This window comes from Vicia villosa, unplaced genomic scaffold, assembly GCF_029867415.1.
Source record: "Vicia villosa cultivar HV-30 ecotype Madison, WI unplaced genomic scaffold, Vvil1.0 ctg.001801F_1_1, whole genome shotgun sequence".
In the NCBI taxonomy this organism is placed as follows: domain Eukaryota; kingdom Viridiplantae; phylum Streptophyta; class Magnoliopsida; order Fabales; family Fabaceae; genus Vicia; species Vicia villosa.
Genome location: NW_026705734.1, coordinates 29,196 through 101,284, shown reverse-complemented (window position 1 = coordinate 101,284; position 72,089 = coordinate 29,196). Strand labels below are relative to the sequence as shown.

Below are 72,089 nucleotides of genomic sequence, written 5' to 3'. Positions count from 1 at the left end.
ACTTTTCTGTTAATTCCTGCCAACCAGATATATTCACGACATAACATTCATCCCTTTATGCACTATCAAGCTAGCAAGATACGTCTATGCCATCCAATCACGATTTCGTCTACTATCAACAAGAGATTAAGGGTGATCAAGTCCTCAATTTGTCAATAGATAGCCGACAACCATAATGGAGTATAAACCATCATTACCAACATTAATAATATTCTTTTCCAACTTGTACTCATATCACCAAAAGCAATATGATTCCATAATTCACTAATCTTTCAAAATCATCCGAAAAAAGCTAACACCGACGTCTTGCAGCTACTTTCTTAAACACATCTGACGATACATCAGAACAAAAATTCATGTACACCATTATTAACATTTCTTATTATTGAAATCATACTCATCTCTGCGCACTTCCAGCTCTTACTCGCCCTTCAGAAAGTTTCAACAACTTCAATAGCTCCTACCACTATCTCAACCACTTACAATAATCCTACCGCAAGGTCTACCGCAATATTTCACTTAATTACTGATCCAACATCGGCATCTTACACAAGGCTACTCAACCAACGACTTCACAGTCCATCAGTATTGCCGAAACATCACAACTTCTAAATTCCATCTTCTAGAGCTTATTCTTGTTACTTAACAGTTACCTTCATAAACAACCGTAACTTGAACCACACTTTCATATCACCAATCTCTACAGAGCCCTCATCCTTCGGGTAGTAAACATTAACAATTCCTTCTCACCCTCTTCTTCATGAGATTCCAACTTACTAGCAACCAAAATCTTAAATCCAAGTCACCTTCAATTCGGGAAACAACAAACTCCAACAACACTTGCACTGTCGCCCTCAGCAGCAATATACTAACACCTTACAACTGAACACATTTGAGAAGCATAGCTTCTCCCCCACTTAGCTTCAAACCAACTTCTGCAGACAACGATTAGAAGAACAACAAGTACCGATAGTGTTTCACACACTCATCGCGTACACAGGAATAAACAACATTAGACAACATTGGCCGGACATACCGACCTGCTCTGATACCACTATTGTAACACCCCAAATCTACCCCGCAATTATAAGCGAAAATCAGAGTGCATTTAAAAAAATATTCATCAAATATGGGATGTCACAATTCGACTTAAACCAACAAACATACTCATATTGCAATCAACACAGATACATAGCATTCGGAAAACAAGACTTTATCCAACATCTTCCAATTCCAACTTATAAACATCTTTATATTCAACTTAACACAAATGTCATCATAGAATACAACAATCAAGTAATAAAGACTAATCCCCCCGAGTGCTACGTATCAGAGCAATGGACACCGACTCGACTAATTCCAACGAATAAATCCTTGATTTAATTTAATTAAATAATTAATTAAATTCGGGGCGTTACAAAAATTCCCACTGATGAAAATCTTGCTATGAGAGGCTTCTCCTTTCCATCTATTTATGACCTCTGTAGATCTCAACAGGAAACATCCAGTCACCTGTTTTTTGATTGCTCATTTGTAAGAAACATTTGGAAATGGTTGAAGGATAAGCTGAACATCCAAACAAACTTTCAAAATATCTTGGATTGCAAGACAATTATGGCTTCCAATTGGTCCTCTCCAGCCACCACTATGATTTTTGCTTGCATTGTTAATATTTTTATCAAGTGTGGAGAGCTAGCTAAGAATATAGCTAGATTTGATGACAAAAGGATTCATTGGAAAAGTTGCATTATCATCATAACTAATCAGGAAAAGTTGACAGGGAATATCACCAAAAAGAACTCTAATGCCTCCATCTCGAATTTCAGTTTCTTGAAAAAGTTCGACATCTCCATTCATCCTAGGAAACCTCTGCAGACCAAGGAGGTTATTTGGTCTCCTCCTCCTTTAGGATGGCTCAAGTGTAACATAGATGACCTTGCTAAAGGTTCTTTTATTCTTAGCTCTTGTAGCGGTATATTCAGAGACGACAAGGCTGGCCATGTTGGGAGTTTTTGTGCTTATCTTCAAGTTGGGACGTTGAGTATGCATAATTAACGGCAGCTATGGTTGCTATTGAGAAAGCTAAAGAGTTCAATTGGAAGAAGTTTTGGATTGAAATTGATTGCATGCTTGTTGTTAAAGCCTTCTCCAACTATAACCTTGTTTATTGGAAAATCAAGTCTTGTTGGCCTAATTGTTGGTCGTACACTCTTTTCATTGATTTCATGATCACAAATATTTTTAGAGAAGTCAATTTTTGCGCTAATTTTCTGACTAAACTTGGTTTAAAAACTAAGAAATTCACTTGGCTTAACCTTGATTTCATAAGAATATTTTTAGGGATTACTTACTAGACAAAGTTGGTCTCCCTAGGCTTAAATTTTTCTATTAAGGGGTTTTGGTTTGTCCCTCCTAGTATTCTTGTATTTTTTCTTTTAATTAAAAAAGTAGAATCAATTTTGGAGACAAAATAAATTATACTTTAAAAAAATCAAACACTTTAACATCAATTTCACGCTTCTAAAATTGCTTTTGACTCTTTCAAAAACCAACTCAAACATGCTATAAATGCATAGATGTTTACTAAATGCATATCTTTAACATGTGAACCCTTGTCACTCTTCTGCTTACAAATATCATCCTAATTTTTATTTTTGGTCCTTATCCTTTTTTTTAGTTCTTGCAAAGTTAATTTATATTAAGATTGATCTTTATAATATGTAAAATATTTATTTCTTTATTCTTTAAAATAAAATAAATTGATTAATTTTAACTCGAAGAAACAATAATGAATACTCAACAAAATTTTAAAGCAAAAAAACTATGAACTTTCTTCATTGGATTCCTCTAATAGCATACACTATAGTTCATTTAAATATTACTTTATATTATTGAGCTAGATGATCCTAAAACGGTGGAAGAACTAAATAGTAAAGCCATCATCTTTTTATTATATCATCAAAAGTGCTTCTTTTTCTTTGATTTAAAAGACAACCCTAGACTCATCTCTCCCCTTTCTCAAAGGGACACATAAAAGAAAAGCTATAAAAGGCTTAATCTATCAAGTTGGGTAGCTTCTTAGATAATCAGAAACAAAAGATAAAAACTTACGTGCCTACTTTTTCTTCATTTAATTTGTGGTATCCTTTATGAGTTCCACTACCTCTATCTCCTTTAAGTTTGTATGGCCCAAATTTTGACCCTCCTATAGTTATGGTGATGTTCTAGCCAAGGTTAACCAGGCTCAACATATAAAAACATATTGCATGTGCATCTTTATTTATTTATGAAATATGCTTTCTGACACAAAATTTTAATATCAATTTATTTATACTTTGATTGGATTATTTTCTATTTTAAAAATTTAAATCAATTTTTATTTTGAGTATTAAATTTTTTTAATAATTAGAATCAATTTAATTTTTTAGTTACAATCAAATTTAATGAAACACATAATATAATATCTAATTATAGGAAGAGTTGAGAACATATTCTCAATAATGTCATTAGAGGTAGGACCACAACCAACTTGATAAACAAACGTAATAGAGAACAAGTCATCTTTAGCATGTCTCCACACTTATCTATCAATCTCCGTACTAAACTAGACCTCTTAGAGAGCCATGAAAACTCAACAACTATTGATTCTTCATGAACAAAGAACGACTGTCTCCTCTAAGATACTAAGTAACCGTCCCCTGATCACATCTGACCTTACCACGGTCCCATCTTAAATTGGGAAAAAGAGAAAAATCTCTAAAACCTAATCATGATGGAAAGTACTACCTAGCCAAGGGTCTTTCCTGAAGGAAGTCGAACAACCGGATATGATCTTCTTAATGAAGGCTTGCTCAACCAATTCAAAGAATCATCTTTCTAGGATCCAAGAAGAGACACTCATATCCAGGTGAAAAAAATGGCATGATTCTCAAAAGATCTACCTATACATCAGGAGAAGACAATAGAAGCACCATAACGAGCATAAAGAATGTCAAACCACAAACCAGAGGATCCTGTGAGGAGTCTCGTTCTCCATTTGGAAAGAAGGTTTAGATTAACCAATAAGAGATCTTTAACACTGAGGCTCCCAAACTTCTTAGGTTTACACACTTCAGACCACCTAACTTAGAGAATTTTAAATATCCTTTTCACCCCACCCTAAAAGAACCTTCTTTGAATCCTAACCAACTTCATCCACACTTTCACACGTATCTTAAGAAAATAGATGAAGAAAACTGAAATAACTTTAAACATAAAGTTAAGGAGAATAACTTTCCCCCCAAGCTATCATACCTATGATACCAAAACTTAAATCTCTTCTAGACCAAATTCAACAGAGGTTCCCAAGTGGATTCCAATCTAGGATTGAATCTAACTAGAAAACGGAGGTACTAGAACAGAAAAAATCCAACCTTACAATGTAGAAAGCCTGCAGCCGTTCAGAGAAAAGAAGGGTCAACATCGTTCTCAATCAAACTACTCTTATGAAAGGTAAACCCTAGACCCAAGGTAAGCTCAAACCTCTCTCATAATAAATTTGATAGTCCAAAGAATCTCGATCGACGGTCAGTCAATACTAAGTTATCATCAGCATATTGGATGTGAGACCTCCAAATTAGATGGGTCAATTTTAAAATCAGAAAAGAGACAAAAATAAGAAGTCGCTGAATCAGCCTACTCAGGCTTTTAGCGATAAGGAGAAATAGAAAAGGAGCTAAGAGGTCTCCCTGCATTAACCCTCTTTGAATCTTGATTTTTGAAGTCGGGGAGCACAATCAGATTGCCGGAGAAGACACGAGCTTTGAATTTGATAGCATATACTTTAAAAAGCTCCATCTCACTAAATCATATATTTCTCAAAATCTAGTTTGAAAAAGAGACACGATTAATTATTCAATTTAAGTTATAGTTAATAGTGTTTAAAATCACAATTATTGTGTAGAATGTTATTTTTTTTGGTTGAGAAATTTAATTCATGTATCTTTATAAAAGAGTATGTTATTTTAATCCTTATCTTATATTATATAAATGAGTGTTTGTAAAGACTAAAAACATCCATATAGAAACAAATCTAACTTTATATTAATATATATATTTGTTACTAACACTTTTCGAAAAACTATATGTTATGAATACTAATATGTTTGAATTATTGCTATAATGTGACATGTATCAATAAAATATTCAATAAGTAAGAATTAGTTTAGGAGTCATTATCTCATTTATTTGTAAATTGACAGTTATATTTAATATGATTTTCTTAATTGATTCATGCTGGTATGCGTAAGCACGCTTGCTTCTGTTTATTTCAAAACAAAGTTTATCTGTCATTTTACAATGATGTTAATAAAGTTGACCAGTTTCAAAAGTTAAACTTTTCTTTACTTTGGATTCCTCTTTTGGCTTGTTTAATGATTTTGAATTTTTTAACTGTGTAGTGGTTAAACTCACACACTTTTTATGTGAAAGAGAAGTGATAAATTCCCGATTCCAACTTAAATCCATACGTATGTTTTTGTTGTAAACATTATTTTCCACAAATATTTGTAAACCAATCGGATAAGTTGTTACCAAAGAATCAATGTAGGGTATACTTTTTGTTCAAAATAACTATGAATCAAACTAAGATATTAAATTGAATCGAATTGAATTTAAAATAATCGAACTGTTATATTTGATCAATTAATTAAATCATATTGTAAAAATAGTTTTAGAATTGAATCAAAACTGAAACTATAATCGAACCGAATCAAAACTGAAAAATTATAAATACTAAAAACAAATTTTATTTTTTTTTTAAAATTAAAAATAGTGTTATCATGCCATCAAGCATCAATTTCAAGAAGTCAAGTGGAGAATCCTCATTCAGGACAATAGTGCTAGACCTCGCGTTGTGTTCACTTTATGGCAGGCCTATCATGGCCGATTAGCTACCAGGGATAGAATGGTGAGGTTTGGTTTTCTGCATAATACTGGCTGTTGTTTCTGCAGGGAGAGTGAGACAATTCAGCACTTACTCTTTTGTGCCATATATCCAAACAAATTTGGAGGTATGTTTTGGAGTGGATTGAGATCCCTCATAGACCTAGTAACTGGAATGAAGAATTGGATTGGCTTTTGCCCTTATGCAGAGGGGAAAGTGCTAAAGCGAAGATCTTGAAATGTGCAATTGCGGAGACGGGCGGTTTGGCATAACAGGAACAAATTCAGTTTTGGGGGCGATGAGAGCAATCTGATTAATGGGCCTACTATTTTTGATACTATTGTGAATAGGTGTTGTCCCAATATTAAGCATAGACAGCAGATTAGCACATTAATTATGAGTTAGAGTTGTCCTTTTGGTCTTCTTGTGTCCTTTGTGAGCCGGATCCTTGAGATCACTTCGGTTGTAAGGTTTTTGGATTTTAATAAAGTCTTTATAATTTCAAAAAAAAAATAGTTTAACTGTTCGATATATGAGAAAAATTAACTTCTAACAGTTCGGTACAGTTTAAAATTTTAAAATGACATATCAAATCAATAATTATAGTTTGGTTCGTGTAGCAACCTGCCCTAAAAATTTAGCTTTTAGAGAGTCGCCACCTATTCTGAAGGGCGAATAGGAAACCCTATGCAGTATAGAGATCAGGGTAAGATACTATATTCAGGTCGAGGGAAGGTGTTAGGCACCCTCAACCCTTTCCTATTGGCTTTGAATCTAAGGTAAAGGTTTATAGCAAAATTATAGAGGTTTAATAGCTAAGGAAGTGAATAGGGGAAAAAATGAGATTTTGAGAAAGGGGACTCGCCTTGTTGCCAAGTGCCTACGTACCTCCTTATGGAGGATCAGAGTCAACGTAGTTCGGGGACAGGATTGTACGCCCTTTGAGTTAGAGTTTGAATGGTTTGAATTTGTTTTGAAGTTGTTTTGGAATTGTTTATGCTTTGAAAAGCGTTTTGAATTGCCTAATTGATAAGGATGAAAATCCATAGTCTAATATTGTGGTTTTGAAAGGTTTGAGAAGTGTTTTGAGGTTTGGGCGTACAACCCTGATTTGATATGGCACTATTAACCGCAATGATCAATAGATTCGATCACCATAGTTAACAGATTAGTAAAGGATTGCTGGCAATTCTAATCGATTGATTCGATTATCACTTTTAGCAAATTAAAGTATTTTAATTATTAATTTATTAATTTATCGTTACCCCTCATAATCGATAGATTCGATTACAAATAATAACGAATTGATAAGGGGAAATATGCTAATCATCATAACCAATAAGATGGTTAAAACCATTTAGCAAAATAATTATTATTTTAATTATCGGATTTGATTAAATAATTAATCGATTATTAACCATTGCGACCAATAGATTTAGTCGGAACGAATAATAAATTAAATCCTAATATCTTTGGCTACGTGGACAATGGGATTGGGCGAACCCTAATATGTGGGTAACTTTTATGGGGCTTGTTGTGATTAAAATTAATTAAATAATTAACTCAATTAAATCGAATAATCGAAATAATCAAATAAATCGGGGGAATCCTAAACCCTAGTCATTAGCCTAATCCTATTTTAATATCCTAATCCTAATTTTATAAATTAATTAAATTAAATTAACAATAAATCTAAACACATAAGTAACAAAATAAATATATGAAGAAACCTGGCAGTAATCCTATGTGGCAAGCCCTTGAGGTCCATGGTAAACCTTCAATCTTGTGTACGTTAGATCAGGATTGTAGGAGATCCAATGGTGCATTGATGAGGATGTACCTTGGTTGCCTAGGGTAGCAGCGCGCGCTGGATCTGAGGGTGTGAATCTACAAAGAAAATTGAGAAAAACATTGGCTGGGCTGAGGGTCGAACCCACGCCCTTTGAATCATACACACCTCTTGCTTACCAACTGTGCTAGCTGTTTTAGATGTTAGTGTAATGGGACGCAAGACTTAAATAGAGAAATAAAGTTAATTGGCAAATAGTCAAACGAGCCTGCATGGGGCCCAGTGGTTCTCGGGACGGCCAATCACATGGGGAGGGAGAAAGTCTGCGTGTTGACCCTCCAATGAAATCGTTGCGCGCGCAGATCTCATTATCCACGGGCCAACCAGCGACCTCCACGCGTGCATCATCATCTTCACAAAACTCAGTCCACCGGAACTGTACAGTTCCGGTCATCCCTTCCGATTGCCCTTTTTCAAGAACCTGCAAAACTCAACGAAATTCAGCGAAACAAAAGCCCAGATTCACTAAACTTTGTGCCACGAATTCAATGGAAGGATCCCCGCGGTCTGAAACGGCTTGTATCCGCCGGTTCGAAGCTTCTCCGAAGTCGTGCCCTAACAATGGCAAATACCTGTCCAACCGTTAAACCTTGCGAATGAATAGCCAAATCATCTCTAAAACAGCATATGAACACGTTAGTGATGTTAGTTTTAATCGAAACCAATTGTAAAATTAAAATCATTGATGAACATCTCTTAGAAAAAGCTTGGACGTATATATAACTGTGAGACGAGCATGGGCTGGTTCCAAGGACTCCTCTTACCTCTCCTCACCTCTGGAATCAGATAGAACACTTTAAAAAGCTCTCATGAGGCCTCTCCTATATGATTCGTTTTTTCCAATTTTATGTGTGATGTTGAACTTAGGAACCCTAACTCTCTCGGCCACAACTTCGTCCTCCCTCCGTTTCTGAATATTCTTAGTTTATATATGGGTGTATTAGGGTTATCATTGGGCTTGAATTATTGAGTTTTAATCCCTTGATATTTTGCATGAATATGCATGAAAACCCCTTCTAATTTTGGTTAAAAAACCTCCTCCCCCACATTTGGACCTCCTTATGGTATTTGTTGAGCCCTTGTGTGATTAAAAGAAAATCCATATAATTTAATCCATTTGTCTTGATATTTTTTCTAAATTTATTTGGTATTTATATGAATGAAAATCCATATAAATAAAAATAAAATCATGAAAGGGTGGGGATGGGTATATAGGTCTTTATATATATCATGGATGTATTTGAAATATAAATTCTAGGCCCATTAGTTAAAAAACCAAGTTTTGAGCAATTAGGGTTTTATGCACATCTTAAAAATCGCCCAACTTCTAAGCCTTGCCTCTCCTTTACTTTTTGCCATATAACCATGTTCCATGACTTTTTAGAAAGCCTGATGAGTCCTTTGAAACCTCTTTTTGGTTCCACCTCGATTGGATCTTCCATGCTCAAGTTATGAGCTTTGACCTAAAAGGTATTTCTTGTTGACCTCTTTTTTTTGGAGGACCTCTAATCTCTTGTACCTTTCAGATGAAGTGAGATGGGCAAATTTCGGGGTATGACAGTTGCCCCTGTTCAATCTTCTTAAACCTGAAGAATCAGATAGACACGTCTGCCTATCGTGATCTAAAGGTAGAAGATGATTGGACACTAAAATACCCTGAAATTTGCGTCTGTTGGAAAAAATTCCGTGGGAGATGGGCTTAAAGATGCCACCCAAGATAAATACCCCCCTCTTTTGAAGAATGTGAAGCAGATGATTTCGAAAGGAACCACTTGCTTTGATTGTAGCATGGCCTGAAAAGGCAATTTTTATGCAATGTGATGATGCATGTAATGTATGATGCAGTGAGCCTCTCAAAATAAATGAGAGCGATGTATGCATATGCATTATGTATGAATGAAGTATGTTAGTTAATTAAAGCATGTTAGTAACTCTGATAAGAAAGATAACACCTTTGATTGTTGTTGATGAAATTTTGGGGAACATCACTGCCGAGGGACTAACGTGATAAACCCAATTGAAGTATCGTTTGAAAAAACCTTGTGCTCGAGTGTGAGAGAAAAGAACCGTCCTGCTAAAGCCTGAGTCTTACATAGCGAGGACTTGTAAGAGGGATCACTTGTTATGATTCTAACAAGTTCACCTGCACCAATAGGGTCATTTACGAGGGTTATCGCAAACTCACCTGCACCATTTAGGGTCATTTGCGAGGGTTATCGCAAACTCACCTGCACCATTAGGATCATTTGCGAGGGTTATCACAAACTCACCTGCACCATTTAGGGTAATTTGCTTATAGCAAACTCACCTGCACCATTAGGATTATTTGCCCTTGTTCGGCCAAATTTCACCTACACCATTAGGAGTCACTTACCCTTGTTCGGACAAGTTTACCTGCACCATAGGAATTACCTGCCATAGTTCTGACAAGCGTACTTGCATGAAAAAGATTCACCTGTTTGGAGACTCACGACTCGAGGGTCGGAAAACTTTTGTAGTATGTGAATGCACTAGACGATATGCATACGCTAATGCGTATGTATGTAAGTTGACGCACTCCCGGGATTTTATCTCCTTAAACCCATTGAACTTGTTTACTCCATATTTGCACCTACACCACGACTATGCTTATGCCGGCTTGGTAATGTGGATAATGCTTATGCTCATGTATATGTTGATTGACGTAGTGAGTGGAGCGAAGTAATGTCTTCTATAAGACTACCTGGAAAGGTTTCTGGCATGGATATGAACATTTGTCTTGAAGAAGACTACCTGAAAAGGTTCTTGGAAAGGATAATGGATGTTTTAGAAAAGACTACTTAGGAAGGTTCGTAGAATGTCTTAAAGAAGAATACTTGGAGAGATTCCTAAAAAGGATGCCAAATTGTTTTGAAAAAGACTACCTGGAAAGGTACTTAGAACAAGAATGTCTCGAAGATGACTACCTAAAAAGGTGCTTAGAAGAAGAATGTCTTGTGGAAGACTACCTCAAAAGGTGCTTAGAACAAGAATGTCTCGAAGAAAACTACCTGAAAAGGTGCTTAGAAGAAGAATGTCTTGAAGAAGACTACCTCAAAAGGTACTTGAAGAAGGAATGTCTTGAAGAAGACTACCTGAAAAGGTACTTTGGAGAAAGAATGTCTTAAAGAAGACTACCTAAAAAAGGTTCGTAGAATGTCTTAAAGAAGACTACCTAAAAAGGTTCTTGGAAATGGAATGTCTTAAAGAAGACTACCTAAAAAGGTTTGTAGAATGTCTTAAAGAAGACTACCTGAAAAGGTTCTTAGCAAATGGAATGTCTTAAAAAGGACTACCTAAAAAGGCTCCTGGAAAGGCAATGTCTTAAAGAAGACTATTTAGAAAAGTTCTTAGAATGTCTTAAAGAAGACTACCTAAAAAGGTTCTTAGAAACGACGATGATTGTCTTAGAGAAGACTACCTAGAAAGGTTCTTGGAAATGATGATAATTTATCTTAAATAAGACTGCCTGAAGTGGTTCCTAGAAAGGATGATGAATGTCTTAGAAAAGACTACCTGAAAAGGTTCCTAAAAAGGATCGTAGGATTTGTCTTAAAGAAGACTACCTATAAAAGGTGTGGTGTAATGTATCTACCAATGTATGCAATGCATGACTTATATGTATTTGCATGATGCTTCAATGATAGGTTGTTGATAACCAAAGCGTGTATATTTTGCTGATGTTGTAAGGTTGTTGGATGCTAGCGCGATTTCCCAACACCTATTTCTTGAACTTTGTAGATCGTAGTTAGGAGAGAGATTGATTCGAGGTTGTAAGGCGTGAAGACGCCTTTTCTTTTTGTTGTGCGCCTTATGGGTTTGATATCCATTGCCCTAGTATTTTCGTGGAAAAAAGATGCTTATGAGGGAAGTGCCCCAGGAAATAGCCTTGTCATATGCTTCGACGTTTAGATTGAAGGGTGTGCCCCTAACTTGCCAGATATGGAGGGTTATCCATGGTTTTCTATCCATTTTGAATTTATCCCATGCTTGACATGCCCCTGATTGAGATTGCTTCGAGATGTAACCCAAGTCAATTGAACTTTAGGAAGAATGCCCCTAGTTAATAGGATGTTTGGTTGTATGCCCCTGTTTAGGAAAACCCTCTTGACGTGGTTTCCCCATTCAAGAGTCTTTATCAGAAATGATCACCTTTGTGCTAAGTGTATATTCGTAGACGGTGTTGTACCTTTTGAGAAGTAACTTCAATGAAATGCAAATGCAAGTTTTGAAATCGAGGTTCGTTATGAATTAAGATTGAATGATTAGAAATGAATGCTTGAAGAAGCGTAGTGATTAGAAATAGTTTTAACAAACTTTAGGAGTCAGTATAACAAATCCTGCTTAATATGCTTTCGTAGTTAACCTTGCCTCAATTAGGACTTTTGAATGTTGTAACTTGGCTTGGTTCACGGTTTAAGAAATAATGGATATAAGGCTCGAATTTTATTTACCCACCCATTTCTCCTTGATGTTCTCCGGATCCTAAAGATTCGCCTAATCCAATGACTGTGCTTTGTTTGTAAGAGAATCGTTTCAGTTCCGATGTTGAGCAGAAGCCCTAGAGATTCAAGCATTAATGAAGACGTTGTAGAGATCCAAGCATTTATGAGAAGCTTCGCTGATTTAGAAGTCACAAGATTGTATTTTGTATTTTGCTTTTGCTTTGCTTTTATCCCTTATTTTTGCATGAACCGATTCCTTAGAATTTGGTCCATCGGGATGCCCTAATTTTTGCCTAAGTCATTTTGTTTTCTTTCATGGACTTTTCCATTTCGACTTAGCGGGCGCTTTCTTTTTTGAATACTCCTTTGGAAATATTGATCCTTGGAACCAGCCCATGCTCGAACCTCCCTAAGGCCAAAATTTATTTAACCCACCCCTTTCTCCTTGATGTTCTCCAGATCCTAAAATTCGCCTAATTCAATGAATGCGCTTTGTTTGTAAGAGAATCGTTTTAGTTCTGATGTTGAGCAGAAGCCTTAGTAGAGATCCAAGCATTGTTGAAAATGTTGTGAAAATCCAAGCATTGATGTGAAGCTTTGATGATTTAGCAGTCACAAGTTTATCCTTTGTATTTCGCCTTTGTTTTTTTTCATCCCTTATTTTTGCATGAACCAACTCCTTTGAGTTTGATCCATCGGGATACCCTAATTTTGCCTAAGTCGTTTTTGTTTTAGTTTTTTTTTCTGTTGACTTAGCGGGCGTTTTTTTCTCCTTTTTGTGAATACTCCTTTTGAGTTTTTATCCTCGGATATTGAATGTTGTGACTGCCATGTTGATTTTGATTTGTAAGCTTCGACTTTGATACTTCCTCGATCTTGAATGATGTAATGAGGAAGAATATTGTTGTGAATGTTATCTCCATTGCTCCCTCATTCTTAGATGAATGCGAGGAAGATATGCTTGAACCTTTTGTTTTGCTTGATCCTTATGCTTGAATCTTTGTTTGGATTGACTAATTCTCTTGACAACCAAAGTACACCATTGAATTAATTGAATTCTACCCTGCCCCTGGTTGAAATCAAGGTTTAATTGAAAAAGTAGAAACAAACTCCAACTCCTGGCTCGAGGGGGTAACGAGGGATTAACATCCTTATTTCTCCACTGTTTGGGGATTGAAACAATGCCTGTACATCCTCGGCTCGGTCTTACCTTGAAAGCATATGTTTAGTTGGACTTAGTTATTTGTGTTCGTCATTCTCCCTCAAGTTTGTTAGTAATTGGGAGTGATAATTTGAAATGGAAAGTCGTAGTAATGCAAGAGCGAAGAGAAAGAATTGATTTTCAAAACATGCATGATTATTTTATTGAATTACTATTCGATAGGTACAACGTTTTACATCAAATAACACTTTGTGATCGTAGAAATTACAACTTGAAATGGTAAAACCTATTGATCCTAAGGGAAATCTCCTTTGTGAATCCCTTGACCTCGTTTCACTCCTTAGTTCATGGACTTGTAGAAGTAGAAGGGTAATCTCGAATTCTCCTTGGGCACGTCAAACCTGTCGGAAATAATTGTAAGCGGTGGGTTTTCGTCGTATCGGAACTTCATGAGTTTCCTTTGACTGAACCTCTTTTGCTTTTTTTTTTAAGGATAGCACCACACCATTTGCAGCCTTCAAAGTTTGTAGATTGATAGAAAGACCTATGGCCCTTTTGCCCCTTGGTATGGAGTTAGCATATGTCGCATTCCCTCCATCATAGTCACGCATTTTTGTTCAGGGTATTGCCCTAGTTGGATTAATCCTTGCCCCCAGGTTATCGTAGAGCGTCCTTGTAAGTTTGCTATGTTCGTAGATGAACCCCCTTATAACTAGATACCCCTTGAGTGTATCTATGAGGGAACTTCGTTGTTGAACTAATCCTTGCTCGATAATAACCTTTGTTGCATTCACAATCCTGTTACGACAAGGCGTGGGCATGCGTCTGGCATGGTGAAAGACATCCTTTTTCCTCCTTGTGAGACCAAGTTCGTTCTCGAAAATTTATCCTCCTTTCTCCATAGTCTACAATCCTTTTAATTTTTTTTGTGAGTCTCAGGAAATCGGCTAGCACGGTAAGTGTGGGTGCGGGCGAAGGTAGAAATGCAAATGTGAATGTAAATGTATGAACGCATGAAAATGCGAATGCACGCGTATGCAAAGGACTCCTTTATTTTTTGTCTATTATGACCCCTTGTATGCAATGCAATGCGGACGTGCGGTAGATATGATCCTAAGGATAGCCTGTGCAGATTTAGGGATAACATTAGACTCTAATGAGATACTCGCAAGCTTGAGATTACAATACACCAATGGGAATCCCTTAGACTAAGGGGTACGCGGAAAGTAGCAGCTGATGACCGTTCAGGACAGTCACCAAGTCTCATGACCTTCGAGAGGTCGTTCGACGTGTACTTACGAATTTGACCCTCATGGGAAGGTTCTCTATGTGGAACACAACCTATCTAAGGACGATATTGGATAAAGAGAAATCCCTTATAGGTTAGGGATGAAAGATGTATAAACGGAAATCCAAACCCTACAAGTTAGAAGGTGCGTGGGAACAAACACGGGTTGACCGTTCAAGACAGTTACCAGCTCTCATGGCCATCGTGAAGCCAATCGACGTACGTTAATGAGGATGTCCTTCAGGAGAAGGACACATTATTGTAGAAACACATGAACGTAAGAGAAGATCCCTATGGGCTAGGGGGTTCGTTGAAACAAGCACCGAGTGACCGTTCGAGACAGTCCCTATATCTCATGGCCATCGAGAGGCCAATCGACGTGCGTTAATAGAAATGTCCTTCGTGGGAAGGACACGTAGTTGTAAAAATACAAAGGTATAAAAGGGAAATCCCTAAGGGCTAGGGAGTGCATAGATGATGATGTCCTTCGTTGGAAAGACGTTGTCTTAGAAGTTAGAGTCCCTATAGGCTAGGGACCACGTAGGGATACCTGCAAAATTGAAACGCATAGATATTCGAAGTATATGAATTGCAAACATATAATAAGCACAAAAGTACAAAAGTCCTAGGTTCATAGGTCCGACGTCACGGCTCTTGGGAGCCAACCTTTTTATAGGGGGTTCTAGAAGGTCTCATGGGGTCGTTCGTAGCCTCCGAGACTTTTTGTCTCTTTGGGTTTTAGAACAACTCATTTTATCCATGAGGTTCGAATTTTTGGGGTAGGTTCTCGGAGAGATCAGCCAAGTATCCAGTCCTTCCCTCAACAAAGTCAAGCCTCGTTTTGGACATTTCCGAATACTCAACCCACTCCGAGTGGAGTTATCAATGAGACTCGTAGGCGATTCATACTCCCCTATTGATCTCAAAGTTAACTCCCACACTTAGGGTCTTAACATTACATAATGCCAGCAGTGTATATAAAAATATAACAATTAGGCAATTAAATATAAATATATTCACATAAACAATTAAATATAAACATATTATAAACAATTAAATATTTTTAGATAAAAATAAATAAATAAGTAAATTTTAAAAAAAATAAAAAATAATTACAAACCCTGAAAAAGGTACGTTAGCCAAACCCTAAAAAAAAGTTGCCAAACCTAAACCCTGCCAAAACCTAAAACCTATAGGAGCATAGTATTCACCATTTAAGTTAACCCCAGCAGAGTCGCCAGCTGTAGCAACCTGCCCTAAAAATTTAGCTTTTAGAGAGTCGCCACCTATTCTGAAGGGCGAATAGGAAACCCTATGCAGTATAGAGATCAGGGTAAGATACTATATTCAGGTCGAGGGAAGGTGTTAGGCACCCTCAACCCTTTCCTATTGGCTTTGAATCTAAGGTAAAGGTTTATAGCAAAATTATAGAGGTTTAATAGCTAAGGAAGTGAATAGGGGAAAAAATGAGATTTTGAGGAAGGGGACTCGCCTTGTTGCCAAGTGCCTACGTACCTCCTTATGGAGGATCAGAGTCAACGTAGTTCGGGGACAGGATTGTACGCCCTTTGAGTTAGAGTTTGAATGGTTTGAATTTGTTTTGAAGTTGTTTTGGAATTGTTTATGCTTTGAAAAGCGTTTTGAATTGCCTAATTGATAAGGATGAAAATCCATAGTCTAATATTGTGGTTTTGAAAGGTTTGAGAAGTGTTTTGAGGTTTGGGCGTACAACCCTGATTTGATATGGCACTATTAACCGCAATGATCAATAGATTCGATCACCATAGTTAACAGATTAGTAAAGGATTGCTGACAATTCTAATCGATTGATTCGATTATCACTTTTAGCAAATTAAAGTATTTTAATTATTAATTTATTAATTTATCGTTACCCCTCATAATCGATAGATTCGATTACAAATAATAACGAATTGATAAGGGGAAATATGCTAATCATCATAACCAATAAGATGGTTAAAACCATTTAGCAAAATAATTATTATTTTAATTATTGGATTTGATTAAATAATTAATCGATTATTAACCATTGCGACCAATAGATTTAGTCGGAACGAATAATAAATTAAATCCTAATATCTTTGGCTACGTGGACAATGGGATTGGGCGAACCCTAATATGTGGGTAACTTTTATGGGGCTTGTTGTGATTAAAATTAATTAAATAATTAACTCAATTAAATCGAATAATCGAAATAATCAAATAAATCGGGGGAATCCTAAACCCTAGTCATTAGCCTAATCCTATTTTAATATCCTAATCCTAATTTTATAAATTAATTAAATTAAATTAACAATAAATCTAAACACATAAGTAACAAAATAAATATATGAAGAAACCTGGCAGTAATCCTATGTGGCAAGCCCTTGAGGTCCATGGTAAACCTTCAATCTTGTGTACGTTAGATCAGGATTGTAGGAGATCCAATGGTGCATTGATGAGGATGTACCTTGGTTGCCTAGGGTAGCAGCGCGTGTAACACCCCATTTCTACCCGGCAATTATATATAAAAATCAGAGTTTTAAAAATTTCTCAATAAACAAATGAGGCGTCACATAATCAAAACAAAACAAATCACCTCGTCGCATAAAGCGGATACATAGCACCTTTGAAGCAAAATAACTTATTTTATTAAAACACAGCGGAATCACTTAAGAATATATTCAATAAAATATCTTCAGTTAACTTATCATTTTGTCCAACAAAAATGAAACAATTAAATAGCAACATCAATAATAGTATAAATCGTTCCCCCCAGAGTGCTACGTATCAGAGCGACAACCGACTCGAGTAACGGCAACTAAATCTTCATACTTGAATACCTGCACGTTGCCAATATAAAGGCAACGGCGAAACAAGAAAAAAGGGTGAGATATCAAATCATATAAGTGGGCATATGATAAATTGCATGCTAGGATTCAGACATATAAAATCATCACATCACAAGTATCAATAGCTACTATACACATCATACTTCTACAGTTCATTAGTTTCACATACTTTTCATCACACAACATGTCATGATCATGTAAATCGTATCATCTAATAAATTTCACATATTCAAGTATGCACAAAATTCAATAGTATAATACTCAAAAGATTCAATACTATTATCCCAAATATATACACAATCCATCATTATCACATATCCACACATTTAACCAATTATGTATCAAAACATCACCAATTTCAATTATCACATCTCATGTACACATAACAATCACATAAATGCATATATTCAAACATCACTTAACCTCAATGTGACTCAATGCAAGACATGTGACTCCATGCATGTGGTACCCAATGTGGACCCAAAGTTCCACCGCTTCCGATTCATATAGAATCTAGCCACGCTTCAGATCCGGACAAGATCAAAGCCACCAAATGTAAACATATAGTTTACCGCTTCCGATTCACTTTAGAATCTAAGCCTCGCTTATGTTTCAAAGCAAACCACCTTTGTTTCAAGGCATCCATGATATGAATGTATGTACAATGTTAATCAAACGTATGCAATTAAGATCATCTCTACCATCTTAATATTTAGCATATCACAATAATTCAACTCGATGAATTATCCACCAATTGTACACAACATTCACAACACATACATATCATTCACATATAAAAGGTCAATTAATCAATTACGATTCACAAAATCCAATTAACACTAGTAACCATACTATCTCATGTTAATTCTCATTTTGCCAATTATATATGAACATACACATTCAAAATCAAGCAATTAATCATTAAAATTAATGCTATCCAACTAACCACTGAGAATCAATATTAGCACAACATCATTGACATAATAATATATATTTCTCAACATACATATTCAAGTCAAAACACAATTACGGATAAATTCTCAAAATATCGTAATTTACCGACAAACCAAATAGTTAATCTAATTCCAAATTATATTCTAATCAATTAAACACATTGAAATTAATTCAACTATTAATTTAATCAACCAATTAATAATCACACTATATTAATTTAATTCACTTCTATTTCTACTCCATTTCCAATTTCTAGCATTCTATTGCTCAAAACCATTTTTATTGAAAAGAATATCACGCTAGCTTTCTAACGCCTCGAACAGAGACTCAAACGGAGTTACGGTTCAAAAGATATGAATTGTTAAAGTTCCAATAAAAAAACAAACACCGACGTTATACACTGACAACTCTAAACATGTCAGAATTACTCAAAACAAATAAAAATATGACTCTTAATAATTCAAAACAACTCTGACAACTTATTGTCGACTCTAACAACTCTATTGACAACTCTATTGACAATTCTATTAAATTATTATAATTTATTTATAAAGAATATTTAAACCAAACACAATTTCAGTCGATTCGTAAAATATCACAATTTCAACTAAATAACACCACCACGTTAATCTACTAATTAAACTTAGCTACCACGTAAATTTTCATCAAATTCTAAACAACTAAGTATACCGCTTAATTCGGCTATTTCGATCAAACGGGACTATTTTGTATTATATAAATACTAAGGTTATTATCTTCTGTTAGTTACTACCAGGGTACATAATTTAGTAACACCTACCATACATGTAGCACATATCATACTACATGATGAATAGAAAAACAAAAAAAAGAAAATAAAGAAGAACATGGCTAGTGGAACAGTCATCTCACGTTTTAGTTGTAGTTACTATGTGTCATACAAGCACAATTAAAAACAAAGAAGAAATAAGGTTTATGCCATCTACCACATGGGACCAGCGTCTCATTTAATAAGGAAATGAATTACGGCTTAAATTCTAATGAGGCGGGCATCTCCTGGAAATCCAATTGCCATTAACAAAATAAAGAAAACAACAGCGAGACTGCCGCCCTTCAAAGGGCTATGCTATCCTTCATCTCCACGTGAATGTTGTTCGTCTCACAGGCAAAGCACCACATTCTCTTATTTTCTTGTTTCCAGAATTTCAAGCAACAACAATGAACCAATTCAACTCAACATAGAAATTAATAACCTAAATCCCTAATTTCCAGCAACAATTATCACAAGCAAATGCAATAAATCTATACACCCAATTTCCCACATACAATTGTTCATGAGCCCCATTATAGGAAGAGAACCCCACCCTTACCTTATTCAATTGAAGCAACTCAATGGGTCTCTAATTTCATCTTTACTTGACACCATGGATGAAAAATCTTCAATCTTCTTCTTCTTCTTCTCCATAGTCTTGCCTCTTTCTCCTCTATTCTTGTTTCTTCATTATGACAACTCCCCCTTTCCAAAATCTCTAAAACCCTAATATAAAACCAATTGGGCTTAGTGTTTAAATCCTCTCTTTATTTAATATCCTCCAAAATCAATTTAGGCCCAATAAGAGATATAACTCAAATAATCAATTATATCACTTATAATAATAATTTCTTCAATATAATAATTCCGACTTATAAATAATATTATTCTTAATATTATTTTCCGACTATCCGACTTCAATTTATATAATTCCAAATACGCCCTTAAATAACACTGACAATCCAAATTCGACTAAATCAAATATTTAAATCCTTCAATAATTTAATTAACCAATTTAATTAAATTCGGGGTGTTACAACTCTCCCCCACTTAGAATATTTTCGTCTTCGAAAATTCGCTCAACACCATCTAAACACAAACCTCGTATCCAAATCTCCAATCTCCAAATCGCGCTTGGTAACACTTCGATCACTACCTCTTCGTCACAACAACGATTCTCATGAACACTAACACATTACAGTTCTTACCAGTTTTGCAATAATCAACGACTCAATGCTGTATTCCTGGCGCATCACACGTAGTCCAACAGTCCATCAATCTAAACATCAAGATAACTCATCTTTACTGACTTCTGACTTATAGTTTCTTACTCCCCTAAGTCTTACAACAACAGTGTCACATAAAGCTCCCGCTGCTCGACTCTGATAATTCTCTTTTAAATCACTACCCCCAATAAAATTCCGTCAACTATATGGTCCACAAATTCTCAATCCAATACAGACTTTCATTAATACTCATCCTCACATTGTTGTTTCACTTGATGTTTCCAATCTTTTGCTTAGCGACACTCGCTTGTATAAAACGCACCACACTGATTGCTCATTTCGTCCGATTCTTACTCAACCATCCCTCTTATCGAGCTACACAAACCAATGAACGACCATCTTCACGATAAAATATAAATACTCTTTCCACACTATTAAGACAACAAGACAAATCTATAACATCCAACACGAGTTTCGTCTACTATTAACAATAGATTGAGGGTGATCAGTTCCCCAATTTGTCAATTAGTATTCGACAACCATTGTGGAGTATAAATCGTTGTTACATCATAACAGCGCCCTTTCTGAATTTCCTCTTAAATCCAATAACATGAGTAGCATCACACAGTTTGTTTCGTCTCAACCGAAGTCCTCCTCCCGATAAACTGGCGATAGAAAATTCCATACACTCCTTCTTTTATACACGCCGCCACTTTTGGCATCCCAAATACGACTTCTATCATCCCTAAGTCTGACTTTTTCTTCGCTACTACTTCACTCTTCCTTAAAAGTCATCAGTACTCAAATCATCTTTAATACCGAACATCTTGTTCTCTCATTTTAATCATCAACAACAAGTTTTGCTTAACTTCGCTTCAGAAATTTGCGGTAATAACCATTCTTATTCAACAGGCTTACACATTTCCATAAGGTAGAATACAACTTCACCTCTTCGTAGGCTCAAACGGTACGTCCAACTGATACTCGAAACCCAAGATACAAATCTCTAACGTTATTCGAATTGTAAACATCAACGTCAAGCATCGACAATTTTTATGTTATCTCCCAAACTCCTCAAATAACTTCGACGACAAACTACACCCTATCCCAACATCATCACGTCAAAATCAACTCTATTACGGTTGCGGAAATCATTCTTATAATACACTTCATCTCGTTATCTTTCTGATGCTTCAAACGGAGTTCAAATCAGATATCCGAAACTCAAGCTACGCGCATTCTCGAGTTCCAACTCGGATTTGCGATTCACAACACTTCACACATCGATTACGTCCATTAATCACTTATGCGAGTCTAACATAAAGTCTACCACAACTTTATCACTTTAACACTTGTCAAACACCGGCATCAGACGCAAAGGTTAAACACACCGACAAGTTCTCAGTCCTCAACCATGCTGAACATCGCCACTCAACATACTTGACCATCCCTTACAACAGAAACATCTTCAAGAAGTAAAACTTCTCCCCCACTTGTAATCAAACCAATCCCTACAACAAAGCAAACAAGTACTGACAGTGTTTCACACACATGTCGCGTACTAAGGAATAAAACACTGACATCATTCAACTGTCACACAACTCAACAGACTCGACAACTTGGCCGCACGGACCGACCTGCTCTGATACCACTATTGTAACACCCCATTTCTACCCGGCAATTATATATAAAAATCAGAGTTTTAAAAATTTCTCAATAAACAAATGAGGCGTCACATAATCAAAACAAAACAAATCACCTCGTCGCATAAAGCGGATACATAGCACCTTTGAAGCAAAATAACTTATTTTATTAAAACACAGCGGAATCACTTAAGAATATATTCAATAAAATATCTTCAGTTAACTTATCATTTTGTCCAACCAAAATGAAACAATTAAATAGCAACATCAATAATAGTATAAATCGTTCCCCCCAGAGTGCTACGTATCAGAGCGACAACCGACTCGAGTAACGGCAACTAAATCTTCATACTTGAATACCTGCACGTTGCCAATATAAAGGCAACGGCGAAACAAGAAAAAAGGGTGAGATATCAAATCATATAAGTGGGCATATGATAAATTGCATGCTAGGATTCAGACATATAAAATCATCACATCACAAGTATCAATAGCTACTATACACATCATACTTCTACAGTTCATTAGTTTCACATACTTTTCATCACACAACATGTCATGATCATGTAAATCGTATCATCTAATAAATTTCACATATTCAAGTATGCACAAAATTCAATAGTATAATACTCAAAAGATTCAATACTATTATCCCAAATATATACACAATCCATCATTATCACATATCCACACATTTAACCAATTATGTATCAAAACATCACCAATTTCAATTATCACATCTCATGTACACATAACAATCACATAAATGCATATATTCAAACATCACTTAACCTCAATGTGACTCAATGCAAGACATGTGACTCCATGCATGTGGTACCCAATGTGGACCCAAAGTTCCACCGCTTCCGATTCATATAGAATCTAGCCACGCTTCAGATCCGGACAAGATCAAAGCCACCAAATGTAAACATATAGTTTACCGCTTCCGATTCACTTTAGAATCTAAGCCTCGCTTATGTTTCAAAGCAAACCACCTTTGTTTCAAGGCATCCATGATATGAATGTATGTACAATGTTAATCAAACGTATGCAATTAAGATCATCTCTACCATCTTAATATTTAGCATATCACAATAATTCAACTCGATGAATTATCCACCAATTGTACACAACATTCACAACACATACATATCATTCACATATAAAAGGTCAATTAATCAATTACGATTCACAAAATCCAATTAACACTAGTAACCATACTATCTCATGTTAATTCTCATTTTGCCAATTATATATGAACATACACATTCAAAATCAAGCAATTAATCATTAAAATTAATGCTATCCAACTAACCACTGAGAATCAATATTAGCACAACATCATTGACATAATAATATATATTTCTCAACATACATATTCAAGTCAAAACACAATTACGGATAAATTCTCAAAATATCGTAATTTACCGACAAACCAAATAGTTAATCTAATTCCAAATTATATTCTAATCAATTAAACACATTGAAATTAATTCAACTATTAATTTAATCAACCAATTAATAATCACACTATATTAATTTAATTCACTTCTATTTCTACTCCATTTCCAATTTCTAGCATTCTATTGCTCAAAACCATTTTTATTGAAAAGAATATCACGCTAGCTTTCTAACGCCTCGAACAGAGACTCAAACGGAGTTACGGTTCAAAAGATATGAATTGTTAAAGTTCCAATAAAAAAACAAACACCGACGTTATACACTGACAACTCTAAACATGTCAGAATTACTCAAAACAAATAAAAATATGACTCTTAATAATTCAAAACAACTCTGACAACTTATTGTCGACTCTAACAACTCTATTGACAACTCTATTGACAATTCTATTAAATTATTATAATTTATTTATAAAGAATATTTAAACCAAACACAATTTCAGTCGATTCGTAAAATATCACAATTTCAACTAAATAACACCACCACGTTAATCTACTAATTAAACTTAGCTACCACGTAAATTTTCATCAAATTCTAAACAACTAAGTATACCGCTTAATTCGGCTATTTCGATCAAACGGGACTATTTTGTATTATATAAATACTAAGGTTATTATCTTCTGTTAGTTACTACCAGGGTACATAATTTAGTAACACCTACCATACATGTAGCACATATCATACTACATGATGAATAGAAAAACAAAAAAAAGAAAATAAAGAAGAACATGGCTAGTGGAACAGTCATCTCACGTTTTAGTTGTAGTTACTATGTGTCATACAAGCACAATTAAAAACAAAGAAGAAATAAGGTTTATGCCATCTACCACATGGGACCAGCGTCTCATTTAATAAGGAAATGAATTACGGCTTAAATTCTAATGAGGCGGGCATCTCCTGGAAATCCAATTGCCATTAACAAAATAAAGAAAACAACAGCGAGACTGCCGCCCTTCAAAGGGCTATGCTATCCTTCATCTCCACGTGAATGTTGTTCGTCTCACAGGCAAAGCACCACATTCTCTTATTTTCTTGTTTCCAGAATTTCAAGCAACAACAATGAACCAATTCAACTCAACATAGAAATTAATAACCTAAATCCCTAATTTCCAGCAACAATTATCACAAGCAAATGCAATAAATCTATACACCCAATTTCCCACATACAATTGTTCATGAGCCCCATTATAGGAAGAGAACCCCACCCTTACCTTATTCAATTGAAGCAACTCAATGGGTCTCTAATTTCATCTTTACTTGACACCATGGATGAAAAATCTTCAATCTTCTTCTTCTTCTTCTCCATAGTCTTGCCTCTTTCTCCTCTATTCTTGTTTCTTCATTATGACAACTCCCCCTTTCCAAAATCTCTAAAACCCTAATATAAAACCAATTGGGCTTAGTGTTTAAATCCTCTCTTTATTTAATATCCTCCAAAATCAATTTAGGCCCAATAAGAGATATAACTCAAATAATCAATTATATCACTTATAATAATAATTTCTTCAATATAATAATTCCGACTTATAAATAATATTATTCTTAATATTATTTTCCGACTATCCGACTTCAATTTATATAATTCCAAATACGCCCTTAAATAACACTGACAATCCAAATTCGACTAAATCAAATATTTAAATCCTTCAATAATTTAATTAACCAATTTAATTAAATTCGGGGTGTTACAGCGCGCGCTGGATCTGAGGGTGTGAATCTGCAAAGAAAATTGAGAAAAACATTGGCTGGGCTGAGGGTCGAACCCACGCCCTTTGAATCATACACACCTCTTGCTTACCAACTGTGCTAGCTGTTTTAGATGTTAGTGTAATGGGACGCAAGACTTAAATAGAGAAATAAAGTTAATTGGCAAATAGTCAAACGAGCCTGCATGGGGCCCAGTGGTTCTCGGGACGGCCAATCACATGGGGAGGGAGAAAGTCTGCGTGTTGACCCTCCAATGAAATCGTTGCGCGCGCAGATCTCATTATCCACGGGCCAACCAGCGACCTCCACGCGTGCATCATCATCTTCACAAAACTCAGTCCACCGGAACTGTACAGTTCCGGTCATCCCTTCCGATTGCCCTTTTTCAAGAACCTGCAAAACTCAACGAAATTCAGCGAAACAAAAGCCCAGATTCACTAAACTTTGTGCCACGAATTCAATGGAAGGATCCTCGCGGTCTGAAACGGCTTGTATCCGCCGGTTCAAAGCTTCTCCGAAGTCGTGCCCTAACAATGGCAAATACCTGTCCAACCGTTAAACCTTGCGAATGAATAGCCAAATCATCTCTAAAACAGCATATGAACACGTTAGTGATGTTAGTTTTAATCGAAACCAATTGTAAAATTAAAATCGATGATGAACATCTCTTAGAAAAAGCTTGGACGTATATATAACTGTGAGACGAGCATGGGCTGGTTCCAAGGACTCCTCTTACCTCTCCTCACCTCTGGAATCAGATAGAACACTTTAAAAAGCTCTCATGAGGCCTCTCCTATATGATTCGTTTTTTCCAATTTTATGTGTGATGTTGAACTTAGGAACCCTAACTCTCTCGGCCACAACTTCGTCCTCCCTCCGTTTCTGAATATTCTTAGTTTATATATGGGTGTATTAGGGTTATCATTGGGCTTGAATTATTGAGTTTTAATCCCTTGATATTTTTGCATGAATATGCATGAAAACCCCTTCTAATTTTGGTTAAAAAACCTCCTCCCCCACATTTGGACCTCCTTATGGTATTTGTTGAGCCCTTGTGTGATTAAAAGAAAATCCATATAATTTAATCCATTTGTCTTGATATTTTTTCTAAATTTATTTGGTATTTAAATGAATGAAAATCCATATAAATAAAAATAAAATCATGAAAGGGTGGGGATGGGTATATAGGTCTTTATATATATCATGGATGTATTTGAAATATAAATTCTAGGCCCATTAGTTAAAAAACCAAGTTTTGAGCAATTAGGGTTTTATGCACATCTTAAAAATCGCCCAACTTCTAAGCCTTGCCTCTCCTTTACTTTTTGCCATATAACCATGTTCCATGACTTTTTAGAAAGCCTGATGAGTCCTTTGAAACCTCCTTTTGGTTCCACCTCGATTGGATCTTCCATGCTCAAGTTATGAGCTTTGACCTAAAAGGTATTTCTTGTTGACCTCTTTTTTTTGGAGGACCTCTAATCTCTTGTACCTTTCAGATGAAGTGAGATGGGCAAATTTCGGGGTATGACAGTTCGATTTGAAATAAATTCAAACAGTTCGGTTCAATTCAAATACATTTTCCTATAAAAGTATAGCATTATCAGCACTAGAAAAGTATTACTTATTAATATACTTTCCATTGATTATTATACTAAAATATTTACTAAAATCTTCGCCTTACATAGTCACTAGCTAATAGGCTCCTTCATCATATACATTACTAATCATGAAGTGACTTTCTATCTGATGAACTTTTTTCAAACTTTGGATCCTTGGTCCAAACCGGAAAAATATTTTTTAGAACTAGCTCACCTTCGATAAAACTATTGAGCTTGATCTCATTTGTTGTAGGCATGACTATCGTCTTCTTAGAGTAATCAATTTTATCCAAAGCCATTAGCCGATCTTCATCTAGAGATTCTAACTTCATTAGCATAACCTATTGATATTTATCCATTGTGAGATTGCTTTGTTTGGAAACTATAAGTGAAATTTTCCTAATTTCTAAGGGTGATATTTCATTTTGGCCAAAGGTGAGTCGACAGGGAGTGAAATCAGTTGCAGTTGTTTTGAAATTTCATATAGTCTAAAGCTTTCTTTGCAAGTTTTGAAGAGAGGGGATATGAAGACTTCCGAAAATAAAATTTAAAAAAATATAAAAGAATATTTGATATTTTTAAAAAAATGATTTTGTTTAGATTGAAGAAAGAGTCATTATCATTACTATATTTTTAATTTTCAGAATACTATAACAACCAAAAAGATATTTAAAAAATTTATGTAAACCCTCCAAAACCCTCCTTCAATATAATTTTTTAGTTCCCCATTTTAGGGAGTTTTTGGTGTTATGAATAAAATACAACCCTAAAAAATCCTCATACCCAAAATCTTTCTATTCTTTTCACTCAATCCTTCGTATTTTCCAAAGCCCTCCACTCCCTTCCCCTCCAAACTAGCAAACAAAGCCTAAAGGACTTCCTGCGGAATTTCATTCAACCTCATCATTTATCTTCAATTTTCTTCTTGATAGTATGAGGATGAATGTTTGAATTTCATCCAAAAAAATTGCATAAAGGAAACAATTTGATTGCTCGTAAACATTCATCTCTAATAAGTTACAATAGTCTAAAGGATGCTAAACTTATATATGATCAGGAAAATTAATCGGTTACTACAATGGTAAAGGCATGCCTCTTGGACTAAGTATAATATATATTTTCTGACCTAATCCATGACTCATCTAAATTGTTGGAATTACACAAAATCTATGTAGAATTCCGAATCAATCTTGGTGAACAAGATTCAATCACACTGATAGGATTCTCTCTTGTTCTTCACTCTTCACTCGAGGGAATCAACCAATCTTAGTTGCAAGATGATTTTATTGCACAATTGTTAATGGAAGAAGAAAAGAAAGATGAATTGAAAAGAGAGAGAATTAATAAGGGGAAGAATAAGAATTTTTGCATAGTTTATCTATGTCCTTCAAACTGAAGTTTATTCTTTGCAACTGCAAGTGAGTATCCCTATTTATAGATTTTGGGTTTGCTTGCTCCCAAAGAATATCCCAAAATACCTAATTTTTCTAACACAACAAAATTAGGCCTAAGTCAAAATTTCTGTCGAGCAACCAGCTTCAAAATTTTAACAACTAAACAAATTCAACACACACTAGGTTATTTCGACACAAGAAATTACAATCTCAACACACCATATAACTTATTGTGTCTTAAGCTATCTATATTCATCATAGATCTTAATTTCTTGAACACGTCGACCTGCACTCCTTTTGTCATGATGTCTACAATCTGATTCTCAATTTTGCAGTGTTCCAAGTTTAGCTTCCCTTTTTCTACCTGCCGTTGAAGATAATGAAACCTTATTTTGATGTGCTTGCTTCGTCGATGTGCTATCAAATTCTTCGGCAGATTTATAGCTGACATGTTATCAATCTTCATGGTGATTGCTCCATGATTCTTCCGTGTAATCTCTTTGACCAAGTTCTCCATCCATGTTGCTTGACATGCACAAGGAGAAGCATTTATGTACTGTTCTTCACATTGCGACAGTCGAGAGTTCCTTTGAGATACCTTTGTATCCTCTTCATTGCTGCTAGGTGTGATACCTTTGGCTTCTGCATAAATTTACTCACCATACCTACACTGTATTCTAGATCAGGCCTTAGGTGACAAAGGTATCTTAATGACCCAATAAGTCTTCTGTACCTTGTAGGGTCGACATTATCTTCATCTGGATCTTTTGACAGTTGCAGTCTTGGTTTAGCAGGTGTCGAAGTCGAGTTGCACTCTTCCATCTCAAATATCTCGAGTATTTCACTTGCATAACTTCTAGGATGTATCATCAAACCTCTACTACTCTTGTAGAGTGTGATTCCAATGAAATATGAAATATTCCCTAGATCAGACATTTCAAATTACTTGCTAAGATCACCTTCGAAGTCTTTGATCTCTTTCTGGCAGCTACCTGTTATCAACAAGTCATCAACATAGAGACATAGTATAAGCAATTCACTCTTACTTTTCCTTATATATATATATATATATATATATATATATATATATATATATATTCTATTCTCAATTGAGTTCATACAGGGTTTTATGCAGCCTGTACACCTTTCTTTCTCCACGTTGTTTCACAAAACCAACTGGTTGTGCAACATAAACTTCTTCATCTAAGGTGCCATTCAGGAATGCGCATTTCACATCTATCTGACGTATGTGCCAATTATTCATGTTTCCTAGACCAACAACCATCTTGATTGTTTCGATCCTAACAATAGGTGAAAACACTTCATTGATTACGCTTTAATATTCAATATATATTTATGTTTAACGATGTTAATATTAGTCTTTTAAATTAGAATTAACAAATTTTAATATTTAAAAAAATGTGTTTAGAAATACAAAAATAAATAAATTTAAAGTTAAAACAAATAGACTATATTCTTATTACTTGAAACTTAATGTATTACAATTTTTTATTTAAAGAGGTGCAACACAAGGACTTAATGTAGTAATATTTACAAGCTTATGGTTAACAGATCGTGTCTCTATCTAAATCAGATAGTTGGATCATTCCAGAGTAATTTTTTGCCCGATAAAGGGACAACTGACATGCCATTATCCTCTAAGAAGCAATTCATTCTATGCATAAATCTAAAAAGAAAAAGAGGACATTGTGTTCAAAATAGATCTTGAAAAGGTCTATGATCATGTTAATTGGGATTTTTTGAAATTTTGTTTAAAGAAAAATGAGTTTCCTCCCATAACTATCTCCTCTACGTCTATTCCTTAGAATGGGAGATGACTACCAAATTTTGTTCCGACTAGAGGATTACGACAATGTGACGCTCTTTCACCATGTCTCTGTGTTCTCTGTATGAAATTAGACAATCATCAGGGAAGTTAATGAAGACCATTGGAAATCTGTCAGGTTATCTTTTAATGGATCATGTCTATTGCATTTTTTTTTGCAGATGATGTTGTTCTTTTCGCGAAGGTTTCTAACTCCCAGGCAAGGATAACTTTTGATATCTTGAATCGTTTTTCCATGTTTTATGGCCTTAAAGTGAATTTTTATAAATCAAAAATGTGTTCTTCTCAGCTACCAATAAGAGGAGTAAAATGGATTTAATTGTCTCTAACACTGGTATCAAGTGAACTCTTACTCTAGAGAAATACTAGGGTTTCCCTATGTTGCATGGTCATCTTCAACGCGAGGAATTTAAGTTTCTAGAGGAGAAAGTCATTCAGAGTTTAGCATCTTGGAAAGATAAATTGTTAAACAAGGTTGTTCGTTTGACTTTGGTTAGGTTTGTCCTGAACTTCGTTTCAAATTATTATATGTAAGTGGCTTTGCTACCTCAAACAACTTTTGATTTTATTGATAGGATGTCTAGGAGTTATTTGTTGAAATGTAATTCAAACTCTGATGTGCATCTCGTTGGCTGGAATAAAATCCCTATGCCTAAGAAGTTGGATGGTCTTGGGATCCGAAAAGCAAGAGAGACATTACTTCTATGTTAGGTAAGCTGGTTTGGGGTCTCAGTCGAGAATGTGATTCTCTATGGGTCCATGTTTTTAAGCATAAGTACATACGTGAATAAACATTCCTTCATATGAAAAAGAAACTTGAATCAGTCATTAAGAGTGCAATTATGAAAGTTTGCTATGCTTTTAAAGATGTATTTGAATTTAGATTAGGGGAAGGGAAATCCTCTTTTTGATTTTCCAATTGGCCAGAGATCAGGAAATTAGCAGAGCCGGTTCTCTATGTGGATATCCATGATTTGGAAATGCGAGTGAATGGTGTTTACTTGGATGAGTATTTGAACTTCAATTCATTATATGCTAATAACCCTCTAGGTGTTTGTGACCTCCTAGAAGCATTTCCCATTTGTTTGAATTCTATGGTGCCTAGTCGGTTAACTTGGAAAAGCAATTTAGATGGTATCTATACTGCTCGGGATGGTTACTATTGGCTCAAAAGACTTGAAGTTGTTATGAATACAACAAATAATAACCCTTGGAAGTGGGTGTGTCATATTCCTACTCTTGAGAAGGTGAAATTCTTCCTTTGGACAACTTTATATAAGTCTATTCCTAAGAGATCGATTTTGTGTCATCGTGGTATGCTCCAAACGGATCTATGTCCTAAATGCAATCAAGAAGCTGAGACAACTCTACACTCTTTGAGAGACTGTGAATTTGCTACTCGCTTTTGGAAATCTATTAGCTTTTTGGGCCCAATATTTTCCCAAGGGGATATTTTATATGATTGGGTTGGACATGGAATCGACGGTGACTCTATATTTTTTACGATGAATCATCACAATGAATTATGCTAATTTGTTAGCTAAATGTTTTCTCAAGCATAATCTGTCTCATCCAATGAGAACACTCACGTGGAATGCACATAAAGATAGTAATGTGATTTTGAATGTTGATGGTAGTAGCCTCGGTAAACTCGGAGTCTCAAATTTTGGTGGATTGATTCAAAATGTTGATTGTGCTTGTGTTCACAGTTTTGTGAGTAATATTGGTTATTCCAACATTCTTCACGTTGAGGTGGTGACGCTATATTATGGTTCGTGTATGGCCTTGGAACATGGTATCAAGGACTTGATGCGTTATTCTGACTCTGACACTGCTATCAAGCTTATTTGAGAATCAGTTAAAGTTTGACATTACTATTTCACGATTCTTCATAATATTTAAGAGCTTCTCACTAGAAAATTACAAGTTCAAATATATCATACTCTTAGGGAGATGAATGTTTGCGCTAACTATCTAACAAAACACGAGGCTGATAATAATGCGGCGTAGTGGTCTTTTGCTTAGTCTTCTGTAAGAATCATTACTCTATTAGTTTTTGATGCTAATGAAACTTTATTTTCTAGATAATTTTTTTTCACTTGTAAAAAAAAACTCTTTATCTGATATCTTACCTTTATTTTGTCAAGTGCCATCAATATTTTTGAATTAGACATACTGGTTATATTGTAATAAGTTATTTTTCAATAAATTAAACACACTATGAGTTTTTCGTATAAAAACTCTAATTGAAAGTTTTTGGTTTATACTCATAAAACAAAAATAATAATTGGGCTATACTAAGGCTGATGGGTCCCTTTTGTTGGTCCACTTTGTTTCTTTCTCCATAAAGCAAAAGGGTAACCGACCACCTCTCTCACACCCCTAAATTCAGCAATGGGTCCTCCCTCTCCATTCTAATTGTTTCTTCTTTTCTATTTTTCCCCTTTTACTATAATTCATAAAATATTTTTTTCATGTCATACACACATCATACATTACGTCAAGGAGAAATTGAATCTAAATAGCCTCTTACAATAATTATTTCTATCAACACGCTGCTAATCTAAAATTTGTTAAATATAATCTATTGTTAGTTGGTCCAGTGGTGATTGACGCATTTCTATTAACACGTTGGTAATCTAAAATTTGTTAAATATAATCTATTGTTAGTTGGTCCATTGATGATTGACGCTGAATTTGGTAGGGAAAACCACAGTTCCCGCAACTGTGATCGGGAGGGGGCTGTAACCACTTGATGTCAGAACTGACACCCGAATCAGACTAAGGGCCCGTTTGTTTTGGCTTTTTTTAAAAATGATTTTTATAGTGTTACCAAATTTTATGAAAAAAAATTTTACAAAGAAAGTTTTTGGAAAAGCTTCCAATGAAAATTTTGTTTGAATAGTTATTCTTAAAATGTGATTTTAGGTATTTCATCTATTTATGACAAAAAAATTTGGATATCAAAATTTCAAAAAATCACTTAATTTTGAAGCTATTTCAAATAGATTTTCATAAAAATCATTTTTGAAATACAACTTTTTGAAAAAATTATGATTTTGAGTAAGTTTTGGTCTTCAATTATGTATATTTATGTTATAGGATGTCAAATTAAGTGTTTCATTTTAGAAAAAACGAATATAAAAAAACTTATAATATTTTGAAAAACAGTTTTAGAAAATCTATTTTAAAAAATACAAAGAAAAAATCCATTTTTTTAAAGCTGAAACAAATTGGCCCTAAACCGGTGGTGATAATTTTTTTTTTTGTTAAATATATAATTTACATAAATCAACTAACACATATGAATTGAAGTGACATACTCATATATATTTTGTTTATAGCTAACTAAGTATTTTTTTTTTGTTAGTTTATGATCTATTACAATAATTTAAAAATAAAAATTTCAAGAGAGAAAACTTTACTGGCTTCATCCTTAAGAAATCATTCAAACAGAAGATGACAATAATGTTCAAAACATGTGCAATGAAATATTGATTGATTAGGGTACCTTTTAAAATAATAAAGAAAAGAAAAAGGGTACGTCTTATTTTTTTTAGTTTTGAGTATGGTACCTCTTATTAAACAATGTATATCACATTTAGCAAATAATAATTCGTGAGAATGAATCATATAATATGCCAATGAAGATGTTGAATTTCGGTGTGAAATGATCATCTTATTGTTTGGCATTATTTCATATCTATATTCTTTTTAAAGTTTTTAAGGTTGTTCTTCAATATTCTCTTTACACTTGCTTATTTCAACCTGGTTAAATTAGTATGATAAATACGGCCATGAATCCTCTAACTTTCACTTCTCTATCTTTCTCTAATTTTCTCTCTATCTTTCTCTTAATTTACTTTCTCTCACTAATTTTTTCCTCCAAAATTAATATCATTATCTCTTTTCTATCATACAAATATTGCCTAAAGTCACTCTAACTTTCTCTCCTTAAAATTAAAGGATCTTTACCCGACAAATACACCCTTCACTTATTATTATAAGTAAATTTGGTTTTTTATTTAATTGATGTATCTAGTTCTTATATAGGCTCTGTTTGGTAAGACATAATTTTGAGCTTATGTCTCATATGACAATTTATACCTATTTGATGACGGTCTTTTTATCACTAACTTATACCTTATTTTACTAGCTTATAGTTTATTTTTCAGACGCTATTTTATTTAGCGTTTTAGCTTATAGCTTATTATTTTTTCTTCCTTTTTTATCCTTATTATTTTAGCATAAACTCATTTTTATCCTTTATAATTTATTTTAATTTTAAATTAAATAATTATGTATTAAATATCTTTTATGTTATTTTATATTTATAAGTTACTTGAACCTCTAATTTTACCACACACTTCAATTATGTTATTAGTTATCAGTCTCAATCACCAGTCATAAGCTATAAGCCACCAGTCATCAGCTATAAACTATCAGCTAACTTATCAGTCAACTGTTATTTTAGCCAAACGGACCCATAATCTAAATATATAAATTATTAAGTGAACTGAAAAATGAAATTTTATTAATAATAAATAATAATATTTTTACTAAATTATCTTTTGTATTATCATTATTCTAAATATGACAAATGTATCATAAAAAAAATTAAATTGTAGATACTAATTAAATGATATAATTTGGTTAATTCATATCATTTTATTAACAATACAAGTAGACAACATATCTATTTGAAGTTTATTCATGGATGTAGTTGCCCTAGCTAGCTCATGTAACCTATATTAGTTTGTCTCATGTCTTAAAAGAAATGCAAAATTCAATTATTATAATTTTATGTGAATAAAGTTAAATAATTATTAAACATATGTCACATGTCTTTGATATATGTGTCATTTATACATAAAATTATATTAATGGAGAAAATAGAGAGAGAGAAAAATGGAGAGGATCCTATCTCCGCTTCACTTCCTTCGCCGTTAAAAAATGCATAAGATACAACTTTGATACCAGCAATATCACTACTCTGATATTTCAAGCCCACTCCAATACACATCATACTATCGAAATGAAGTTATTGAACGAGTGTAACTCATGGTGTAACTCATCGAATCAGATGTAATTTGACCTTATATATATATATACTTTATTATTATATAAAATAAATGTTTATCAATTTAAAAAAATACATCAATGTTAAACGATTGCATATTTAATGTAAGTGTACGTTTATTTTATAATTCTACAATAATATTTTTGAAAACATTTAAATATTCTTAAAAACTTAAAATGATATAATATTTTATACTTGATATATTTATTTTTTATTAACAATGCGGGTAACAGGTACGGGTATGGGTACTTACATAGCCATAAGGCATGGGTATACGTGCTAAAGTTGTTACTCAATCGGGTATGAGCTCGGGTACAAGGATTTTTCTAATTGCAGATATGGGGATAAGTACTATAATACCCTACCTATACTCTGGTCATATCCATCACTAATTAAGCATCACTGTCCATGCTTGACCATAATTTTGAGTCCAAGAAAAGATAACAAGTAGGTCAAATTCACCACAGAAAAACCGCGGATATACTATAGGTAGATACCCACTCTAGACCAGGACGTAAGTTGGAAAATCTTAACCTCGACGATCGAAAAGGGCCCCACCGAAGCATTGTAAAGAGGAATTTGAAGAGCCCAAAAATCAATGGTTGACGTCAAGCTATGTCCTTGAAGTTGCTGACCATTCTAACATATATTAATAGGAAAATCAAAAGCGGACACATCAAAAATCATCTAACCAAAGAAGACGCCTCAGTGAGCAAATTAGACTCAACCCGACATTCTAGGAAAGACAACAATTGAAGACTTCAGACACAATCTGACCATTCCGAGCCACCGTCGAAGGTTATACGCCTCGTTAGTTTAATTCTTTCTATGTTGTGTGCTTCTTTGTCTCTATCTGCTAGGATTTCCGAAATAAGGGAGTGAAGATAAAATGCATGAGTACACTTCTGATACAAACTTAACGTATCTATGCGATTCTGATACGACTTTAGAGTATTACGAGGCTATTATGTACTAGATACATAACACATTTCTACGATTTTGACACAACTTAAAAGCATCGCATGCATGAATTTGTATCTGATACAGACTTAACACATCTATGCGATTCTGATACGGCTTAAGCACATTCCATGCCTGAATGTGTATCCGATACAGACTTAACACATCTATGCGGTTCAAATATGGCTTGAGCATACTCCATGTTGGAAAGCATATCCGATACAGACTTAACACATTTATGCGATTAGGAAATGGCTTAAACGCACACTCGCTTCAGAGGCTTATAATCGCATTTCTGTGTAAATGGTGCATCCCTAGCATTTAGCAAATCCCAAGGCGTTGGTCGTGAAGCCCAAATATGTCCACCTCTATCCGAGCCAAGTCTCAGGGGTAGAGACGGGGATCCTACCCTTAATCGGGGAACAATCATCTGTAACATGGAGCGTGATACAAAGTACGACTACATGACGTCAACTTCATCAATCCCAAGCCTCATCCCAGAAAACACAAGCAAATTCACTAAATAAGACATGCATATCAATACACTACTACAATAAATGCTAAATACAACGAACGAATTTAACAACTCAATATCTACTTACCAGTATTTTATGATGCTCTTTTATTAACAACATACTTAGTTACAAATATGGTTTGTTATTATTGAGTAGGTATTATACCCATCTTTATCTGTGGGTAACCTAGCCCTAACCTCTTTACTTTATTATTACTATTATTATCTTCTTTCTCTTCATATTAAAGGATTACACATTTCACTTTTTATAAAAATGGAAATGCTCCACAAACAAACTACCATTATAATTTCCCTTAACATGAGAATCATTGGCAACTATACTTTCTGAATTTGGCTTAGAACCTTTACGATGTCTTGGTGGTAAGTAATCACTGTCTTCACTCTCAGACATCTGCAAGGACTTACGCTGCTTCTGAAGATTTACACAATGAGGACACAAACTAGGCTTCCATGCACCATTACATTTTCTCACTTCATCAAACATGTAAAACAAAGATGAACTAGGGTGTTTCTCTGGGCCATCTATGGTAAACATCAATCCCAAACCATTTGATACTTGAATCTTTACAACCACAGAAAGGCCAATATCCGCTTTTTGACTGAAAGTTTCCATCATCAATAGCAAAATAGTGCGTCACAGTCACTATATAGGGATTTGGATCATATTTTCTCTTTTTCTTAGACTCTATAACAACAAGACCTCCCATCCTTCCTTTACCATAGAGAAAGGTTGTTAATTCCGTGACACCTCCCGATGCATTGATCCTTCGGTTGCAATCATTATCCCAAATGGAAACTGTGATGCCTCCATCTCTATCTGTAACAACGTTGATAAAAGGCTTAGGTATCTCAATATACCCGCCTCAGTTTTTCTTACTGTAATTTTAACATCAACAACAGTGGAACTGGAACCATTGTCTACATCATGGAGAGATAGTGATGCCATTAGGCAATTCATGCCAAAACTTCTCTCAAGTTTGAGTTCACATGCAGTCGACATACCTACCTCGTATAACATCTTTGTCACATTGTGAAGTTTATCATCTCTGGAATTACCTTTGTCCTTCGATTTTGTCACTTTGATTAATGCGTATCTTCCTAGTTGTACATGGCATGGATAAATCATGTCGTCGCTGAAGAGATTGGCGCCGTTGAGACTATTTCCCATGTCAAATTATATTGTACCTACAACACAAATGATCATGAATTACATCTAGGTCGTATGTTGAAGATCAAATTTTTGTTTAGAAAAATATTTTACATGATAGCAGAAGTAGAGACTTGAAGTTGAAGATACCAAATTTGTAGGACTCGGAAAAAGTTGCTTCTAACTCTGCTCTTGCTTGCTTTGCACTCTTAGGTGGTTAATGCTCATATGAAAATAATGTATAAATACACAGTAATTAGAATCCATGCAATTTAAAATGAAATATAATTAAGCATTATTCCAACGCAAATTATTAGAAAATTATTTGACGGGATCTAATTCTTGTTACCACTTCAGGTTTTGAATGTACACTATCTCGTTTTCTTGATTGATGTTAATTAATTCACAGCATCTTTGATCGGAATTGGGTTCAAAGTTATTTTGATTTGATTATGTGAGATATTTGATCGAACTTTAGTATGGTCGAAGGGTAGTTTTTCGGTTCGACGGGATTAAGCATGAAGTCGAAGGTTGTTCACATGCTGGTGTCGAAGATGCTAGGATTGTTAGCATGTTAAATTAGGTTTTAGTGTTTAAACTCTAATTTGTTAAGTTAGCTTGTTTATTAAGTTAGCTTGTGTAATGGGCCTTGTGGAAAATGCCCATTAGTTAGTATGTTGGGTTTTATTGTAAATAGCATACTAGTCTCTCATCATTGCACGCTGCAAATCCTAATTTAGGGTGAGAGAGGTTATTTGTTATTCTTGTAAACTTGTTTTCTAAGAGAAAGTAAAAGAATAACAGTTATAACCAATTCTTGTGTTCTTCTTCTTCCTTGTTCTTTATTCATCCCTTGTTTTATACTTTTTTATTGGCATTAAATTCCCAACAAATTGGTGCGGTGAGCATGGAGAAGATGCATTCAACAAAGTATGAGATTGAAAAGTTCACAGGAGTGAATGAATTCGGTCTGTGGCGCTTGAAGATGAAAGCCCTACTGGTTTAGAAAGGTTGCTTGGAAGCGTTGAAGGGAGAGGCAACCATGAATGCTGCATTAATGGCAGCGGAGACAACGACTATAATCGAGAAAGCACACAACGCAATTTTGTTGAGCCTTGGTGAGAAGGTTCTCAGACAGGTATCAAAGGAGACGACGGCGTCAGGGTTATGGACGAAACTTGAAAGTTTGTACATGACAAAATCACTGGTAAATCGACTCTACCTGAAGCAAGCTTTGTATTCATTCAAGATGATTGAAGACAAAGTGTTAGCTGAGCAGTTGGATATGTTCAGCAAGCTGAGAGTGGTTGATCGTCGTTCCTGTCCAAGAACCATTGAAAAGGTCTTGTCAAGAGAGGGCAAATGACTAATAAGGAAAATCTTAGAGCAAATGATGGAAAAAGATTTATTGAGTCCCTTCAAAAAATTTATGATGCGATCCTGAATCTTATACTTGCGAAGGTCCGATGCGGCACCACATATGCAAGGGATAACACACGTACAATCGCGGGTCGGGCGTAAAGAATCAATATGCTCCCATAAAGATGTGAGTTTTGTGAAGTAGTTAGAAACATCTAAAGTGCCCTGTTGAAAATTGGTCAGAGTATTTTGCAGATCAGAAATTTTGAAGATATCTCCTTGAGAGAAACGGTTTTCCAAATTCGTCCATACGTCATGAGCATTGTCAATCCATAAGGCAGATTGCACAATGGTTTCTGAAATGAGATGTTGTAGCCAAGATAAAACCATATTATTACAGCTCAACCATGGATCATAAAGAGACTTACCAGGAGAAGGCTGAGAAAATGTGCCATCTACAAAGCGAAGCTTGTTCTTTGAGATTAGCGAAACCTTCATAGCGCGACACCGGGAGTTATAGTTGTCATGGTTGAGAAGAGGAGTGACGAGGACGAGTGAAAGGTTCTCATTGGGATGAGGATAATAGGGGTTTGATGGGTTCGTTGCGAAATCGGCGAATGGAAGTGGATCCATGAGGGAATTTGAAGGTTGAGGAAAAGAGAAAGATAGGGTTTTGGAAAGGGAAAGAGAAAGATAGGGTTTTATTCCTTTGTCATACTCTTATGTGAAATTTCACATGTATAAACTTGGATATATGAAAAAGGACTTACAAATTAGTTAAATCACTAACTTACTCACTCTTTTCTCCTATATAAAGTTAGATAGTGGTTTGTCAAGAAAGTTTTCCTTAAATAAAATGTCGCAGTTAGGAGTTTGTTAGAGATCCAAGTTCAATGGACTATTAGAGAATATGCTCTCTACTTCAACTATAAGTAGCTTTTGTACTTGTTTCATATTTTTTTTTGACGGGCACTTGTTTCATATTATAATGCATACAGATGCACATATTAGTGATTAAAAGACATAAAAATGAGAATGCAATGTACAAGTGTTTTTCTACCTATCCTTTGTTATGAGAGTTATAAGACAAGGGGGTGTGGAATACAGAAATTTACTTACAAATATTTTAAAACGTACTTGGTTACAAATATGGTTTATTATTAGAGTAATGCTATTTAGTACGAAGGATTTTGAACCAGAAACACAAGAATGTACATGTGTCATTAATTTAGTGGATAATTTTTAATTTATTATTAAGTAAATTTCTTTTTTAATAGGGATTATGAGATAGTTGTGATAAAGAATGGTTAAGATTTATTCTTGCTTTTCTTGTTTTTACTTTTTCTTACTAATAAGCACTTTCCTTATTATTATTATTGACTACACATGAGTTAGGTATGGTACCCATCTTTATTAATAAACATACCTCTTTATTTTATTATTACCAATATTTTCTTTCTCTTCATATTACAGGATTACATATTTCAGTTTTTATAAAAATGGAAATACTTCCCAAACAAACTACCAGCATAATTCCCCTTAACGTAAGATTCATTGGTAATCACACTTTCTGACTTCTGGTTATAACCTCTACCATGTACATGTCTCGATGGTAAATAACCATTGTCTTCACTCTCAGACGTCTGCGAGGAGGACTTACGCTGCTTCTGAAGTTTTGCACAATGAGGACACAAACTAGGCTTCCACGCACCATTACATTTTCTCACTTCATCAAACATGTAAAACAATGACGAACTAGGGTGTTTCTCTGGGCCTTCAACATTAATTTTCAATCCCAAATAATCGGATGCTTGAATCTTTACGACCACAGAAAGGCCAATGTCCATTTTTTGGCGGAAAAAATTCCCGTCATCAACTGCAAAATAGTGTACCACAGTCACCATATAGGGTCTAGGATCATTTATACTCTTTTTCTTAGTCTCTATAACAAGAAGACCTCCCCTCCTTCCTTTACCATAGAGATGGGTTCTTAATTCCGTGACACCTCCCCATGCATTGATGGTTCTGTTGCAATCACGAAAACCCCAAAAGGAATGGATCATTTCTTCATCTTTTTCATCTTCTTCACTTGAACCAAAGCTGATATCAGAACTAATAATCTGAACATACCCCGTCTCAGCTTTTCTTATTTTAATTTTAGCATCAAAGGTTAAAGGAGGATTGTCTACATCAAGAAGAGATAAGGATGCCATTTTACAATCCATGTGAAAACTTGTCTCCAATTTGAGTTCACATTTGGACGACTCACCTACGACATATAACATCTTGGTCACATTCGGAAGTTGATCATCATCGTAATTAGCATTTTTGTCCTTTGTTTTTGTCACACCGATGGATGCATATCTTCCTAGTTGTACATGGCATGGATAATTCATGTCGTCGCCGAAGAGACTAACCCCGTTGAGACTATTTCCCATGTCGAATTATGATGTATAGCTGCAACACAAATTCGGTAAATAAGAATTATAATAGGAGCAATATATCATAAATGATCACAATGTTACTGCAGTCAAAAGAAATGTTTCTTAACATCTCTTGAAGATTTAGGAATATACTAAAGGGTATTATACGCATAGTTTTAAATTGCGGACTGCATCATCTAATGCGGCCGCAATATTGCAGTTGCGTTATTAGTGCCTGCATCCGCTACAGGCCGCAATTGCGATGTGATCGTAAATCTTATTAAAAACTGCATCATAACACCACAACGACCGCATTATTAATGATATATATATCTAGAGGTAAAATATGTTTGTTCGTTTTTTATAGATATATATTTTTTTAAAGAAATATATATCTAGAGGTAAAATATGTTTGTTCGTTTTTTATAGACAAATTGAAAGATATATGAAATATAAAGTAAATAATAAAGTATAATATTTTATGCTCTAAAAAATAAATTCACGCTGCCCGCAATCTGCGTTACAGTAGCTGCAATAACCGCAACTACAGTGACCGCAACCGCAATTTGAAACTATGATTATACGTACAAATTCATCATTCTCTTAAAAATTCAGTAACATTTCTATGTAAAATTTATTTTTTGTATAGCAACTAAATATATAGATAAAAAAAGGCCAGAATATGCTACCAAAGTTCAAAGCAATTGTTAAAGGAATTGTAAACAGGATAGCAGAAGAGAAGCAGTATCAATCTGAAAAACTAAATTAGTACAACAGTATCAAAGAAAAATACATAATTCATATTAAGCGAAAGCTAGATCTCACCTCTAGATATATATTTCTTTAAAAAAATATTTTACTTAATATCAAAAGTGGAGACTTGAAGTTGAAGATACCTAATTTTTAGGACTATTGTAAAAGTTGCACTGCACTATGCGGTTGTTTGCTTTGCACTCTTAGGTTGATAATGTCCATATGAAAAAATGTATAAATACACAGAAAATAGAATCAATTCATTTAAAATGAAAGAGGATTAATTAAGCATTATTCCAATGAAGATTATTAGAGGGCATCTAATTCTTGTCGATCTTATCTTCTACACCACTAATTCACTTTTGGGACGGAATTGGGTTCAAAGTTATTTTGATTTGATTAGATTATGCTTCACCTTTGGCAGAAAATCCTCTTGTATATCAAGAATTTTGTTTTGTTGACATATCTTGGCTCATTGTGCATGAGTTGATTAATTCAAAACATTCCTCTTTCTAGCATTGATCCGATTCAGCATCTTACCATAGAACTTGTAGTTGATAACTTGATATAAACTCCAAAGAACACCATCCACCCAACCCCGAGTTTGACCGAAAAAATCCGCTTTATGAATTGGAATTAGATGCCATATTTCTCTTAGGAACAGAATTGGATGCCATCTTCATTGAATTCATATATATGGTCCTAGGTAGTATTCAATTAATTCTTGTGCAATTATTTTTATATTTCCATGGGAAATAGTTTTCCTCTTAACCAATACATAAATGTCGGAACTAATGCTAGCATCCAATTTAGAAAAGATCAAGATCAAATCTCTGGAGAAGGAAAAGTTGAAAATTGGAATGTGTCATACTGCATAGGTAGTAGTAAAAATGTTCAACTCCTCTTGAAGAAATCATATGGCAAAGATGGTAGTATGAAGCTCTTACAATTCCATTTCAATGTACCGAGTTTAGCTACATTTGTTATCGGTAGAGCTAAAAACAAAGATCTTCTTAATCAAATAGGTGACTTTGGAAAAACTTGCGGAACAAGTTTTTTTAATGAGATCACGAATTGTTGGGGAGGGCTTACGAAAACAAATGTTATATACCATGGGAGTAAAAATACAGGGAATCTAATTGTAGTGGAGCAGAAGACAAAGAGAGGATTTGAGAAACCTTTTGTAGTGACTGTGGCACATTACTATGCTTATATTAAGAATAGTTTTATGAGTCCAAAGAAATATGAAGTTGGTCTTTCAATGGAGGTAGATATTAGAGTGTTAAATAATGATTTGGATGTTACAATAAAAGGCCCTTATGAGCACCTTTCTTTGGAATTGCTTCAAATGTTTAAAGAAGTATCAAAAACAAAAATATGGTTCTGGACCATGCGCCCATATGAAACTCATAGTAGATTGTACAATACTGATCATGATGAGTACGAACAGAAGGTTGCGACTGAGACTGAGAATGATGATGAAGACATCAAGTATCTTCAAGAGAAGCTATCTTCAAGAGCAAAAGGGTCATTTAGCAGAAGAGCTATTAATAATGACGGAACTTTTAACGGTAATGGTTGCGGCAATATGATCCAGGGAGACTTTAACCAGTTTACTATATATAGAAAATAATAAAATGAAATAATTAACTGCTAAGGGTAGCACAATAATGTTCAAGCATAATATAACAAAAGACTGCCTAGTGTATTTGAATTACTTTCTTTGTTGTTTACAGTTTCGTTCCAGTGTACATACTAGCTGTATCCTTTTCTTGCATTGTGAATAAATAAAAACGTAATGATCAGTGGGCATTTGTTAGAGATAACCTTAACAGTTAATTATTTCATTTTATTACTTTCTATATATAGTAAATTGGTTAAAGTCTCCCTGGATCATATTGCCGCTACCATTACCGTTAAAAGTTCCGTCGTTATTAATAGCCTTTCGACTAAATGACCCTTTTGCTCTTGAAGATTGCTGCTCTTCAAGAGTGGCACAATGAGGACAAGTTGAAGGCTTCCAAATTCCAGTTCTTCTTACTTCTTCCATCATATAAATTAATGCTGAAGCGGGATGTTGTGTCGGACCTTCCAACGTAGAATACAAACCCTCATTTTTTATTGATTCAACCTTTACTATAACCGAAAGGCCAATATCAATCTTAAACAGATTTACATAAAAATCATGAATAAAATAGTAGTGTGCCACAGTCACCATAAAGGGCTTTTCATCTTTACTCTTTTTCTTTCGCTCCACGACAACGAGACCTCTATTTGTTCCTTCAGTGTGATAAAAGAGAAAACTCGATTCAGTAAAACCACGCCATTCATTACCGGACTTGCTCCAGTCAAAAGTTGATTTGAGTCTCGTAACTTCAAAGTCTCCCCTTGAATAGTTGAACTTGGGCTCGAAGTCAGATGTTTCAAGGTAATTAGGTTCAACTTTTCTAATTGTAAAGTGATTATGGATCTCTAAGTTTTTATTATAATCACGTAGATTGAATGATGCAATGTTGCAATTATTACTCTCCCTATACTCCAGTTCACATTTTGACCAATCACTTACTGTGTATGTTACCTTAGTTAAGTTATTTGGTATCTCATTTTTATCTTCATCTTCTATCTTTTTCTCATCATCTACGTCTTCATCCTCATCTTCATCTTCATCGTCATCTCCATCTTCATCTTCATCGTCATCGTCATCTACATCTTCTTCTTCATCTTCATCTTCATCTTCATCTTCTTCTTCATCTTCATCTTCTAACTTACTCTCTTTTTTCTTTATTACTTTAATAGCCACATGCCTTCCTAACTTTAATTGGCATGGAAAATTCATGCCATTGCATAAACTTCCACCGAGAGCGCTATTTCCCATTCGAATATCTGCGATAAATAATTCAATAAATTAGATTGAGTAAATTTGCAGGAGCGTGATTTTAAATTGTGGTTCTGCTAGTGGATGCGGTAGCGATTGCAGATGATACGATTGCAAACATTGTTTGTCTTGGGATGGATATTGCGGCGTGAATATTTATTGAAAATATTTTAAATGCACACTTGAAAAATGCTTATAGTTAAGAATTTTTATTATATTTGATGTAGTCTCAGATGTAATTTTAATTCACATTGCAATTGCAGCTTGATGCAGACCACATCGCCAATATGTGGCCGCATTTGTAGTTCTGGATTGCAATTCAAAACTATGTACAAGAAAGAATAATTGACTACCAACATGTTGTGTATGAAAATAGAAAGTTATAGAGAAAAACTCCAAATTAACCGATGTCGAAAATATGAAGAATCATACCTTAATTACTATATAGCAAGGTCAGTAAGGATGATAATAAAAGAACTGGAAACTTTAGCTAACAAGTGCCTTCATTTTTTTTTTTTTGCTATTGTATGATGTTCCTGAGGCCATATATATAGCAAATATATAGATATATAGAAGCGTTATTCATAAGCAAGGTTGAATTATTTAAATATATAAGGGAATCATATCCTATAAATACTGCTTATAAAATCTTTTTATAAAATCTTTTCATAAACATATAATAATCAAAGGAGTGCAGGAATGATATGTTACAAATACAAACCCTAAATACAACATCTTATTTGGTCACAAACCTAATACTTTTTCCTGATATAATAAAAATTCTCCACATGCATATTACCATTATTGTTTCCATTAACCACACCACCATTGTCTATAATGCTTGTGGAATATTTTTTACCACCATAAACATGTAATGACAGAGCGTCATCATCGTAATCTTCACTCTCTGAATCGCCATGGTTGCTTACCATATTAGCACAATGAGAGCATTTTGTGAGCTTCCATATCCCGGTTTTCATCACATCATAAAACATGGAATTCAATGCTCTAGCAGGGTGTTGAACAGGTCCATGCACTCTAATATCCAAACCAGCTTCACTAGATAGCTGAATCCTTACAATCACAGAAAGACCGATATCGATTTTATTTTGACTAAAAACATTCCTACTAGTATTACTAACCGCATAATAGTGTGCCACAGTTACCTTACGAGGCTTTTCATTATTTCCGCTCTTTCTCATTTCTTCCAACACAAGAAAACCATTCTTGCTTCCACTTCCATAAAGATAAACACATGTTTCATTAACAAAACCTGCAGTGTTAGTAGTCTTGTTATTCTTTTGCTTACAATTTTTGAAGGCTCCGTTTAACTTGATCGGAGGTGTGGCCGAGTTAAGTAAAGTTTTGTCTCTCTCTACTGCAAACCAAATGTTTCCATCTGAATACATTTCGTCACCGACTTGGAAGGATACACTATTCATTTTACCATCTTTGTTTGAAACTGTTCGTAGATCGAGTATACATTTTGAATTGTCGATAGTGTAAGATGCGTTCCATTTCATGATATCGAATACTTCACCGGTATGGCCATTTACGGCTTCATGCTCTATTTTGGTCACATCAATGGCACCATTACTTCCCAGTTGTTCATGATAGCTTGGAAAATTTCCCTTACTGAGACGATTAGCAGCTTGAAGATTGCTTCCCATGTTGATATATCTTTCTTGCTTGTGATGATATATTGAATATTTATAAATATATTGATAATGGAATCTTTTCCATGTAATTTAGTTGAAGAAGCGTGAGAATAACGCAAAGTATTTATTCAATTTCAATTATATGGCCTTTATTCTCTCTTTTATTAATGATTATATTCTGGATAAGTGCTTACTTGTTTTTTCTTCTTAGAATCTTCCGCTTTTCTTTTTATCTATGATCATTTTGTTTCAATTAATTTATTTTCTACTCCACTAATTATTGATGCTTTTGACGTTTTTTTAGGGTATGTTTGGATCGGTGATATATATGGAATAGAAAGGAATGTTGTGGTAACTAATTAGATTCTATTGTTTGAATTTGTAAATAATGGATGAAATGGAATGTAACATGATAGAATCCATTTCATCCCATTTGCAATTAGATGCTAAAAATATACAATCCAAATTATTCCCCAAATATGTGCATTTATATAAGTTAAATTTAATCATGTTAATTCAAGTAAGCGAGAGAAAAGTGAGTTAGTAGCTCATATTTGCGTTTTGCCTCCTTTTATAGGGGGTTTGTTTGTTATTGAAATGTAAAAGAGATGCGGACAGCCGTAGGATGAATCTGATGGCTCTCATTGTTTCCTCCAACGGAGTCATGAATAATAATTTGTCCCATTGAGAATTGTGAATGGAAGTGTGAGATATAGAAGAATATCAAATCACTCATCTTTGAAAATTCCAAATCAAGGTGATAAGAACGGCAATTTTTATTCTGAAATTATATTTTCAACAAATAAATGTTGATGTTCTAATTTTATATAACTGATTAAAAAAATTTTCCACTTACATGTTACTTACACACCGAATAACTATTAACTAGGGAAGCTAACTAGAAACTGAATAGTAACTAAATCATACAAGGCTAACTAATTAATTAATCACTAGAACAACTATCTTTTCTAAAGTATGATACACCATTTATAATATTCATATCACCTTTGATCACAACATTACAATTGCCGTCGCCAGTAACCGACACCACTGTCTATAACAACTGCTCTATTTTATAAAAAATGCACCAATTAAAAAAAAAAAGTAAAACTCAAAAGGAAAAAAAATGAGATTTGAAGATTGGTCCATGAGCCACATTTTCTATCAATTGTTTCTTACAATTGAGGGAATAAGTTTGTTTTGATTGATTTAGTAATAAAAAATTTGAAATACGCCAATTGAAAAATAAAAAATAAAAAGTAAAAACAACATGAGCCGAGATTCGAAATACGATCCCTTCACAATTTTTCTTGTCTATTGTTATCTATTACTAAAGGAATAGGTTGTATTTATAAAAAAATAAAATAAAATGTGGTCCGCCCAAGAATTTTATCTTGAATGTTTTGTTGGTTGAGGTGAAAGTTTTATCATAAAGTATATTATATGTTGTAGTGATGATCATGGTTTTAAATTGCGGACCGTATCACTTGATGCGGCCGCAATATTGCGGTTGCGGTAGTGTCTGCATCCGCATCAGGCCGCAATTGCGGTGTGATTGCAAATCACAATAAAAACCACATCATAACACCGCATCGGCCGCATCAAGCCGCATCAGACCGCATCAGGCCGCAAGAGATTATGCAATCCTCGCAAAAATTAATTGGTCTACATTCTTTTTTAATTACATCTTAGATTTAAGATATATTTTAAAAGGATTAGTTATATTCCAAAGGGTGGCGAATTATTAATGAGATATATATGAAAATTTAGAGAGGAAATCGAAAATATGTGAAATCGAAAATAAATAATAAAATATCAGTTTTTATATTCATAAATATGAATTCACGCCGCAACGACCGCATTCCGCATCGCAACACCCGCAATAGCCGCAACCCGCATCCGCAACCGCATCCGCAATTTAAAACCATGGGGATGATGAGATGATGAAGGATCGAAGAAAAGTGCACAATCAAATACAGAAAAGAAGAATGCAGAGAAGCTGCAAGAATCTATTCAAGGAAATCTGAATTGAAGAAAAAACAATTTGCGTCTGATAGCATATTAGCAAGGAAGAAGCTCATAACTAACTTGACCTTATACATAGAAAATGTGACATATGTTTCTCTTACATTAATACAATACTACAGCTATGTGCTATATATACAAGATGGTGAAGCATCATAACAAGTCTAGTTATTTATAAATAATCATATCACCGATCACAACATTACAATTGCCGTTGCCAATAACCGAACCACCACTGTCTATAACAACTGCTCTCTTGGACTTACCACCATGACCTCGTGGTGGCGGAAAACCGACATCACCATCTTCTCTCTCCGGTTGTTGCCGCCGGAGCAGCTGCCTTTCAATGTTTGACAAGTTAGGACATAACATAGTTGGCTTCCAAATCTCGGTTTTCATTACTTGTTCAAACATGTTATGTAATGCTCCAATAGGGTGATGACTAGGGCCTTCCACAGTAACCTTCAAACCAGCTTTCTCACATGGTTCAATATTTACAATCACAGAAAGAGCAATGTCTCTTTTATTGAAACTAAAAGTATTAAAGCTACAAACAGTGTAATAGTGAGCCACAGTTACCTTACGAGGCTTTTCATTATCTCCTATCTTTCTCACCTCTTCCAACACAAGCAGACCTCTTATAGTGCCACTGCTATAATGATAAGCACGTGTTTCCATAACATAATCCGATCCAATAATACTCTTTTTAAGCTTTTTCTTACTATATTCAAATTCTCTATTTAGATTGATACAACAATCAGGAGAGGCGAGAAAAGCTTCGTCATTTTGTATTTTAAAACTAATGCAGCTATGTTGTAAATTGTAGTAAGATAACCTACAGAAGAGTTCGAAATATACTTCATTCGTAGACAATATGCCATCTTTGGTTACTTCTTTAAATGGCTTGACTTTGAATATACAGCACTCTAAACCATATATACTGTAGGACGCCTTCCACTCCCACATTGAACCTTCATATCTTTGAGATTTGGTCACATCAATGGAACTAAAACTTCCCAAATTTTCATGGTAGGTTTTAAAATCATCATCAGTTAGACGATTAACACCTTCAAGATTGTTTTTCATGTTGATTTATATGTATTCTCAGAACAAATAAACATCCAAACTGGATATGTAAGTTAAATATTGAAAAACATAGAAGCTAAATATGCCCTTATATTATAATGGATTGTTTGCATGCGTTAGTCCAACGCAATCTTATACCATTAAATTTCGTATGGCATTTTTTTTATTCTCTTTGACTAATCTAGCCATACCACTATTCTGTGTTTCCGAATATTTATACTTTATCTCACTCACCAATAATTCTTGATAATGTTAGTACCAACTACTTTTTGTTTGATTCTTCAATTATCTTTTTATTTTCTCATGTGTTTTTATGGTTCATTTGTTAGATCTTGCAATTATAAGTTTGGTGACTAATTGAATATAAAAAAGAGCATAAGTATTAGAAGCTATATGATTCACAGGCCCGGCCCAAGGGCAAGGCAAGGAAGGCCTTTGCCTTGGGCCTCACTTTTTGTTTCTATATATGAGTAGGGGTGGCAAAGCGGGCGGCCCACCCCGTTTAGGCCCACCCCATTTAAGCCCGTCCAAAAGCGGGGTGGGGCGGGGCGGGCCTACTTAGGTGTCCGAGCTCAAAAGTCATGCCCGCCCCGTTTACTAACGAGTTGGCGGGTTGGCGGGCCGGCCCGCCAATTTTTATATATTTTTTTGTTTTACAATTTTATTTACCACATAATTTACAAAAAAAAAAATTATAACCAAAAAGGTCGATATATTTTTTTAAAAAACGCACAATATAACTTCAACATAACTTAAGTCCAAACAGTTCAAAAAAATAAAACAAATAAAGATCAATTATAACAAAAAAATGAAATAAACTCAACTACAATAAAAAAGCGTATCAAAATAAATAAATAAATAATACATATCACTTTAATCCTATTTAAAAACTAACTACTAAAAAAACCCAATTAAGAATTTACATAAAACAGACAGTGATAACAATTACACCGCATAATACATCACGGTGCATAAAATATCAACACCTAACTTTCTCACTAATGAGTAATTACTTCATATAAACTTTTATATTAAGCGATTCCTTAATAGTTAAATCCAAAATTTGTCACCCTTATAGATTCATCAAATCCCTCTTTTTCTTAAAATCAACATTGATTTCTAAAGAAAACATGTGAGCTAATGTATTAACAACTTAATAATTATGCATGTTATACAACTGTTCTTTTATTTCAAGCTTTTCCAATCAACACATGTATTAGAAAGTTATAGAAAGAACGTTACAATTATAATTCAATTTGTATGTATAATAATTTAGAATACAATTCAATCAATATAATTCTAAGAGAAGAGTGATATTTTTATAGTTAAACTTATTTTAATTCTAAATAAAAAATAAATTTTTTAACAAAAAGCCCGCGGGCAAAACCCGCCCCGCCCCGCCTCGGCCCGGTTTTTTAGGCGGGTTAGGCGGGGCGGGCCAACTTAAGGTACCGAGCCGAAAACCTCAGCCCAGCCCGCCCAAAATGGCTGGTCAAACGGGCCGACCCGGCGGGCCTGACCCGTTTTGCCACCCCTATATATGAGGCCTCCAAATAAATATCTTAACAATTATATACCAGAAAATGAATACAAAACCCAATATATGTGTGGTAGCCAAGCGGTAACATAGAATCAATTTTTTCTCTCTAGGCAGGGTTCGATTCATGCTATAGTAATTTTGGAGACTCATTCTTTTCTTTTATTATTATTTATTACAAATCATCTATCATTCAATACATTGATCATTAATCTAACAACACATTTACAATATGATTAATCATTTATTTTAAAACTTATAAATATAGTTATGTTTTATTTGTCATTTGAGAAAATTATATATAATTTTGATTTTGATACATTATCTAGTTTTATTTGGACATACAAACTTGACTAAGATTTATTATTATCTCCACACTAATAAAAAAAAATATTTTAATGAATAATTTTAAATTAAATTTTTAAAATAATATTCTCTTTTTAATATAATTCTTAAATTATATAAAATGTAACATATATTTTATTATGTAATTCAAAAGTACATAAAATTAGTAAGTTTAATTCATATTATTTAGATGATAAAAAATAACATGGTTTTTTATATTAATTAAAGATTGAATTAATAAAACTAATATATTAAATTTATATTATTTAGAGATTTAATTATAGAAAATAATAATTTAAAAAATTTGTTGATGGTTTTCTTATTTTAAAATAAAAAATTTATAAAAAAATTGTTAATATATTTTTTGTTTAAAAAAAAAATTCTAAATTTTGCCTTAGGCCTCCAAATTCGTTGGGCCGGCCCTGATGATTCATAATTAGATTTTTTTTTTCTTCTAAAGTTGATGGTTTATAAGTACCACAAACTTGTTTACAAAGAAAATACTATATTTGTTGCTGCCAAGGATCGAACCCGAGACCAACAACCTACACCCCACCAACCCCGATCCATAATAAAATTAAATGCTATACAATATAGTTAAACAAGATATTGCGGAAGAATAATGCTATTATTAAAAATATACAGTCCTAATTATTCCCCAAACTAGTCGTCTACCCGTGCGATGCACGGGCATGTAATATTGAATAAACATTCTTGACAAAAATTGCTTAAAACTAATATATAAAATAGATAAATTATATATATTCCTTCATTTGGGGGAAAGCCTCCAACATTTTCAACCAAGGGCGAACAAGTGCAAGAAATTGATTAAAAAAGAAATCGGTTCAAACGATTAAAGCTGATTGCGACAAAAGAAGAACGAAAAGTACAAAAATCGAAAGAACACTCCAAAGGTGATAAACATAATTCTACCCTAAGAGTCCAAAAGGAGAGCGAGGGAGTTACTCTCCATCCCAAGACCGTAATGAGTTTCAACAAAATCGAGCGCAACCTAAACATCCTTTATGTGCTCGATTTTGGAGAGCCAAATCCCTAAATCCATGCAAAAGTCTCCCAAATTGAAAGAATACAATAGGAAAGGAGATCTCGACGAGCACGTGCAACCTGTCAACGACCGACTGAACTACTATTGCAATGACGATGCTTCCAAATGTAAGTTATTGGCATTGACGCTGTTAGATCGGCACAACTATGGTTCAACAACCTCCCTAACAATTGCATCTAGTCATGGACAGATTTTTGTGATCGACTTACCGCACATTTTTACCACATGGAAAAGACAAACTAATTACCATAGCCTCCCTCAACTTCATCATGCAAGGAGAAAAAGAGATCCTACAGTTCTACATTGATCGATTCACTCAAGTCACAACAGAACTAGAGGGAAGCAAAAAATCTCTTCAATGCTGGATCTTCGAGAATGGCTTCCTTTGTGACTATCGTATTTGAACCAAGCTAGGAAAGAAAAAGGTGAAGACGACTCAAGAAATGTTAAACCTAGCTCAACCCTATATAACGTTAGAAGAGAAACCGAATACTCGATTCGGTAATGTGGCCTTATCCATTGATGCTAATCCCGAGCGCCCAACAGGAAAAGATCCTTGTAGGTGGACATAGGATACCAACAAAGGTACATACAACCGATACGATAGGTATACATACTCCTCTAAACACTTCCCCGGGACGAATGCACAAAGTATGTGTGAATACCGAGTTTAGGAAAGTAGGAACCCAACCTCCTAACACAGTGCGAGAATTCGCCCGGAATGATAGATCAAAGTATTGTTGTTTCCATAGGGGACATGGCCATAACATTGATGATTGCATAAAGCTCAAAGATGCTATTGAATCTTTGATCAAGAGGGAACGTCTTTCCGAATACGTTCAAGACAGAAGACTGGAACGAGAAGGATCCCTTAAAACTAAATCCCCCCACAAAGCTTCCTAAATCTCGTCCTGGTGCTGAGAAGGGGTACCTAACAAGGGAAAACGTCCATATATTTTCGCCGTCACTAGTGGAGCTCCTTTGCACAAATCCCATTTCTAAAGAAATGATCTAGAGGAATATCGTCGAGATGATGGACAGTTACCAAGGCAGGGGGAAACTCATTGTCGAATAACTCGAACCGACCCATGATGGGGTTCCAAGATTCCAAAAAAGTTGGAGGAGTACCCAACAAGTTGTTCCCCTTGGTTATCACAGCCATTGTAGGACAATTAGATGTCTCACGGATCCTAATTTAAGAAAATGGGCCTAGAACGACTACTCGTCCCTTAGGGTATATAGAGTTGATGGTGTCTGTGGAAGAGGTCACAGACATCTGGTCCATCAATACCCAATTCCTAGTCATCTTGTGTGGAAGCCTTTAGAATTGTTCTTGGGTGGGCCTTTAACTGGCGCATTAGACGTTTTTGGCTCGACCGTGCACCTCAAACTTAAGTACCATAACCTCCACGGTGAGCCAACAGTTTTACTTGCCGACATCGAAGCAACCAAAAAGACACATTTCGCACTCCAACGAGATTTTGGAGAGAATTCTACCATGTAGATGAACGTCCTAACTCTGAAGCGTGGCTGAGCAGAGGAAAACCAATTACAAGATATAAGTAGCGGGATACCCGCTAGGTTATGTGTGATTTTATTCCTTTGTCATACTGGTATATTTGTTTCATATTATATACCCTCTACTTCACCTATAAGTAGCTTTTGTATTTGTTTCATATTATATAATGCATACAGATGCTATATTAGTGATTAAAAGACATAAAAATGAGAATGCAATGTAAAAGACATATTAGTGTTTAAAACGCTCTCTTGTTAAACATACTTAGATACAAATATGAGTTAGATATGGTACCCATCTTTATTTCCTTATTACTATTATTTTCTTTCTCTTCATATTAAAAAGGATTACATATTTCACTTTCTATAAAAATTGAAATGCTTCCCAAACAAACTACCATTATAATTCCCCTTAACGTGAGAATCATTGGCAACCATACTTTCTGAATTCTTCTTATAACCTTTACCATGTCTTGGTGGTAAATAACCATTGTCTTCACTCTCAGATGTCTGCGAGGACTTACGCTGCTTCTGAAGTTTTGCACAATGAGGACACAAACTAGGCTTCCATGCCCCATTATTTTTTCTCACTTCATCAAACATGTAAAACAATGATGAACTAGGGTGTTTCTCTGGGCCTTCAACAGTAAATTTCAATCCGAAGTAATTTGATGCTTGAATCTTTACAACCACAGACAGGCCAATATCCATTTTTTGGTGGAAAAAATTTCCGTCATCAACTGCTAAATAGTGTGCTACAGTCACCATATAGGGATTTGGATCATTTATACTCTTTTTCTTCGACTCTATAACAACAAGACCTCCCCTTCTTCCTTTACCATAGAGAAATGTTGTTAATTCTGTGACACCTCCCCATGCATTAATCGTTCTGGTGCAATCGTCACCCCAACCAGAAAGTGCCATATCTGCATATCCACTTGAACCAACGTTGATATTAGGATTAATACTCTCAAGATACCCTGCCTCAGTTTTTCTTATTCTAATTTCAGCCTTAACGGTGGAACCACTGTCTTCATCAAGAAGAGATAAGGATGCCATTTTACAATCGATGCCAAAACTTCTCTCCAATTTGAGTTCACATTTAGACGACACACCTATGGCGTATAACATCTTGGTCACGTTGGGAGTTTGGTCATCATTGTAAATACCCCTGTCATTTGTTTTTGTCACATCGATGAATGCATATCTTCCTAGTTGTACACGGCATGGATAATTCATGTCGTCGCTGAAGAGACTAGTACCGCTGAGACTATTTCCCATGACAAATTCTATTGTAGCCCGTAAATTTTATTTAGTACCTCAAATCCCGTTTGATCTATATCTAACTATCGATGTTTTCTAACTGCAACATTTTGTAACCAGAAAGCACAAGCAGTACTGATCTGAAAAATACATAAGGCTCATTAGGCGAAAAGACTAAGGAAAAAAAAAAAACTACCTGCAAGGAAGAAATGCTAGATTTCACCTCTGCATATATATTTTTCTTTAAAAGAAATATTTTACATATGAACAAAAGTGGAGACTTGAAGTTAAAGATACTAACTCTGCTCTTGTTTGCTTTGCACTCTTAGGTGGTCAGTGTCTGTATGAAAAAATGTATAAATATACAGAAAATAGAATCCTTGCATTTTAAATGAAAGAGAATTGAGCATTATTCCAGCTCAAATTATCAGACGACATCTAATTCTTGTTGATCATATCTTCCACACCACTTCACGTTTTGGATGGCCACTATCTTTTTTCTTGATTGATATAATCCAGATAAGACTATAAGAGCATCTTTGATCCGATTTGGGTTGAAAGTTATTTTGATTTTTTTTTAAGCAGGAATATATTGATTGGAGAATCCAAGTTCTCGAATTTGATGCAAAAAGATTCTGAGCTAAAAGACGATGAGAAAATTACACGCCAATTGCATCTTATGATAAATAAAAAAAAGAGAATTTTTACTAAACTCGTTAAAATTACAATTGGGTTGAGTAATTTTTTAGACAAAAGCCCATCTCCACACCAAAGTTTCCACTTCCCAATCGATCCCATTTCTCACCGTCCATATAGTCCAACAAACCAACAACCACACAACTCCCTCCTTTCCCTTTCTAAGGTTCGTATTCTTGCTAAACTTGAACCATTTCATAAAACTATCCTTGAAAGTCACCGCGTAGTAGGTGTTAAAGCCAAGCCACTTAGCGATGTCCTTTCAAACTAAATCCGCACAATAGCAAAGCAAAATAGAATGGAGCCGCGTTTCTTCCCTCGCACAAAAGAAAACACAAGAGGAACTAGATGTAGGAATAATACCTCTAACAGCTAGCGCGGTTAAGCTCTAAAGTTATTTTGACTTGATTGGATTAAACTCCACCTTAGGCAAAAAATTTCGTGTTGTGACTAAACCAGGGGTGATAAATAAATAAAAAATTACAGTTGGATCCTCCGCAACTGCGTTCGCCGGACTATACCATTTTTCGTGTTGTGACTGAATAAAGCAGCATCCTTTGGAGTATATGAATTTGAACTAGACGCCATCTTTTTCTTAGGAACAGAGTTGGATGCCAGTGATGATTGGCGCTCCTACTTGATAGAGAGAATCACGGTTCGATTCCCCGCAACTGCGAGCGCCGGACTAAACCAGTGGTGATAAAACAAAACAAAAAATCACAAAGGATTTATACCATTTTTCGTGTTGTGACTGAATAAAGCAGCATCCTTGGGAGTATATGAATTTGAATTAGATGCCATCTTTCTCTTAGGAACAGAATTGGATGCCATCTTATCTATTAAGGTAGAAGTTGCAAATATTATTTGGTATCAATTTATAAGTTTCCCATACAAACCTTACAATCTAAACCAAAGTGTTTGCTAATCCAAAAAAAAAGAAAAGAGAGAGGAGCAGACTTAGCACCTAGAGTTCTATTGAACTATGTCATCTTCATGGATTCATATATATAGTCCTAGTAGTGTCCAAGGTAAGTAACCAATTAATTCTTATGCAATTATTTTTATATTTCCATGGGAAATAGTTTTCCTCTTAACCAATACATAAATGTCGGAACTAATGCTAGCATCCAATTTAGAAAAGATCAAGATCATTTCTCTGGAGGAGAAGGAAAAGTTGAGAATTGGACGTTGTCATACCGCGTAGGTAGTAGTAAAAATGTTCAACTCCTCTTGAAGAAATCATATGACAAAGATGGTGGTATGAAGCTCTTACAATTCCATTTCAATGTACCAAATTTAGCTACATTTGTTATAGGTAGAGCTAAAAACAAAGATCTTCTTAATCAAATAGATGACTTTGGAAAAACTTGCGGAACAAGTTTTTTTAATGAGATCACGAATTGTTGGGGAGGGCTTACGAAAACAAATGTTATATACCATGGGAGTCAAAATACAGGGAATCTAATTGTAGTGGAGCAGAAGACAAAGAGAGGATTTGCGAAACCTTTTGTAGTGACAGTGGCACATTACTATGCTTATATTAAGAATAGTTTTATTAGTCCAAAGAAATATGAAGTTGGTCTTTCAATGGAGGTAGATATTAAAGTGTTAAATAATAATTTGGATGTTACAATAAAAGGCCCTTATGAGCACCTTTCTTTGGAATTGCTTCAAATGTTTAAAGAAGTATCAAGAACAAAAATATGGATCTGGACCATGCGCCCATATGAAACTCATAGTAGATTGTACAATACTGATCATGACGAGTACGAACAAAAGGTTGCGACTGAGACTGAGAATGATGACGAAGGGATTAAGGGAAATAATGAGCAGCAATCTTCAAGAGCAAAAGGGTCATTTAGTCGAAGGGATATTAATAATGACGGAACTTTTAACGGTAATGGTTGCGGAAATATGATCCAGGGAGACTTTAACCAATTTACTATATATAGAAAATAATAAAATGAAATAATTAGCTGCTAAGGGTAGCACAATAATGTTTAAGCATAATATAACTAAACACTGCCTAGTGTATTTGAACTACTTTCTTTGGTTTTTACAGTTTCGTTTCAGTGTAAATACTAGTTGTATCCTTTTCTTTGCATTGTTAATAAATAAAGTCTGCTCATGTGTAAAACCAGTCATAGAAATTACACATGAGCATACTTTTGCACTCTACAACAAACCATTTCCATGACAGAACTTTGATTGACAAAAACAATCATTAAAGTTAAAGCATCCATCTTTACACATAAAGGAATTCCTGACTAACCAACGATTCCATATTGTTGACAACCATATCAAGTTAACAATGTCTCGTTCTATGTTTCTCCTCCGCTTATGGTTGTGGGAGTAAAATTCAGACAAGCTCCATTCTTGACCTCTGTCCAACCTTCAAACCCAGCTTTGAACAACAAATCACGGTCTTCTAGTGACTTGGCAATCGGAAAACGAATGCTGTTTATCTTTATCCACCTGAAAACAAAAGACAACTTCTATAGTTTATATTATCTCTTCCAATGATTCCTCTCTCCACCAATTGATCTCTAGTTGGGAGTTTATTGAGAATCACCCTCCAACTTAAAATAAGCACTTTAGAAGGTGCTTTGCACTGCCACATGTTTGACATACCCTTCACTACTACTGCATCAATCTGAGCTGCAAAATTTTTACTAATTAATTCTGTGTAGCAAGAGCTAACAAAAAAATCATTTGAGCTATCAACTTTCCAACTGAATCCATCCTCTCTATTTAAGTCGAATTCCATCTCCCGCAAAACTACCTCCAATTCCTCCATTTGACTTGCAACATCATTCATTCAATCTGCTATATTATCCTTTCACTTCCAAAACGAGTCCTGGCCATGCCTCTCTCCAATATGTGCAGTGCTAGCAAACTTGTTCCCTGCTACTTCAAAGATATCAGGAAAAGCCTCTTTCCATGATTGATCTCCCAGCCACTTACTTTGCCAAAAGGCTATGTTCCTCCCATCTCCTAGATTACTGTAAGAAAAAATAGAGGGAGATGGAAGGTGGTGGAGAAGAGAAGGATAGAAATTCCAAAATAATAAAGATTGTTTTTATTTTTATTTTTAAGGAAGATGATATGTTGTTTTTTCATATATTTCATTAAGTTGAAAATACTACAAATATATAGAACCAAGCAATGAACTTACTTGTTGTAGTGGAAATAAAATCCAAAACAACACTATTCTAAATAGTAGACTAAATAGTAGACATCATTAGATTTGGTCTACTTTACTATCTTGACAAGCAAGAATCTAATTATTATAAAAAACAAGACAAGTAAAGTGACATGACAAGCAAAGTGACATAACAAGCAAAATGACTAAACAAGTAATGTGACATAACAAGAAAAGTAATATGTTAGAAAAATATCAATTTCTAACACTCCTCCTTGATATTTTTCTTGAATACTCCAAGCATTGATCTCAATTCTTCAAACTTTCCCTTGGAAAGAGCTTTGGTCATTATATCTGCAATCTGATTTTCTGAACTGCAATGCTCCAAACTGATTTCTTTTGACTTTTCAGCTTCTCTAATAGCATGATATTTAACCTTGATGTGTTTGGTTCTTCCATGCTGGACTGGATTCTTAGCTATGGCTATAGCAGATTTGTTATCCACCCATATGACAGTAGCGTTGTTTTGAAATTGTTCCACATCTGTTAAAATCTTCCTTAGCCAAATAGTTTGATTTGCTGCTGCTGCTGCAGAAATATACTCCGCTTCTGCTGACGATTGGGCGACAACTTCTTGTTTCTTTGAATTCCATGAGAACACAGCACTACCAAATGAGAAAACATAACCAGAGGTACTTTTTACATCATCTACACTTCCAGCCCAGTCACTATCTGCATATCCTTGGAGCTCTCCACTCTCATTTTTCAAAAAACACAAACCATAATCAGATGTACCTTTTATGTACCTCAAAACTCTCTTAGCTGCACCAAGATGAACTTGACTTGGAGAATGCATGAACCTGGAAAGTAAGCTAGCAGCAAACATTATATCAGGCCTGGTTGCTGAAAGATACAACAAACTTCCAATTATACTTCTATAAATAGAAGCATCTGCACTATTATCACCATCATCCTTTGATAATTTTTCATTCACAATAAGAGGTGTGGGAACAGACTTGCATTTATCCATATTAAACTTCTTTAATACCTCCAAAGCATATTTCTTTTGAGAAATAAAGATTCCGGCACTTGACTGAAAGATCTCCATTCCAAGAAAATATTTCATTTCACCCAAATCTGTCATCTCAAATTCATTCTCCATATCTTGCTTGAATTGACTTAGAGAATTGGATTTATTCCCTATAACCAACAGATCATCGACATACAATGACACTATTAGTTGCAGTTCATTCTTTGACCTCTTCACATACAGAGTAGCCTCATTTTCACTTCTTTTAAAACCTTTTTGCAAAAGATAACCATCAATTCTGCTATACCATGCTCTTGGTGCTTGTTTTAAGCCATAGAGGGCTTTGTGAAGCTTGTAAACTTTATTTTCACTTCCTCCAACCATAAAACCTTCAGGCTGGTCGACATAAATGTCTTCATCAAGCAATCCATTTAAAAAGGCTGATTTAACATCAAAATGATAAATTTTCCATCCCAATTTTGCTGCTAAGGCAACCAACAACCTAATTGTATCATGTCTTGCAACAGGTGCAAAAGTGTCAGAAAAATCAACACCGTGTTGTTGAAAATAACCTTTTACCACCAATCTGGCCTTAAGCTTATTTATAGATCCATCAGGATTGAGTTTGGTTCTATAAACCCACTTAACACCAATAATCTTTTGATTTTTTGGTTTGTCTACAAGCTTCCATGTTTGATTTTTCTCTATCATCTTCATCTCCTCCTGCATGGCAACCTTCCATCCCTCAATATTAGCAGCTTCAGCATACCGGGTAGGCTCTAATGTAGCTATATTGCACCTGGCATAGATATCATCCAAGGTTCTAGTACCTCGGGTTGGAAAATCCGCATCAATATCATAACTTTCTTCTTCATCTTCTGAATTTTGATTCTCCAAACTATCTTCCATAGACAATACCTTACTTGAACCTTCAGCTTGACTTTTCTCCCAATTCCATTTAGAGAACTCATCAAATTTTACATCTCTGCTAACCAGAATTCTCTTGGTCTCCAAATTATAAATTCGATACGCTTTGGAGCTACTACTGTACCCCAAAAATATACCGATCACAGACTTTGTTTCCAATTTATCTCTTTTCACATTTGGAACATGAACATAGCAGACACATCCAAATATCTTTAAATGTTGAACAGACGGCTTTCTTTTATACCATGCTTCAAAGGGTGTTTTTCCCTTCAAGGCTTTGGTAGGCAACAAATTCAGTAAGTACACTGATGTGTTGACAGCCTCCGCCCAAAAGGTTTTTGGAATATCTTTCTCAAAAAGCAAACATCGAGACATATCCATGATTGTCCTGTTCTTCCTTTCACTCACTCCATTTTGTTGAGGAGTGTAAGGAACAGTAAATTGATGTTGGATTCCAGCTTGCTCACAAAAAATTTTAAATTCTCCTGCTGTATACTCAGTACCATTATCAGATCTGAGCTTTTTAATTTGACAATCAGCCTCTTTTTCAACCATAAGTTTGAAACTCTGAAATGTAGCAAACACTTCTGACTTCTGCCTTAGAAAAAATACCCAACTCATCCTTGTAAAATCATCAATAAATAGCAGAAAATACTTGTTTCCATTTAGAGATGTCGTTGGCATCGGACCACACACATCAGTGTGTATGAGCTGTAACTTTTCAGAAGCCCTCCAGGTTGACGCAGCAGGGAATGATAATCTACTTTGTTTTCCATATTGACATACATCACAAATGTCAACAACATCATCAATGACTGGTAAATTTTCAACCAAATCATGAGAACTCATTTGTTTTAAGGTTGAGTAACTAAAGTGACCCAACCTTTTATGCCACAAGGAGGAATCACGAACAGTACTTGGAAATGCATGCATGGTTGTTTGCTTCCACTCTACTGGAAAACTTTTACCTCTCATTTCAACAGTCATTAACTTAGATCCAGAAGGATCTATAATAGTGCATCTCATGTCTTTGAAATGCAATGAATAGTTCTTTTCCATCATTTGTCCCACACTTAAAAGACTTTGATTTATTTCAGGTACAAATAAAACATCTGAAATGTATTTGATACCAGAGGGAGTTTCAACAGCTATGACACCTTTTCCTTTGACATCAACATGTTCTCCATTGCCTATAGTAACTTTAGAGTAGAAGGACTTATCAAGTTCCTTAAAAATGCCAACATTATGAGTCATGTGATTGGTGCACCCACTATCTATTAGCCATGTTTCTTTGCTACTATTGACTAAATAGCAAGAAGCCATGAATAATTGATCATCTTGTTGGTGGTGTTCAACAACTTGGGCTTGTTGTCCCAGCTGGTTTGCTTTGTTTTTGCAAACCTTCTCCACATGACCAAGTTGATTGCAAGCTCTACATTTAACTCCTGGCCTGTACCAACAATACTTCTCTAAATGAGTATCTTTTTTGCAATGTTGACAAAGTGGAAACTTCTTTTTCCAACTCTCTCCTTTGTTGTTGATTTCCTCCCTTTTTCCTTTTCCTTTTTTCTCACCAAAAGGTTTTTTTTCCAAAACTATTGTAGCTTTGGTTTTTGCCTTTGGTGTTGGCCACAAAAGCACCTTCAACATTTTCTTCCATCCTTAAAGATCTTCTCTGCTCAGTAGCTTGCAAAGCATTAACAAGCTCTGCGAGTGTGATTTGAGAAAAGTCCTTAGTTTCTTCTAGAGAGGATATTTTTGCTTCAAACCTCTCTGGAAGACACACCAAAATTTTTTCCACAACTCTTTGATCACTAAGTTCCTCTCCTAGCAATCTGATTTGTGAAACAACCTTCGAAATTCTGTCAGAAAATTCTCTAACAGTTTCAGTTTCTTTCATTTTTAGTGCTTCAAACTCCCTTCTTAAGTTCAACACTTGCATCTTCTTTGTTCTTTCACTCCCTTGGAACTCCTCCTTCAACTTGTCCCAAGCTTCTTTTGCAGTCTCAAGATTCAAGATCTTGATAAATATATCATCATTTAGTGCTGCATGTATTATGGCTAGTGCTCTTCCTTCTTTTGCCACTTCCTCATTGTGATTTTTTATTTGAGCAACTGTTGGGTTATTTGGGAGAGGTGGTGGGTTGCTTCCATTTTCCACAACATCCCATAAACTTTGAGCTCTCAAATAAGCTTTCATTTTTGCAGCCCACAAATGATAGTTTTCTCCTACAAACATAGGAGGTGGAGGTAAAGAACTAGTGTTGGAAGCCATTTATGGTGTTTAAAGGTTTTTGTGAATTTTATCAAGTTGGTTTTTTTTTCTCACAGACCCGTTAAGATCAATGAAGCTCTGATACCATGTAAGAAAAAATAGAGGGAGATGGAAGGTGGTGGAGAAGAGAAGGATAGAAATTCCAAAATAATAAAGATTGTTTTTATTTTTATTTTTAAGGAAGATGATATGTTGTTTTTTCATATATTTCATTAAGTTGAAAATACTACAAATATATAGAACCAAGCAATGAACTTACTTGTTGTAGTGGAAATAAAATCCAAAACAACACTATTCTAAATAGTAGACTAAATAGTAGACATCATTAGATTTGGTCTACTTTACTATCTTGACAAGCAAGAATCTAATTATTATAAAAAACAAGACAAGTAAAGTGACATGACAAGCAAAGTGACATAACAAGCAAAATGACTAAACAAGTAATGTGACATAACAAGAAAAGTAATATGTTAGAAAAATATCAATTTCTAACAATTACATATATTATTCTCAAAAAATATGTTTTTCTTTAAACCTTCCTTAGAATCTAAAGTAACCAGATCACGCCACCAAATAGAGTCATTTTTCATAAGCACTCTTTTATCGTTTATAAACATTAACTTACCTGGGTCTTTGTACCTATGAGACAATATTCCATACCACAAGGCATCTCTTCTCTCTCCATCAAGATTCTCCACTTCCATTTAATAGGAAGTGATTTGTTAAAAGTTTCAATGTTGTTTGTACCCAACCTTCCTTCTTCTTTAGCCATACAAACCATGTCCTAGCTCACCCAATGCATCTTCTTTCTGACCTCCAAAACCACCCCAAAGAAAATACCTCTTGTTATAGAAGGAAAGAGTATAAAAAATTAACCTTCCAACTAATTTCTTCAACCTATGTGCCAGGATTTTAGATTGTAGTAGTGACTGTCATGTCGTGCATGATAAAGTTCTTGCTAAGACCATTCATCCAATGGAGTTACACTCCAAAGACAAAATTGCCGACATTTACACCAAGCCGCTTCACCGCGGTCATTTTAATACTCTATTAGGATTGAACAACATCAACTCCAGTTTGAGAGAAGGTGTTAAACATAATTAGCCTTTCTTTATTTCATTATTATTTAGTTTATTGAGTTAAAACTAACAGGCCTATAGTACAAGGGGTATCTCTAATTAATGCCCACTGATTATTACGTTTTTTTATTAATTAACAATGCAAGAAAAGGATACAGCTAGTATTTACACTGAAGAAAGTAGTTCAAATACACTGGGCAGTCTTTAGTTATATTATGCTTGAACATTATTGTGCTACCCTAAACAGTTAATTATTTCATTTTATTACTTTCTATATATAGTAAATTGGTTAAAGTCTCCCTGGATCATATTGCCGCTACCATTACCGTTAAAAGTTCCGTCATTATTAATAGCCCTTCGACTAAATGACCCTTTTGCTCTTGAAGATTGCTGCTCTTCAAGAGTGGCACAATGAGGACAAGTTGCAGGCTTCCAAATTCCAGTTCTTCTTACTTCATCCATCATATAAATTAATGCCGAAGCGGGATGTTGTGTCGGACCTTCCAACGTAGAATACAAACCCTCATTTTTTATTGATTCAACCTTTACTATAACTGAAAGGCCAATATCAATCTTAAACAGATTTACATAAAAATCATGAATAAAATAGTAGTGTGCCACAGTCACCATAAAGGGCTTTTCATCTTTACTCTTTTTCTTTCGCTCCACGACAACGAGACCTCTATTTGTACCTTCGGTGTGATAAAAGAGAAAACTCGATTCAGTAAAACCACGCCATTCATTACCGGACCTGCTCCAGTCAAAAGTTGATTTGAGTCTCGTAACTTCAAAGTCTCCCCTTGAATAGTCGAACTTGGGCTCGAAGTCAGATGTTTCAAGGTAATTAGGTTCAACTTTTCTAATTGTAAAATGATTATGGATATCTAAGTTTTTATTATTATCACGTAGAGTGAATGATGCAATGTTGCAATTATTACTCTCCCTATACTCCAGTTCACATTTTGACCAATCACTTACTGTGTATGTTACCTTAGTTAAGTTATTTGGTATCTTATTTTTATCTCCATCATCTATCTTTTTCTCATCATCTACATCTACATCTTCATCTTCATCTTCATCTTCATCTTCTTCATCATCTTCATCTTCATCATCATCTTCTTCTTCATCTTCATCTTCATATTCATCTTCTTCATCTTCTTCTTCTAACTTACTCTCTTTTTTCTTTATTACTTTAATAGCCACATGCCTTCCTAACTTTAATTGGCATGGAAAATTCATGCCATTGCATAAACTTCCACCGAGAGCGCTATTTCCCATTCGAATATCTGCAATAAATAATTCAATAAATTAGATATTGAATAAATTTGCAGGAGCATGATTTTAAATTGTGGTTCTGCTAATGGATGCGGTAGCAATTGCAGATGTTGTGATTGCAGACATTATTTGTCTTGGGATGGGTATTGCGGCGTGAATATTTCTTGAAAAATAATTTAAATACACACTTGAAAAATGCTTATAGTTAAGAATTTTTATTATATTTGATGTAGTCCCAGATGTAATTTTAATTCACACTGCAATTGCAGCTTGATGCAGACCACATCGCCAATTTGCCGCCGCTTTTGTATTTGTGGATTGCAATTTAAAACTATGTAAAAGAAAGAGTAATTGACTACCAACATGTTGTGTATGAAAATAAAAAGTTATAGAGAAAAACTCCAAATTAACCGATGTCGAAAATTTGAAGAATCATACCTTAATTACTATATAGCAAGTTCAGTAAGGATGATAATAAAAGAACTGGAAGCTTTAGCTAACAAGTGCCTTCTTATTTTTTTTGTTGCTATTGTAGATGTTCCTGAGGCCATATATATAGCAAATATATAGATATATAGAAGCGTTATTCATAAGCAAGGTTGAATTATTTAAATATATAAGGGAATCATATCCTATAAATACTGCTTATAAAATCTTTTCATAAACATATAATAATCAAAGGAGTGCAGGAATGATATGTTTCAAATACAAACCCTAAATACAACATCTTATTTGGTCACAAACCTAATACTTTTTCCTAATATAATAAAAATTTTCCACATGCATATTGCCATTATTATTTCCATGAACCACACCACCATTGTCTATAATGCTTGTGGAATATTTTTTACCACCATAAATATGTAATGACAGAGCGTCATCATCGTAATCTTCACTCTCTGAATCGCCATGGTGCCTTACCATATTAGCACAATGAGAGCATTTTGTAAGCTTCCAAATCCCGGTTTTCATCACATCATAAAACATGAAATTCAATGCTCTAGCAGGGTGTTGAACAGGTCCATGCCCTCTAATATCCAAACCAGCTTCAGTAGATAGCTGAATCCTTACAATCACAGAAAGACCGATATCGATTTTATTTTGACTAAAAACATTCCTACTAGTACTACTAACCGCATAATAGTGTGCCACAGTTACCTTACAAGGCTTTCCGCTCTTTCTCATTTCTTCCAACACAAGAAAACCTTTCTTGCTTCCACTTCCATAAAGATAAAGACATGTTTCAATAACAAAACCTGCAGTGTTAGTAGTCTTGTTATTCTTTTGCTTACAATTTTTGAAGGCTCCGTTTAACTTGATCGGAGGTGTGGCCGAGTTAAGTAAAGTTTTGTCTCTCTCTACTGCAAACCAAATGTTTCCATCTGAATACATTTCGTCACCGACTTGGAAGGATACACTATTCATTTTACCATCTTTGTTTGAAACTGTTCGTAGATCGAGTATACATTTTGAATTGTCGATAGTGTAAGATGCGTTCCATTTCATGATATCGAATACTTCACCGGTATGGCCATTTACGGCTTCATGCTCTATTTTGATCACATCAATGGCACCATTACTTCCCAGTTGTTCATGATAGCTTGGAAAATTTCCCTTACTGAGACGATTAGCAGCTTGAAGATTGCTTCCCATGTTGATATATCTTTCTTGCTTGTGATGATATATTGAACATTTATAAATATATTGATAATGGAATCTTTTCCATGTAATTCAGTTGAAGAAGCTTGAGAATAACGCAAAGTATTTATTCAATTACAATTATATGGCCTTTATTCTCTCTTTTCTTAATGATTATATTCTGGATAAGTGCTTACTTGTTTTTTCTTCTTAGAATCTCCCGCTTTTCTTTTTATCTATGATCACTTTGTCTCAATTAATTTATTTTCCACTCCACTAATTATTGATGCTTTTGACGCTTTTTTAGGGTATGTTTGGATCGGTAATATATATGGAATAGAACAAATGTACTGGTAACTAATTAGATTCTATTGTTTGAATTTGTAAATAATGGATGAAATGGAATGTAACATGATAGAATCCATTTCATCCCATTTGCAATTAGATGCTAAAAATATACAATCCAAATTATTCCCCAAATATGTGTATTTATATAAGTTAAATTTAATCATGTTAATTCAAGTAAGCGAGAGAAGAGTAAGTTAGTAGCTCATATTTGCGTTTTGCCTCCTTTTATAGGGGGTTTGTTTGTTATTGAAATGTAAAAGAGATGCGGACAGCCGTAGGATGAATCTGATGGCTCTCATTGTTTCCTCCAACGGAGTCATGAATAATAATTTGTCCCATTGAGAATTGTGAATGAAAGTGTGAGATATAGAAGAATATCAAATCACTCATCTTTTGAAAATTCCGAATCAAGGTGATAAGAACGACAATTTTTATTCTGAAATTATATTTTCAACAAATAAATGTTGATGTTCTAATTTTATATAATTGATTAAAAAAAATTTCCACTTACATGTTACTTACACACCGAATAACTATTAACTAGGGAAGCTAACTAGAAACTGAATAGTAACTAAATCATACAAGGCTAACTAACTAATTAATTAATCACTAGAACAACTATCTTTTCTAAAGTATGATACAACAATTTCCTATGGGGAGGGTTGGAGGACAAGAGGAAAATCCATTAGGTGTGTTGGAAGAAGGTTACGCTTCCTTTTGACAAAGGGGGTCTTGGAGTAAAAAATATTGCGGTTTTTAATCATGCTCTTCTTTCTAAGTGGTGTTGGAGAATTCTTCAAGGTGGTGATTCTCTTTGGTTAAGGGTGCTTAGGGCCCGATATAGTGACTTAATCCCTTTGGTGTACGGTATGTCTTGTGCCAAATCGCTTTCCTTTTCATCTTTTTCATCTCTTTCTTCTCGTTTTTCTCTTAGGTGGAGAGACATTTTGTCTTTTGGAAGGGGGGCTCTTCGGGACTCCATTGTTGAAGGTTGTTGTTTTAATGTGCGAAATGGATATCACACTCTTTTTTGGGAATCAAAATGGTGGGAAGGAGGTATTTTGAAGAATATTTTTCCGGACATTTATGAAGCTTCTTGTTTGAAAGGCGTTTCAGTTGCTTTAATGGGAGGGTGGGTGGATGGAAATTGGAAGTGGGGGGATTTTGGAGTTACGAGGGTTTGGGGGGAGGAGAGAGGCATTGCGGCTAGTTTGGGCCGGTTGAAGATTTTGGTGTCCGATTTCATAGGTGCGGGGGAAGGGAGAGATGTTGTTTCTTGGAAGTTCAATTCGGAAGGGTTTTTTTTGGTGGCTTCTTGCTATAGTTTCTTGGGGTTAGACCGAATCCCGTATGGACCACCGAATGAGTTCGTTGATGCTTTCGGCATGGTGTGGAAGGCGGAGGTGCCCTTTAAAATTAAGGCTTTTGGGTGGAGACTTCTCCTCGATAGGATCCCGACCAAGGACCTATTGGTGTATAGAGGTATTTCTTTTCCTTTAGATAAGTTGAAATGTTCTTTTTGTGGATATGACATAGAGACTAGAAATCATTCTTTTTTTGGTTTCCGGGTGGTTAAGGCTATTTGGTTGGACATAGCTCTTTGGGTGGATAAAGAGGGCGGTTTGGAGGATGAGTGTTTGTCAAATTTTATGGATTGACATCGTTTCTTCCGTGACAATAAGGTGAAAAGAGGTAAGGAGGATGTAGTGTGGTTGGCGACTACATGGACTTTGTGGTTGGTTAGAAATGGCGCTTCCTTTCGGGAGGAAAAGTGGAACCATAGCGATATGGTTTGGAACATCAAGTCTTTGGCGTGGAAGTGGTCCTTTTGTGGGAAAATTGCGTATTCCAATTATTCGTTTTATGAGTTTATTAAAGATCCGCTTCTTTTTCTCTCATAATTGTAATTGGTTGTAATTCTCCTTTTTTGTCGGGTCCTTCCCGTCTCTTGTGTAATCGGGTTGGAGAACCCCTTTGTTCTCCCTTTAATATAACTTGTTTACACAAAAAAAAACCTTTGATCACAACATTACAATTGGCGTCGCCAGTAACCGAACCACCACTGTCTATAACAACTGCTCTATTTTATAAAAAATGCACCAATTAAAAAAAAAGTAAAAGTCAAAAGGAAAAAAAAAAGAGATTTGAAGCTTGGTCCACGAGCCACATTTTCGGGTGCAGTTACCGTGCATAGATAAAAATCTATGCACCATGCATAGATTATTATGGACCCTTGGATCAAATTCTAGACATTAATTGTTATTACTTAATACTCAATACTCACCACTCAATACACAATACTCAATACTCAATACTAGATTAAAAACATGATCCAATGGCTTATGTAGGCTTATGCATGGTGCATAAGTAAAATCCTTATGCATATTAGCCCACCACCACATTTTCTATCAATTGTTTCTTACAATTGAGGGAATAAATTTTTTTTAATGATTTAGTAATAAAAAATTTGAAATACGCCAATTGAAAAATAAAAAATAAAAAGTAAAAACAACATGAGCCGAGATTTAAAATACGATCCCTTAACAATTTTTCTTGTCTATTGTTATCTATTACTAAAGGAATAGATTGTATTTATAAAAAAATAAAATAAAATGTGGTCCGCCCAAGAATTTTATCTGAATGTTTTGTTGGTTGAGGTGAAAGTTTTATCATAAAATATATTATATATTGTAGTGATGATCATGGTTTTAAATTGCGGACCGTATCATTTGATGCGGCCGCAATATTGCGGTTGCGGTAGTGTCCGCGTCCGCATCAGGCCGCAATTGCGGTGTGATTGCAAATCACAATAAACACCACATCATAACACCGCATCGGCCGCATCAAGCCGCATCAGACCGCATCAGGCCGCAAGAGATTATGCAATCCTCGCAAAAATTAATTGGTCTACCTTCTTTTTTAATTACATCGTAGATTTAAGATATATTTTAAAAGAATTAGTTATATTCCAAAGGGTGACGAATTATTAATGAGATATATATGAAAATTTAGAGAGGAAATCGAAAATATGTGAAATCGAAAATAAATAATAAAATATCATTTTTTATATTCATAAATATGAATTCATGCCGCAACGACCGCATTCCGCATCGCAACACCCGCAATAGCCGCAACCCGCATCCGCAACCGCAACCGCAATTTAAAACCATGGAGATGATGAGATGATGAAGGATCGAAGAAAAGTGCACAATCAAATACAGAAAAGAAGAATGCAGAGAAGCTGCAAGAATCTATGCAAGGAAATCTGAATTGAAGAAAAAACAATTTGCGTCTGATAGCATATTAGCAAGGAAGAAGCTCATAACTAACTTGACCTTATAGATAGAAAATGTGACATATGTTTCTCTTACATTAATACAATACTACAGCTATGTGCTATATATACAATGAATATGGTGAAGCATCATAACAAGTCTAGTTATTTATAAATATTCATATCACCGATCACAACATTACAATTGCCGTTGCCAATAACCGAACCACCACTGTCTATAACAACTGCTCTATTTGACTTACCACCACGCCCTCGTGGTGGCGTAAAACCGACATCACCATCTTCTCTCTCCGGTTGCCGCCGGAACAGCTGCCTTTCAATGTTTGGCAAGTTAGAACATAACATAGTTGGCTTCCAAATCTCAGTTTTCATTACTTGTTCAAACATGTTATGTAATGCTCCAATAGGGTGTTGACTAGGGCCTTCCACTGTAACCTTCAAACCAACTTTCTCACATGGTTCAATATTTACAATCACAGAAAGAGCAATGTCACTATTATTACTAAACATATTAAAAAGGCTACCAACAGTATAATAGTGTGCCACAGTTACCTTACGAGGCTTTTCATTATCTCCTATCTTTCTCACCTCTTCCAAC

General features: G+C 34.8%; 7 protein-coding genes across 9 annotated transcripts; 3 read left to right on the top strand and 4 right to left on the bottom strand.

Annotated features, from left to right (window-relative positions):
* Nucleotides 1–31,136: 31,136 nt before the first annotated feature.
* LOC131636671 (uncharacterized) lies at nucleotides 31,137–32,007 on the top strand. The gene is made up of 2 exons (XM_058907284.1): nucleotides 31,137–31,622; nucleotides 31,714–32,007. Exons 1-2 carry the CDS (start codon nucleotides 31,137–31,139, stop codon nucleotides 32,005–32,007), a joined length of 780 nt encoding a protein of 259 aa, XP_058763267.1.
* A 12,210-nt stretch (nucleotides 32,008–44,217) lies between these two features.
* LOC131636655 (uncharacterized) lies at nucleotides 44,218–47,001 on the bottom strand. Its single transcript, XM_058907264.1, has 2 exons — nucleotides 45,721–47,001; nucleotides 44,218–45,296 (listed from the first exon to the last, which is right to left on the bottom strand). Exon 2 carries the CDS (start codon nucleotides 45,286–45,288, stop codon nucleotides 44,266–44,268), a length of 1,023 nt encoding a protein of 340 aa, XP_058763247.1. The 5' UTR covers nucleotides 45,289–45,296; nucleotides 45,721–47,001; the 3' UTR covers nucleotides 44,218–44,265.
* Nucleotides 47,002–48,933: 1,932 nt separating this feature from the next.
* LOC131636659 (uncharacterized) lies at nucleotides 48,934–50,139 on the bottom strand. The gene is made up of 2 exons (XM_058907268.1): nucleotides 49,551–50,139; nucleotides 48,934–49,433 (listed from the first exon to the last, which is right to left on the bottom strand). Exons 1-2 carry the CDS (start codon nucleotides 50,055–50,057, stop codon nucleotides 49,140–49,142), a joined length of 801 nt encoding a protein of 266 aa, XP_058763251.1. The 5' UTR covers nucleotides 50,058–50,139; the 3' UTR covers nucleotides 48,934–49,139.
* A 4,604-nt stretch (nucleotides 50,140–54,743) lies between these two features.
* LOC131636654 (uncharacterized) lies at nucleotides 54,744–56,199 on the bottom strand. Of its 2 annotated transcripts, none has more exons than XM_058907262.1 (2): nucleotides 56,088–56,199; nucleotides 54,744–55,926 (listed from the first exon to the last, which is right to left on the bottom strand). In XM_058907262.1, exon 2 carries the CDS (start codon nucleotides 55,802–55,804, stop codon nucleotides 54,881–54,883), a length of 924 nt encoding a protein of 307 aa, XP_058763245.1. In that variant the 5' UTR covers nucleotides 55,805–55,926; nucleotides 56,088–56,199; the 3' UTR covers nucleotides 54,744–54,880. The 2 variants fall into 2 exon arrangements, with proteins under 2 accessions (XP_058763245.1, XP_058763246.1); XM_058907263.1 differs by having other exon boundaries at nucleotides 56,010–56,104.
* Nucleotides 56,200–57,347: 1,148 nt separating this feature from the next.
* On the top strand, nucleotides 57,348–58,657 carry LOC131636656 (uncharacterized). 2 transcript variants are annotated; one of them, XM_058907265.1, is made up of 2 exons: nucleotides 57,348–57,510; nucleotides 57,624–58,657. In XM_058907265.1, exons 1-2 carry the CDS (start codon nucleotides 57,465–57,467, stop codon nucleotides 58,439–58,441), a joined length of 864 nt encoding a protein of 287 aa, XP_058763248.1. In that variant the 5' UTR covers nucleotides 57,348–57,464; the 3' UTR covers nucleotides 58,442–58,657. The 2 variants fall into 2 exon arrangements, with proteins under 2 accessions (XP_058763248.1, XP_058763249.1); XM_058907266.1 differs by having other exon boundaries at nucleotides 57,353–57,510; nucleotides 57,619–58,657.
* A 5,560-nt stretch (nucleotides 58,658–64,217) lies between these two features.
* On the bottom strand, nucleotides 64,218–66,784 carry LOC131636668 (uncharacterized). The gene is made up of 2 exons (XM_058907280.1): nucleotides 66,649–66,784; nucleotides 64,218–66,221 (listed from the first exon to the last, which is right to left on the bottom strand). The coding sequence occupies exon 2, from the start codon at nucleotides 66,211–66,213 to the stop codon at nucleotides 65,200–65,202; it is 1,014 nt and encodes a 337-aa protein (XP_058763263.1). The 5' UTR covers nucleotides 66,214–66,221; nucleotides 66,649–66,784; the 3' UTR covers nucleotides 64,218–65,199.
* Nucleotides 66,785–69,065: 2,281 nt separating this feature from the next.
* Nucleotides 69,066–69,854, top strand: LOC131636670 (uncharacterized). Its single transcript, XM_058907283.1, has one exon. The coding sequence runs from the start codon at nucleotides 69,066–69,068 to the stop codon at nucleotides 69,852–69,854; it is 789 nt and encodes a 262-aa protein (XP_058763266.1).
* The last annotated feature ends 2,235 nt before the right edge of the window (nucleotides 69,855–72,089 follow it).

Bases quoted from the DNA above. Each gene is read 5' to 3' on its own strand.
- LOC131636655 (XM_058907264.1), bottom strand. From the start codon at position 45,288: ATGGGAAATAGCGCTCTCGGTGGAAGTTTATGCAATGGCATGAATTTT.
- LOC131636659 (XM_058907268.1), bottom strand. From the start codon at position 50,057: ATGAAAAACAATCTTGAAGGTGTTAATCGTCTAACTGATGATGATTTT. The intron at 49,434-49,550 runs GTAACTGTGGCT...GCTGGTTTGAAG, and splicing joins ATAATGAAAAGCCTCGTAAG to GTTACTGTGGAAGGCCCTAG.
- LOC131636671 (XM_058907284.1), top strand. From the start codon at position 31,137: ATGCGAGTGAATGGTGTTTACTTGGATGAGTATTTGAACTTCAATTCA. The intron at 31,623-31,713 runs GTTGGACATGGA...TGTTTTCTCAAG, and splicing joins GGGATATTTTATATGATTGG to CATAATCTGTCTCATCCAAT.
- LOC131636668 (XM_058907280.1), bottom strand. From the start codon at position 66,213: ATGGGAAATAGCGCTCTCGGTGGAAGTTTATGCAATGGCATGAATTTT.
- LOC131636654 (XM_058907262.1), bottom strand. From the start codon at position 55,804: ATGGGAAATAGTCTCAGCGGTACTAGTCTCTTCAGCGACGACATGAAT.
- LOC131636656 (XM_058907265.1), top strand. From the start codon at position 57,465: ATGTCATCTTCATGGATTCATATATATAGTCCTAGTAGTGTCCAAG. The intron at 57,511-57,623 runs GTAAGTAACCAA...AATTTAGAAAAG, and splicing joins TAGTCCTAGTAGTGTCCAAG to ATCAAGATCATTTCTCTGGA.
- LOC131636670 (XM_058907283.1), top strand. From the start codon at position 69,066: ATGTCTTGTGCCAAATCGCTTTCCTTTTCATCTTTTTCATCTCTTTCT.